The sequence below is a fragment of the Melozone crissalis genome, unplaced genomic scaffold (assembly GCF_028551555.1).
Source record: "Melozone crissalis strain CALT ecotype California unplaced genomic scaffold, PUWL_Pcris_2 ptg000015l_1, whole genome shotgun sequence".
Taxonomy (NCBI): domain Eukaryota; kingdom Metazoa; phylum Chordata; class Aves; order Passeriformes; family Passerellidae; genus Melozone; species Melozone crissalis.
Window position 1 is genome coordinate 17037 of NW_026535793.1, and position 71243 is coordinate 88279.

The 71243-nt window shown below is 48.3% G+C and overlaps 1 protein-coding gene across 1 annotated transcript; it reads right to left on the reverse strand.

Moving 5' to 3' along the window:
- Window positions 1-2028: 2028 nt before the first annotated feature.
- Window positions 2029-14593, reverse strand: LOC128935118 (olfactory receptor 14J1-like). The gene is made up of 7 exons (XM_054273146.1): window positions 13665-14593; window positions 6222-6409; window positions 5975-6084; window positions 4681-4803; window positions 3646-3723; window positions 2891-2898; window positions 2029-2209 (listed from the first exon to the last, which is right to left on the reverse strand). The coding sequence occupies exons 1-7, from the start codon at window positions 14591-14593 to the stop codon at window positions 2029-2031; spliced, it is 1617 nt and encodes a 538-aa protein (XP_054129121.1).
- Window positions 14594-71243: the final 56650 nt, after the last annotated feature.

The following is a 71243-nucleotide window of genomic DNA, read 5'->3' on the forward strand; positions in this document are numbered from 1 at the left end:
GTCTAACAGAGTCAGTCTTTGAATGCTTCTGAATATTTCCCCTCCCTATCTGCTGCTTTTCTTTGCAAAGCTGCAGGTCCAGGGCCTTGAGGCAAAGCCCAGTGTGCAAATTCCTGCCGCCATTCTTGCCTTCCTGCAGGACACTGACAGAACGTGGTTGTTTCTGTTATAGGGTAGTTTCCCCAGGCTGGATGGCCTGGGCTTGGTCTACAAGGAAAAATATGGGTGTTTACAGCCCCTGGACATTAAGAAACAAAGACAAATGAAACCAAGCCCTGCTGCCGCCCGCACTCTCAGCAGGCCCCTCCATTCCCGCCTCCTGCCCTGAGGGCCGTGGGGGCAGGACAACGTCCTGAGGGCAGCGCCGGGATCGTGTGGCCAGAGCCTGGATCCTGTGGGCAGAGCCTGGATCCTGACTGCATTGCCCGGATCGTCTGGGCCGAGTTTGGATTCTGAGGGCCGCTCCTGGATGCTGTGGGCAGAGCCTGGGTTGTGTGGGCCGCGCCTGGATCCCATAGGCATCACCAGGATCCTGAGGGCAGTGCCCAGATCAATCAGGTAGCACCCAGATCCTGAGGGCAGCTTTTGGATTGTGTGGGCAGTGCCTGGAAACTGACAGCAGCTCTTAGATCCTGAAGGCAGCACTTGGATGCTGACGGCAGCACTCGGATCCTGTGGGCATGTGAGAGTCTGTCCTAATTTTCCCTCATCTGCCTCACGATCGTCCTTGGGAGACCACTGAAGAGAAGACCCTCCCCGGTCTATATCTGGCTCTGAAGGAGAAAAGTCACACACCACGGGCCTGAGACCTGAAAGCTCAGTGTTGAGCTATTGTTTTCACAGGAGTGTTTGCTGTATGCTAAGAAGAGGGTGCCATGCCCCGTTTGCAGCAATAGCAGCTTTGGAAGCTGTCCCACCTCTCGGCCTGGCTGGACTTCTCCTGAGTTTCAGGTGGTCTCCCACAGAAGACCCTCACCTGTTTTACAGCACCGTAACAGACAGACTGAGATGTAAGAAGATTCTCCATCAAGGACTGAGACATAAAACTCCTAAAAGGCCCCTCTGCTCCTTCCAAGGACTGGGACTGAAACCCCCAGCCCGGGGGAGGCAAGCTGACTGAAACGAGATGTTTGCCTGCAGGTTGTGACCACTGGACCAAGAAAACAATGGCTCTCATTTACTGCTGAGAACATAACTACCTGTTACATCTATCAAGCTCATTTACTGCTGAGAACATAGATTACCTGTTACATCTGTTCCCTATTGTATCTGTTTCCCCCCCCCTCACAATTTTCAGTAATAAAAACCTCTGAGTTAGCTAGAGCCTTTGAGATCTCTGCAGCGTAGCAGGCGGACCCTCGGCTGGACTGCATCAAAGGACTTCGTCTCTGCGTTGGTAGCTATATCCCCTCTCCCTCCTGCTCTCTCTCTCTTCTGTCTCTTTCTCTATCTTTTCCTCTCCCTTAATCCCTCTATCGCATTTTTTGCTGTGGTTATTTCAATAAAATTGCATTTGATTTGATTATCACTGCAAACCCCCTTGTACCGTGTTGGTGGTTTGCACTCTGAGATCATTCCTACGAACCATCAGGTCATCTGTCCACTAGGACGGACCCTGACAGGGCACCTCCTGTTTCCCTCCCAAAACTCACCCTCTATCCACAGTTCTGGAACACAGTGACTTCTCCAATCTATAAAACTAGTGAGAAAACACATAACGGCATGTGATTGTCTAAAGTTCAAATTCCTGCCAGAGTAGATGAATGGCAAAAGCATCACCCACCTTCCCTCAGCCCAGGCCAGGTCCGACATCCTGGGGTAGCCAGCCAGCTTCCTGAGGGGGTGTTTCCCCCTCCAGAAGGGGTCGTGCTCCAGAAGAACATGCCAGCTGTGCCCCGGCTTGCAGGGACATCACGATGCCATTGAGCTGCAGGGGGATGTTTCCCCTGTCCCAGTCCATGGCACCTTCACCGCACTGCCACCACTTCTCCAATGGGATGGGCAGCATGGAGCCACTCCCTCCACAGCTCACAGGGACCAGCGGAAGCATCTCTCCAGCTGCGCTCTCTCCTCCGTGCCACAGCCACAGGGAAACGCTCCGGGGTTTTCTTCCAGCGCCACAAGACTCGTGCCGGTGCTACTTGCTGGCTCCTGGATCCTACTGTGCACAGGGATGCATCTCTGCTGTCTCCTGGGCCAGGCAGGGCTCCTGTAGCCAAGAATGCTCCAAAAGTCTTCCAGTGATGGCCTGTCTGTGGGGTCCATGCATCAACACCACCTGATGATGTGCTGGCACTCTGTGGAGAGAAACCAGAAACCGCTGCTCAGCGAGACAAGGCTCCTGTCCATGCTCTCCCACATTCCACAATGCCCAGGCCACCAGGAGTGCTCGGAGCTGCACCCAAAAGCATGAAGACCAAGGGCCTCCAAGGCGCACGCCCAGCCAGGTCATTTCCAAACCTAGGGGTAACTCTTCTCCTTGTGTGGGTATGCATGCATGTGTGTGTGTCAAAAAAGTGAGAAAAATTAGAGTCAGAAGACTGTCCTTGAGAATCTGACATTTCTTGAATGGCAAGATGCTCTTTCAGGCCAGAAAGCTGCAGGGGCAGGGGGTTTCCTAGTTCCTGCTCCTCATTGCTGCAAGCAAGACAATGCCAGCATCAACTTGTCTTTGATGAGGCCTTCGGATTGCTTGGACCAAGCAGTCCAGGCAGGCAACAGGAGGTCAAGCCAGAGCCTGACCATGATTAAAGCTCGCCTGACTTCACGCTTGATATTGCACCAGCCAAAGACCTGGCCCACACTTTTACAAAAGGAGCCGACACCATGCTTACCCTCATCCCAGTTCTTCAAATGCTGTGTATTTGCCTATGGGCTGGCCCACACTCACAATGCTACCTGAAAGACAAAAGGAGTGCAGGGCACTCACTGGCATACAGAGATGCTGCTGCCCAGAGCCTCCCAAAGGCAGCCCCGCTGCCAGCAGTTCTGGGCCCTTTGTGGTCCCTTGGCTTCCAGCTGCTGAGACCAGCAAGTGGGAGGGCCATCTTCTCCACCTTTCATCATGTGGCCTTTCCAAGAAGGCCTTGATTTCATTCAAGCACACCATCCCATGCCATAAGCCAAAATGAGAAGCCCTTAAGAAGGGGGCCCTAAGAGGTAACCAAGGGCCTTTGCAGCCTCTGCAGTCACAGCCACCATCACTGGCAGGTCCACTGCCAGGGGCACAAAGTGTCTGAGCCAGAGGAGGAGTAAGAACGGGAGCCCGAAAACAGCTGGGGCCAGAGAGCTCCCTGGGGCCTAGTCACTTGCTAGGTGCCAGCCTTCTGCTCAAGCAGAAACAATCTCTGCTTTTGTCTTTGGCACAGAAGGCAGCCCAGGCAGAGCCAAGCCAGGCCCAGCCACCCTCACCAGCAGCAGGAACTCCCTGAGTGCTGCTGCGCTGCCTCAAAGCACAACAACAGGTTCTGCAGAGAGGCCTAAGTGCCTCTGAGACCGAAGGGCAGCTTCTGGCGCAGCCTACACCCAGACACGCACACAACACACTGCTCTGGTAGACAAGAAATGCACCCGACTTACTCAGTGTCCTCAGGCCCTGCTCCTCCCTCATCTCAGGCTGCTGGGCTGCGCTGCTGCAGGCAGTACCAGCAGCGGGGGCGAGCTAGCTGCTGCAGGCCACGCTGCTCCGGTGGCACCAGGTTGAATTGCAGAGCCTGTGTTGAGCTGGGACAAGGAAGGATTGCCCATCAGAAGGGCGGATTGCACACATGCCCCGCGCAGTGCACGGCCAGAGCAAGGCCTTGGCAAGGTGCTGTCAGCCACCGCCAGGCCTCTCCAGCTGGGGCATTTTCCATGTCTCCTTCTCAAAGGCAACTTTGGGAAAAGCCCAAAGGCTGCTTGGATCCAGCCCCTCACGGCCACCTCCATGTTCCATGTTTGCAGCTTTTCTGCAAGACACTGGCAACAAGGTAGCCATGGGGCTGCCAAGATCCAAAGAGATCAGAGCAGGGCCCTAGAGCCTCGTTGATTTCCTCCTCCTGTCTTTCCCTGGGCAATGAAATCAGCCCGGAGCTGGCATGCAATGGTCTGCTCAGAAGCCCACAGCGTGTCCCTTCTCTGATCTGTTTCACGGATTTCCCCTCTCCATGACAGCCTTTAGGGAGCGGCCCTTGGGACATGCCTTCCAGCCCTACCCAGACCCACCCGCCCTTTACAATGCAGGGCTGCCAAGCATTCTCCTCTCCAAACTCTGTTCTGAGCAGCTGGAAGCGAAGCACAGCCTGAAGCTAATTAGTCCATGGAGAGGGCAAGTCCCTTCCAGGGGTCAGTGTCTCCCTGGTTCCCTGCAAGGCTGTCAACTGCGTCTTTGGGCCACTCTGTCTGCTGACCACAGGCAGCCTGCACTGACAATGGGCACAAGGGGCTGACTCCTACACTGAGAATCATTGAATGCTGCCTCCTGTCTGATCCCAAGAGACATTCTCGGGCCCTCTCAGCATCCCAGCTTAAATGTACAACTTCAGAACCCATTGGCCAGGGCTGCCTGGCTTGCCTGAAGCAGCACTATGTCACAGCAGGCACACAGCCGCCAGCATCTTCAGCCACCAGCAACAAGGGCTGCTCCAAAACTGGAAGCCTGGCCCTGCACCAAAGGCAGTTACAAGTTCAGCTGCCACTTACTGGCTCTGCACATTCAGGCTGTGGAGGGACAGCAGCTGGAGGCTTGATGTTCCTTTGCTCCTCTTCAGCCTCTTCCTCAATGACAGAGCCAGGCAGAGGAGCTGCTGACCCTGCTGTTGAGCCCTGCAGACAGACAGAAGTGAGAGAGATGGGCAAAAGCCAGTCCCTTAGCAGCTGCTCTCTATTGAGCTGGGAAAGGACCCAGAAGAAGGGCAAATCAAGACTTTGATACAAATGGCACTCTGAGGCATGAAAACCCGAGGAAGTTGGCTGAATGAGGTGCTACTCCATCTTGCTGTGCATTCGAGCTTCCCTGCTGCCTAGAAGCAACAAGATGCCTTGGAGCTGTCCCATTTACCTTTCATCTCTTGAAAGGCTCTTCACTGGAAAATCAGCAAACAGCCAGTGCTCCCTTTGCTGTTGATGATGCCACCGGGCAGTTGGCCTTTCTTTCAGCCTCCCACGCTGGCACTCCACACTCGACTGCAACAGGCCAAGCTGGCAGAATTGCCACACAATTCTCACATGCCAGCAACGTCACAGCTTCCTTTGCCACTCACCAAAGGACAGGCTTGCCTTCATCCACGTGTCAGGTGACCTGCAGCGAGCAAGGCAAAAGGAACCAGAGGCCCTTAGAAAAGTGGCCGTGCTGGCCACTTGCACAGCACAAGGCAGTCCCAAGACAAAGCATTTCCCTTTCCCAGCATGCCTCCCGGAGCAACAGCTCTTTCCCACAGCAAACAAGAGAACAACAAGGGTGCTATAGTAGGCTCTGTCTACATTTGGGCCTCTTTTGCCAAGAGAGAAATAGAAACATGGTGGTGGAAATGCCCCTTGCTCTTCAACACTCTGAGCTTCTGTTGTGCCCAGCAGCACAACCAGCATTTTCCTCTTCTCTTTCCTGCATTTTAGATAGATATTCTTTTAAATGGCATGCCCTAATTCCCATCCCTAGGCTGAAGATGATAGCCCAGCAAAGCTTCCACAAAGGGCCCCTTCCCTGTGGCAGCTCCCTGCTGAAGCAGCTCAGGAACAGCTGCTGGGCTCAGCAGCAAACCCTCCCTGCACTGGACTTTGTGCTGCATGGCCAAGGGAATCGCAGTCTTGGCACACCATCAAAGGGTCAAGTCACGCAGCCAAGGCCTCTAAGGGGCAGAATTTGGAGCGAAAGGTGCTTTCCTTCACTCCTGGAGACAACCACTGAGTTGCTAGAAGTACTTCTGAGGATCTCCCCTCAGAGTCTGCAATTTGTAGCTTGTCTTGCTTGAAGCAGCAAGCGGAGGAAATGACAGACTCCGCTGCCGTGCACTCTCTCGGGGAGGGAAGGCAACCGCTGCAGGTTGCACGGCAAATACTCTGCACCCGCCACCCAGTATAGAGATGTCCCCTTTTTAGCTGATGCTGCTGGCAGGACATTGACCAAAGTGGCGGCATGTTCATGGCCATTTTGTTCCCAAATAAACTGGGCCACTGGTGTGGTATAAAGAGCAGAGTGAAGCAAAAGCCAGGTGATGCCAGCCCCATGAGAAACCTTTACTTACGAGTCAGCTGGGTCAGGTAGTAGCCAGAATAGACAAGAGAAAAGACCGTGCAAACCGAGGCACAGACCTGCCCGATCATTTTGGCAGCACTGTGCGGGTTTGCACACTGAATGCCACCCAAGGGAAGGCCCAGACTCCTCTCGGGGTGCAGGCCGTCTGCTGAGAACTCCTTGAGCACAAGGATCCTCCTGCAGGAAGCGAGTGGAAGAGCCGCTCTGAACAAGCAGGCCTTGCGCGCACCGGGACAACGCTGTGCTGCCAGCACTGTGACATGACACCTCTGGCTTGACCTCACAATAGCAGCTGCTCTGTGGCTTTCTTGTGCCCAGCAAGCCAACCTTCTGTACAGCTGATGCCACAGAAAAGCCTGGCAAGTTCTCCTCACTCATAAAGCAGCAGAAAATGTCCTCCCAGTCCATAAGGCAGTGCTCAAGGCATCCCAGGGGAACTCAGAAAATGCGCCAAGCCAAGCGACATCCAAGGAATCCAAGCAAACATGCCCTTTGCTCCCAAAAGCTTTGCCTGAAAGCAAGGCTGCTTCTTCTAGGTGGCATCGAAGCTGGTTCTGAAAAGTCTCACTTCTTCAGTGTCATTTAGGGGGAAAAAGAAGCAAAGATAATAAATTGCCAGGAGTATTTTAGGCTGCAGTCTCTTCTTGAGCACGTGCGTGCATGCTGTCCTTTGTTCTGACTCGCTTTGGAGGCTGCCCTCTCTTTGTGTCAGGGACAGGCTGGCTTAGGTCTTGACGCAGAGCTCCTGTGGTCCTGCTTGCTATTTCTCTGGCAACTGAAAGTCTCAGAACATCCCAAAGAGACGTGTGCTGATTCTTGGGCTGCCACACTTTCGTTGTGTCGGAGCTCTGGCAGCAGCCTGCAGCTCGCTGCTCTGCAATGGCCTGCAGGTGTCGAGCCCAAAGGAGCACCCTTTGGAACAGTGCAAAGCTGCAGTGGGACAGATGTTTGCGCAAGCTCCATGCTCCCTGTAAGGTTCCCTGCAGAAATTTGGATAGCTGCATCCCAGTACAAATGAGATGCCGTCACTCCCTTCTCTGTCAAAATCTTGAGGCAGACCCAGGAGGCATCTTGAAATTTTTGGAACAAAATCCTGGGTGGGAGGGGGAATAAAGTGCATGCAACTCCTCTGCAAATCAGCTCTGTTCACCCGTGGAATCATGAGCCTTGGCTTAGCTTTCTTTTGTGGTGACTCAGCACAGACATGTCATCTGATATTCCACAGGACCGTGTCTTTGAGGAGCTTTAGAATGGGCCCATCAGACTTTGGATTTATAGGATTAGATTGCATTTCCGCCATGTGGAAGATCTGAAGAGCACATGTGAGTAGGAAATAGGTTTGCCTTACCATCCCAGGACATGTCAGCTACTTTTTATTTTAAGGAGATTTTTCACAAGTAGTGGTGACTTGAAGACATCCCTGGATTTGATTGCCCATTCTGAGTCACAGTATTGCAGGTTGACTTTTTAACCCAACACTTTCAAAACCAGGGATTACCCAAATGGATTTTCTCAAACTTCTACAAATTTACCTCTGCTTTGTGAGCAAAGTTTCCTTACAGCTTTTTGATCAACTCACAGATCTTCTCATTTCCCCTACTTTGGCCTTAAGCACCAATGCACCTCTTTTTGAAATGCAGCTAAAATGCAACTGTTTCTGCTACTTTGTGTAACTTTTCTTGCATGAGATGGAAATAGTCAGTTGTGCTATGCTTTATAGTATACTTCATAATTGTAGGACTGAAAACAGACCACAGGAACTTCTCCCAGCATTAGAAAGTATGTAGAATAGCATTTTAAAGATGTCCTGACAATATTCATTGTATGCTTTATATGTAACTTTATTAAATTTATACTTCAGAGTAAATGTTACCTTGCAGGATTTCAGCTCAATTACAGGAATTGATATCCAGCAGTCTAATTTTCCTGTAAGACTGGACAGGGAAACTAATAATTTAGGAAAATGTGTTTTCCACATAAATGTGCAGTACTGTCCCGTCTGGCTTATTCTTAAAATGGCTCCATCTCGTTGACTGAGCCCACAAGAAACTTAGTTTTTCTTGAAAAGAAAGTAATCTGATCCATTAAATTACAAAATGGCATCTGAAATGCCACTCCAAGGTACTGTGTACTTCTAGGACCAACAGCTCCAGGGTAGATCCCTGCTGTGGATGCATCCCTCAGAATTAAAATCAAGCATCCTTGTGAATCTCGAGTTTGATTCAGAGATATTATGGTCAAAAGTCATACCTTGAAACACAGCTCCCATCAGTTTCAAAATAAAATAAAATTCTTCTATATATGTGCAATTTAGAGATGAGGAGGAAGGGAGGGAATGTACTGGAAGATTCTGAGAGGAGGAAAAAAATATTATAAAACTACTCATCCTTGTTCATTATTCCACCTGAGTGAACTCCTTGCTGTTCAATTATTAGAGTTAAATTACAAAATGATCAGCTACTGTATTAAAGTTTAAAGGGTTAACTTAAGAGTTATGTTCCCTCCTTCCCATACCACTGCTCTGGGGATGGGGCACATTGTCACTCATTTCTAATAGAGTAGAGGAATATATTACTTCAAGTGAATTCTGTCCAAGAACACAATGTGAGCTATTCTAAGTAGTAATTAAAGTTGCAAGAACTCAGAAATTTGTCAGAACCCTATTTTTCCATTGCTTTTTGATTCTTGGTCCATAAATTCCTTTGACAAGCCAGATTGTACCTGGGACTAAATTTTCAAATACACTCATGTTTCAGTATGTCCAGCTCTCTCAGTTGCTGAGGGTTGGACGTTTATACATTTACTCAGACCCCTGGTGCTGAAACCAGCCTGACTCATTTCATCTCCTCATGCCCTGGCTGATCTCCCCTCTTTCCCCTTCCACCCATTGGCTTTTGTCTCCCACCAGCCCCCTGTGAAGAGCCTGGCTCTGTGTTCTCCATCCCCTCCTGGCTGGCACTGCCAGGCTGGGATGAGGAGCCCCTCAGCCTTCCCTGCTCCAGGCTGGACAAGCCCAGCTCCCTCAGCCTCTGCTCACAGCCCAAGGGCTCCGGCCACACCTTGGAGGCCCTTCCCAGACCCTGCTCCAGCTGCCAGGCATCTTTCCTGCCCTGGGGAACCCAACCCAGGCCACAGTGACCTGGATAATCCCCATCCTTGATGTCCTGGTCACACAGCCCTGGCCCCTTGTCCCCTGTCAGGCTCTGGGGTGGATCCTGTGGAACATCCTTTGGTGGAGGCTGTGGCTCCAGGTGGGCTGGGGGGATCCCGGGGGACAGGGACCCAGCTGGGCATGAACAGCATTGGACTTGTTGGGAGAAACTGTGAGGGGGAGCTGGGGCAGAGTGACCAACCCAGTGACCTGACAGAGCCCTGCTGGGATGTCACACAGCCCCTCTGGGATGTCACAGCCTGCTCTGTGATGTCACAGCCCAGTCTCTAATGTCACTCAGCTGGTCTCTGATGTCACACCAGTCTGTGATGTCACAGTCTGCCATGTGATGTCACAGCTGGATATCTGATGTCACAGATATGGCCTATGATGTCATAGCTGCTCAATGACCTCACGTAATGCACTCTGTGATGTCATAGCCCACTCTGTGACCTCATGTTATCAGATGATAAATTGTCTCCACCAGCTGAGCTGACACCTGGAGCTTGTTCTCCAAAACCCCAGGCCTATGGAAACCACACAATGCCCATTGTGTGAGAAGGGGAATTGGAAGTTCAGCAGCCTCAGTGTCCTGCCAGCTCAGCCGGGCCCATGGGAACATTGGGGTACATGAGCACCAGGGACCACCAGAGAGACCCCAGGACAGAACAACACATGGGTAATGGGGAGAGGAAAAGTGGTAATGATTTTGGGGAAATTATTATCATCTGTATTTTTAGTCCAGGACAATCAATGAATTTGTGTGCAAAATACAGAAAATAAACAGAAACTTTCCTGTTCTCAGCATGCAGGGCTTTGGGAGGAGCTATCCTCTGTGCATCCAGCTGAATAAAGAATGCTGCTTCTTAATGCTATATTGGGATTAAGGAGTTATCTGTTTTTCTGAATTTTTGGTAACACTCCCACTGCCAAGGAAAGCTCTGTCTGCTGCTGTTCACAAACAGAGAAGGGCTGGTGGCAGATGTGGGGCTCGGAGGCTGCCTGGGGCACAGTGACCATGGAATAATCAAGTTTTCAATGTTCTATGAAAGAAGGAGGGGCAGCAACAAAATTTCTACACTGGAATTACAAAGGGCAGACTTTCGCCTGTTCATGATACTGATTTGGGGAGTACTAAATCAGTTACTCATTTCTTTTAAGGGAAACAGTCCTTAAAAACCAAGGGGTCCAGGAAAAATGGACACATTTCCAAAAAATCATCTTAAGTGGGAAGGAGCTGCCTGTCCCAGTGTGGCAAAAGATGAGCTAGTGAGGAAAATGGCTGTCCTGGCTGCCCATGAGCTTTTGTGGGAAGTCAGGGGAAAACAGAGGGTGCATTAACTTTGGACAGGAAGTCAGGCAACTTCGGAAGTGTTTCAGGATGTTATTAAGTCATGCAGAAAGAAAAGCAGAGATGTGAAAGTTCAATTAGAGCTTAACCAGGCCACTTCAGTGAAAAATAATGGAAAAGTTTTCTATAAATAAATTAATTATGTAAAAGTCTGGATAAAGAGAACCTCTACTCTTTATTGGATGCAGTGGGGAATATAGTATCTAAAGATAAAGAAAAGGCTGAACAGACTAACATCTTGTTTCTCTCAATTTTCAATATTAGGACAGGTTGTCCTCAGGACAAGTGTTCTCCTGAGCTGGTGGATGGGCACAAGGAGCAGAACAGACCCCTGTAATCCAGCAGGAAGCAGTTGGTGACCTGCTGAGCCTCTCAAATGCTCATAGGTGTATGGAATTGGATGGGATCAATCCCAGGGGGATGAGGGAACTGGTGGATGAGCTCCATCAAGCTGCTCTCCATCATTTACCATCAGTCCTGGCTCAGCAGGGAGGTCCCAGAGCACTGGAGGTGCCAGTGTGAGCCCATCCCCAAGAAGGGCTGGAAGGAGGAACTGGGGAACTCCAGGCCTGTCAGCCTGACCTGGGTGCCCGGCAAGGTTATGGAACAGATCACCCTGAGTGCCATCACAGGGCACCCACAGGATGGCCGAGAGATCAGAACCAGCCAGCGTGGATTTCAATATCTGCACTGATGATCTGCATGAAGGGACTGAGTCCAGCATCTGCATATTTGCAGATGACACCAAGCTGGGTGTGAGTTTGGATCTGCTGCAGGGTAGGAGGGCTCTGCAGAGGGCCCTGGAGAGGCTGGATCCAGGGCCCAAATTCAACAAGGTCAGGTTTAACATGTCCAAGTGCCAAGCCCTGCACTTTGGCCACAACAACCCCAGCAGCTCTACAGGCTGGGGACAGAGTGGCTGGACATCAGCCAGGCAGAAAGGGACCTGCAGGGACTGATGGACAGCAGGCTGGACATGAGCCAGCAGTGTGGCCAGGTGGCCAAGGAGGCCAATGGCTCCTGGCCTGGATCAGGAATGGTGTGGCCAGCAGGAGCAGGGCAGGGATTGTTCCCATGTGCTCAGCACTGCTGGGGCAGCACCTCGAGTGCTGCTTGCAGTTCTGGGCCCCTAATTTAGGAAGGACATGGAGGGGCTGGAGTGTGTCCAGAGAAGGGCAGCAAGGCTGGGGAGGAGTCTGGAGCACAAGGGCTTTGAGGAGTGGCGGAGGGAGCTGTGGTTGTTTATCCTGGAGAAGAGGAGGCTCAAGGAAGACAAGGCAGTGTCAAGGCACAGACTGGACTTGATGATCTCCAAGGTCTTTTCCAACCCTGCTGATTCTGTGACTCTCTGAAGCCACCCTTGGAGCAGTTGTAGGATGAGCCCCGGGCCTCCTCTTCAGAAGCTCCAGCAGCCCAGGTCCCTCAGCTTCTCCTGCCAGCCCCAAAGCCCATCCTGTCAGTCCTGCAGAGCCTCTGCAGCTCCTCCTCACTGCCCAGAACAGGGAGCCCCAGAGACAGACACAGCAGCCCAGATGTGCCCCCCTGGCCTGGGGTGCCTCTGGCAAGGGTGCAGCACCAGGCACTGCAGGAGCCTGCAGACAATTCCTGCAGCACTTTTAGGATGATCCTGCTGCCCAAGGGACGTTCCCATGGTGCCAAGTCAGGAACTGCAATGGGGAGTGGAGCCAGAGAGGAAAGGGCAAACAGGGATGGGCTGTTTGCAGGGGAAGGGACAGAAGTGGGCAATAGGAAGACATTTGTAGCAGGAAGAGTAAAGAAAGCAAAGGTGAAGCCAAGGAATTGCTCAGGGCAGTTTGGAGGTGGCTGCCACGCAGCCCTGGCTCTGAGCAACAGCATCTGCAGTGGGACAGGAAACTCCCAGCTGATGGGAACAAACTTGCTGGCTGACTGCAGAGGCCAGGAAAAACCTGAGTGGTTTCCCTGGTGTCCCCCAGCCCTTGCTGGCCCCAGGGCCGATGGCATTTGTGCTCCCTCAGGTTCATGTCCCCACACCAACAGCATGGGGGTGCTCCCCCTGCTGTGTGCAATGCAAACAGGGGCTGCTGAGCCAGTGCTGCCGTGTCTGTGCCTGCAAGGATGGGGCACCTGTGTGAGCTGGGGAGAGGCCAGGGCTGCAGAGGGGGGATGTTGTTGGCAGCTCCGTGAGGACGCTCTGGGACGCTGCCCTGGGCTGTGCAGTGCACTGGGGATGGATCAGCCCCTGCTCTGCTGCTTCTTCCCGTCTGCCCCATGGCCCTTGCAGAGCCCCAGTCATGCTGTTTGCCCCCAGCCGGCCCACAGCCAGCCTGGGGCTGCTCACGAGGGTTTTCTGTGCTGAGCATTGGCCTGGCTGTGTTCTTGAGAGAGCCTGGGCAAGGAGCCTGGAGCCCCCAGGCCCTGGCCTGAGGCATCAGCGCAGCCCCAGCAGTGCCCATGGCCTGTCCCTGCTGCGGCCCTGGCACTGCCACCCCCAGGGCTGTGCCCGGCCCCGAGAGCACTCAGGCCCTACAGCAACACCAGGGCCACCTGGGCAGCAGGGCAGGGCCACGGCAGCAGCACTGGCAACACCAAGTGCTGCTGCTGCTGGGCCCAGCTGCTGGGCCAGCACTGATCTGCCCCCAGCTCTGCACACAGACATTGCTGCTGCAGCTCCAGAGAAGGCAACAAAAGGGCATCTCTGCAGAAAACTCTGCTGGGAGATCATTTAGTTCCTTTAAAGCCACTGAGAGTGCAGCCCCTCATTGACACAGTCTGTGGCCACAGGGAATGTGGAGAGAAACAAAATGAGAAATGGCACAAGCAATGACATTTATTTTTTTAAAATATGTAAAACTAAAACAAGGGAAAAAAATCCCCACAACCAAACCAAGAAGAAGTATGAAAGATTACTTTTATTACAAGTTATTTGCAAAAATTGTCCAGCAATTTACTGTCCCTGAAAGCATGCAGTCATCAATCTCCAAACTGCAGCCTTGAGCTCCTGGTTCCTCAGGCTGTAGATGAGGGGGTTCAGGGCTGGAGGCACCACCGAGTACGAAACTGAAAGAACCAGATTGAGGGATGGGGAGGACATGGATGGGGGCTTCAGATAGGAAAATATGATAGTGCTGAGGAACAGGGAGACCACGGCCAGGTGAGGGAGGCAGGTGGAAAAGGCTTTGTGCCATCCCTGCTCAGAGGGGATCCTCAGCACAGCCTTGAAGATCTGCACATAGGAAAATACAATGAGCACAGAACATCCCAGTCCTAAGGAGATGGAAAACACTAGAAATCCAAGTTCTCTGAGGTACAAATTGAAGCAGGAGAGCTTGAGGATCTGTGGGATTTCACAGAAGAACTGGCCTAGGGCATTACCATGGCACAGGGGCAGGGAAAATGTACTGGCTGTGTGCATGAGAGCAGTGAGAAAGCCACTGGCCCAGGCAGCTGCTGCCATGTGGGCACAAGCTCTGCTGCCTAGGAGGGTCCTGTAGTGCAGGGGTTTGCAGATGGACACATAGCGGTCGTAGCACATGACAGTCAGGAGAGAAAACTCTGTTCCAATGAAGAACACAAAGAAAAAGAGCTGTGCAGCACATCCTGTATAAGAGATGTCCCTGGTGTCCCAGAGGGAATTGTGCATGGCTTTGGGGACAGTGGTGCAGATGCAGCCCAGGTCAGCGAGAGCCAGGTTGAGCAGCAAGAAGAACATGGGCGTGTGCAAGTGGTGGCCGCAGGCTACGGCGGTGATGATGAGGCCGTTGCCCAGGAGGGCAGCCAGGGAGATGCCCAGCAAGAGGCAGAAGTGCAGGAGCTGCAGCTGCCGCATGTCTGCCAATGCCAGCAGGAGGAAGTGCCTGATGGAGCTGCTGTTGGACATTTGCTGTGCCTTGACATGGGGATCTGTAAAAAATGTAATAATGGATTAGCTGGGTTTGGAGAGGACTTTAAATATCCCAGCACAACCTGGGGGCACTTTACTTTCCCCCCACTCCCTGCCCAGGGCTCTGCTGCCTGGAGCTGTCCCTGCCTGCAGCTGCTTCCCTGTGCCCAGGGTTGGGCCCTGCCAGTGCTGCCAGAGCCCAGCCCAGCCCTGGGGGCTCAGCTCTGCCCTGCAGACCCCTCCCATCTCAGGCACTGGCCAGGGGCAGCTGTGGCTCTGCAGAGCCATCAGAGCAACTCTGAGGGGGCTGGAAAAGCGTCATTGATGCTGCCTCTGAGTTGTCCTGTGCTAATTTCTCTAACTGCCTGATTTCGAATGATTTCAGAAAAAAAATTTCTCACCCTGAACTGAGAGATAAATATTGATGTGCAATTTCTCACTCAGACAACCCAGAGCAGTAGATTAATAAAGCAGGATTTCCCCTTGCATGCAGTCCCTGACTCAGTGTGCTCCCTGTATAATCTACTTTAAAATGTTCTGCAGTTAAATGCCATACTGGGAGCAGTCCTGATCAATGCAGCATCCTCCCCACACAAGGAGAACACTTCCAAGCCTTACCAGCTCTCTCCTTTTACACAGATCTTGTCTCCCAGTGCTGGGAGCAGCTGCCAGGGCTGGCTGAGAGCTGTCCCTGGCAGGCAGCAGAGTCCCTGCCCCAGCACAGCGCCCTAGGCTGCAGGACCCTGCTCTGCAGGACAGCCCTGGGCACCCCTGGCTGCTCGGCACAAGAGACAATCAGAGAATGTACTCACAGGGTCTGCAGGCATTGGGATGTTGCAGCTTTAGGAGATGGCTCCAGGAGCTGCAGCTGCATTGTCCTGCAACCAGAGGTTCCTGTGCCAAGGGCTGGCAGTGATTCTGCCCCAGGCACTTCTCAGCACCTTCCCAGCCCTGACTGATTGAAGATCTCTGTGCCTCTGTGCTGTGCCTGGGGTGGCTGCAGGCAGTGCCCCAGCCCTGCTGGGCTGGCAGAGCTGCTCATCAAGAGAAATGTGCTTTTGAAGCTCTTCTTGGTTACCAGGAGCTACCTCTGTGCCAGGCTCAGCTTAGCAGCACAGACACAGGACAAAGACTTTATGAGCCTCTGGGGCTTTGTGCTCAGGCCCTGAACATCAGTCCCTGAGAGGGAGCTGAAGAAACCTCTCCAGAACTCCAAGTCAGAATCCAACTCCAAAGTTTCTTGGACTTTTAATGGGTCCCACTGAGGGACACAACTGAGAAAGTGTCCCCAGGCCCCAGGCAGAGCATTGAACTGGAGGCACTGATGACAGGTGAGGATAAAGAGAAGTCAAGTCTTGGTGCCCTGGGGCACAGCAGCAGGGTCTGTGCCACCAAGGGCTGGAAGGAAACACCTTGTCCTGAGGCCCTGGGGCCTCCTGGCACAGCCCCAGCCAGGCTGGGCACTGTCAGCCTCTTGTCCTGCCCTCAGCTTCCCCCCTAGCCCACATTCCAGTGGCTTCAAGGATCTGCTGGAAGGAGTCCCTGGGGAGCCTTGCTCAGCAATGGCCCTGGGGGCTCCTGAATACTCCCAAGGACTGCAGGTTTTTCAAAGGACTTTGGGTTTGGCTTTTGCCTTGGAGTCTCTGAGAGGTTTGTGCAATCATGGCCTCCAATTATCTGCTGTAATTAATCCCTGGAGAGGCTTTGTCAGTAACAGCTCTCAGTGGGGCTCATTAATGCTTCAAGGTACTTCAGTTATTTTAAGGTATTTGGTGTTTCCCTTTTGATCCAGACTCTGTGAGAGGTTTCTGCAATCATGGCCCCAATTATCTGCTTTAATGAGTCCCTTGAGAACTTTGTACTGACACTCAGTGGGGCTCATTATTGTTTTGAGATACTCAAGGTTTTTAAGATACTTTATGGATTTAAGAATACTTTAAGGTACTTTTAAGGATTTTCCTTCCCACACTGAGTCTCTGAGAGGTTTTTGTGCCATCCTGGCCTCCAGTTCCCTCCTCCATGGAGTCCATGATGAGCCTGTGTTGGGTATCTTTCTCTGTTCTGCTTTACAACAAAGATGGAACTGAAAGAATTTTGTAAGATTTCCAAAAGCATCCAAACATGGGACAATTAACCATACAGCAATCACTAAGAGAACGAATAGTCCTGTTTTAGCTCGACATCATCAAACCCTTTAGTCCCTTGGATTGGAAGAGTTTATTGACCTTGTCTTTGTTTTCCACGTGAAGCTTCTTGAACCCTTCCTTCAGTACTTGAATGCTTTTGTGGATTGACTCGCTTTGGCTGGAAAGGTTCTTACCACACAGCTCTCAGAGTCTACACAGCCATGCCCATGTGCCCAGAGTAAAAACTCTATCGCTATTCTGCAAGGTGGCATGTCTGATGGTCTCTATGTCTGAGAGCAGGCCACTCAGTGTGAGGGAGGTAGCATTGGTTTGCTTACTTAACAGGCACCCAAGATGGTCTAATTGTCCTAAAGCTTTAGCTGCAGCCACCCAAGGTAGTCCACATTGGGGGTACTACGATAACTGGATTAAAGCTTTCAAAGCCATCTCTTTGATATCATCCAATACTTCTCTGGCGATACCTACTGCTTGATCATCTGGTAGGCTGTGTTGTCCTTCTCCACCTAGATGGTTGATTGTCAATTCCGCCCTTGCCTCATTATTAGCATAGTCTGCTATTAATTGATTTAGTAAACACTTCCATCCCCCTTCCCACAGGATGTATTCTGTAGGTGACAGCAACATGGTCATATAACATTTTAAATCATAGGGGGTTAAGACATGTGCTGTAAACATGGTCCTCATTAGGCCATTAAAAGACGGTAAGTTCTTCCTATGGTCTTTAGCTGCCCTACACAGATCCTTGATTTCCCCATAAACCAGTGGCTGATACCTGGGATTCTGCCTCCTTCTTTCATAACATATGGGGGAATTTCAAGACCATATGCCAGTCTTCTTACTTTCCCAGGGATCTTCCAGGGTTGAGGGGCAAGGTGGCTCTGAGGAATCCAAACTGTAAACTGTCCTTCGGGGGAGGAAGAATAACTTAGAGGAGAAACATTTGGATTAGAAATAGTGTGACAGTTGGGCTTAGTACCTTGAGCATGGGGTTATATTGTTGCCGGAGGGTGATGCAAAGGGCACTGCCATTTTGTCAGGTGTTGGGAAGGAAGGGCCTTGATCTAGGATGGCGGACTTCTGATGTGGCCTTCTAGAAGCATGGCCCAAAGTGAAGGTGGAATGATTGAAAGTGGGGGCGTGACCCACATTCATGGGGGTGGAGTCTGGAGGTTCATTTAGGGCGGAAGAGAAGGTTGTGGTAGCAGGAAGTGGAGGAGCCAAGATGGAGGGAGGACAGTCGGGTTCAGGGGCATCTGGAAAATTTTTAATGATCCACTTCACGATTGAATTTAATTTTTTCTTTGAAGATATTTAGTCATGATCAGTGAGAATTAACTTAAAGCATCGATCTACACACCTTTCTACTTTGGACATCCGGCTGCCCATTTTTCTCTTTCTCCACCTTAGGTGGAACCGCCACTGGAACACCCCAAATGAGTTATGGGATGTGGGTGTGTATTGTAAAATCAGAGTGGCAAAATGGGCAATAATTGTCCTGCGTTTCCCCAAACCCATCTGCAATCCTACGCAGGTGAAACTGTCGTTGTCCCTTGTGGATCCTGGCCGAGGTCCCTCAAAGCAATGATGAATCTGCCCGCCCGGCACAATCCAAAATCCCAGGGAGCGCTGACCTATCCATCAGGTAACCCCAGCTGACATGATTCAATGTCAGGGTCCCTGTTTGGGTGCCAAAAGACGCAATGAGGGTGGCTGTGACAAACCTTTCTGATTCCCCAACTTCAGGGCAAGGGGGGTGAAAATGAAAAGAAGCAGATGCTGGGGAAGATGAAACAGGAAAGCCTTATAAATATGATTGCCTGGCAAAAGATTTTGAGAATATGGAAACTATACGTGAGATTGAAATGAAAGCAAGCTTTGAAATACCAAGCCTTAGTTACTGAACAACTGGAAAACCATGGTATGACTGGCTGAAGGTAATCCTCTTTTGATGAAACAAGACCCTCTGCTTGCAGACAGGTCCAAGGGTCAGAGCAGACCCTACTAGCTTGAAAGAAGGGGTCCAAAGAGTAATTTTTAGGGTTTAAAATGTAACACAGTATGGCAGTGTAAAGTTTCTTACAGGCTGTATGTAAATGCTGTAAGATTTGTATCTTGTACTACATTGGTTAGTGAAAATTAGAATATGCGGCACAGAAGATGATTTATTGTATTGTAACGGGAACTCCCCTCCTCTTTTGGGCATCCATTTTGGGCGCCTCTTTCAATCTCCTCTTTCAGGCAAGCTCCGAGCAGTGGCTGGCACCTCCTGACAAGGCCCCTGCACCCACACCTGTTGGGATCTCTAGCTGGTTAGAGTGACCCTGAGAAAAGTTCAAAGGTTTCTTTTCCCAGCCCAGCGCTTGAAGAAGGAGTCTTCAAGAAGGGCTCTTCATTTCTCCATCTTAAGGTCGTTTATTTTATATTATCTATAAAAAATTTTCTCCTGCCCTGCTGAGGTCAGCTTAGCAAGACTGTCCAAGGCATTCTGCCTGCCCCCGGGATGGTGTTATGTCTTTATACTAAAAACTACGTGTACAATGTTTACAATAACTTTCCAAAACCTATCACCTATGTTAGACAGTGAGCTTCTGCTCTAAACCAATCTGTAAGTGCCAACATCACAGCAGAAGATGGAGGCCAAGAAGAAGAAGGAGAAAGGCTGGATACACCCAGTTCCCTCCATCTTGCCTCCTGAACCCTGAGACAGAGTAGAGATCCATTCTGAATTAGGTGAAGTGTCTAAGAGAGGTGAAAAGTCTGTGAGGCCAAAGCTGAAGGAAAAGTCAGATGCCGGAGACAGCAAGACGACAGAGAAAGAAAAACAGAAATGACCACAAGGTCAATTTGCCCCCGACCTAGGAATTCCTTTGATAAAGGAGAACTGGCGATAAATGTCACGCGGAATGAATATGTATGAACTTATTGTGAAACTGTATGCATATGCATTTGGAAGGGGGATAAAAGGAGACCGGAAGTCTTCAGGGGTACGCATGCCTTTTGGGGAGGCTTGCGTCCGGCAGGCGTCGTAATAAAGGCATACCGGGCTTTACAACTTTTATAAAGTTGTGAGGTTTCTTCTTCTCTCCGCAAAACATTATGGCGAGCCAGCCAGGAGTTCTCTGTCCCTGCAGGGGCAGGGGAGATAGATGGACCTCCAAGGCACGCCCCAGGATTTTTTTTCCTGATGGGGCTCCGCTCGTCTCGCTTGTCACCTGCGGAGACAGACAATGACCTGCTGGCCTGCGGAGGAAGGTACAGTATGTACTGAGGGGCCCCCGGGGGAGGGAAAGGAGAGCAAGGGAGTAAACCACCCAGAGACGTCTGGGTTCAGCTGATAGAGCAGCTGTATTAGAGACGGGGTTCATTGTTCTGATAGAGCGGAACCGCTAGTGGCTCTGGGGGTGAGCCGGGTGAACCCATGTATGTGTGTGTTGGGGGTTCATTGTTCTGATAGAGTGGAACCGCTACTGGCTTAGGGGGTGAGCCGGGTGAACCCGTGTATGTGTGTATTGGGGGGTTCATTGTTCTGATAGAGCAGAACTGCTGAGTCCGTGTGTGTTTTGTTTGTGTGTGTGTGATGTTCGGACACTGTGTCGCTGTATGGTCAATGTATTTGGTGGCCAGTGCACTGTGTTTCTAATCGTGCAAATGTATAAGTGAATGGTATGTAAAAGAGAGTAAATCTACAGTGCCCTACAGTGTGTGGGGGGGTGAGTACTACCCGTGTTTGAAGCAGTCGAGTGAGGCCTGAGGCACCGGCTGCAGCAGGCTGCGGGGGCAGGGAGAGAAGTGCCCCGTGGAGAAGTGAGTGGGGGAACATCAGTGATGATATTTATTGTGTTTAAATGTAGTGATTTGTGTAGATTTGGTACATTTTAACCGTGAGTATGAGCTCAGAGGGTTCCTTTGCCTTGGATGTTTGGACTTGATCTCTAGACTGTGTGCTGTTATTTTGATTGTGTCCAGGAAAAACTGATGTGAGTAAATGCTGAATTATGGTATGCTGTGTTGTGTTGAGAAAAGTGAGCACTTTGAGAGATATGCCCTTTCCCAGTGATTTTGTGTGGTGATTTTCTTCTGCTGCATTGTGGTAATTTGATTCTCAGATTGTATAGTGGTGTTTGTGGAGATTTTAAGATTTTGTTGCAACAAGAGTAGCATTTTACACAGGAGAACTATAGTACGGTGATTTATGCTTAACTACGATAAAGCGAGTTAAAGGAATTCCAAGAATTCTCCCCCTCACAGCAATTCAAGCCTTGGCTCTAGTGAATTTGAGATAAAGGGGGGGGGGGGGGGGTGCGTGTGTCTGTGGGCATATCAGAATTTCGGCTGTGACTAGCACAGCCTTTTTGCAAGGCAGTAAAACAAGCGTAAGTAGACACAGTGCTCAATTAGATTGTGCAAGAAGAGAACTAGAAAAGACTGATATTTTGTAAAACAGAGTTTAGATAGAAGAGATGAATGAGATGAATTAGTTAATGAGACTTATGAGATTTATGAGACTTCAGCTGGTACTGCAGTAAGTTTGGACTGGAAACAATCTATAGGGATTTAAAGTTCTCTGTAACAAACAGAATAGCCTGCCTTTGTGGGCAATTTCGGGGAGCCTTTGGTGCATCAAGAGGCTAGCATGCTGTGTGAGGTGACAGTGGCTGTCCCCTGGGCACAGGGACAGCTCTGGCTGCCTCGTCTCCCCAGGGAACACGGGAATGGCCTGTGGGCAAAAGCTGGATCTGCAGGTATTATTGCAGTGCGGTGTTTATGAGAAACACTGGTATTGCTGTTTTGCTGTTCTAATAAGTGTCAGGGCACATGCCCCAAGTGTAAATTAGAGGTTTCTGGTCAAGCAGATTCAGAACCTAAGGTCTTAGAGCTTGTGTGTGGGAATCACATCTGATACCTGCCACCTGGAGCTGTGTGTATAGGAGGAAAACTGAGAAACTACTGTGAAGGTCTGTAAAAAGGTTTGAGTGGAAGCGAGATAGGGCAAGGAGAAATAAATAATGAGAACTGACCAGAGCAAAGAGGTTCCTACATTAGCCCCTTTTAGGAGGCTCACTGGGAGGAGGTTGCCAGTAAGAGCAGCTCAGAAAATAAAAAGATTTATAAGACTTCATTGCTGTTAGTATTGTTTTATAATAGGAAGATAAACGGGATAGAGTTTTTGTATGCTGAAATGTCTTTTTGTTTTAAGAAACCACCCAGAATGGCAAGGAGACTGTGAGATCAGACCGCCCTCTGGTCTTGTCCCTTTAAAAGGAAAACAAGGCAAAGGGAAAGTAAATCAAACATGTTGTTTAGCATGCAGCATAAGATAGCAATGTATGAAATCAAGCAAAGATTATCATGCTGAAATGCAAAGCAATCACAGTTTGCAAAATGAATACATATGATTTGTTAAAGGCTCCTCCCAAGGTAAGGGAGGAAGGGTAAAGATGACCTCCCCAAAAGGGAAGAATTTTAGTCGATACAAGGGCCATATATTCAGTTTTAAATAAAGCTTTAGTACCTGTGGAGAATGTTTATGTTGTAGTGTGGGGAACAACTGAACAACTGGCCAGTCTGAGAAGGCATACTTTTGCAAACCTTTAAAGTAACATGTGTACTATATGTACCTAAAAGCTTTTGTACAATTCGCTCAATTCACTAAACATTCTCAAATGAGAAAGGTTACTCTGGAGGCAAATGATATAAAGATGTTAGGCTTAACATTAACAGACACTGAAATTAAAGACATTAGTAAGGAGATATTAGAATAAGTAAATAAGTGTTTTCAAGGGTATGGGCCTCTGCTGTAGCAGGGAGAATGAAAGACGCCCCTCCATAGTAATCAAGCTTAAGGAAAGAACACAACCAGTGAGAGTTGAGTAGCACCCTCAAAAGGAAGATAAGGAAGGAATCAGCCCAATAATTGATAGTACTGGATTAAGAACTAATAAGATAACACAGAATTTGTACCCTGTGGCAGCAAATCATTATTTAGTTGAGGTTTGGACCTGCCCTGAACACAGTCCACGGCTTGATCGTAGCTAGGGGCAAGGTGGGTGAAGTTTTGTAGACCAGGAGAGACATTCCTGCTTGCCACACATCTGGGAAATCAGGTGCTTTGGAGGGGGAAGGAGAGGTTAGATTCCCTGAGGTCTCTACATTTCAGAACAAACATCTGCTTCAAGTATGACCTAAACCTCTGTCAGATACACTTGTGAAGTATGTCTGAATTTGCAGTGTGAGCCCAGCACATCCCTCTGGCAGGGAGGGATGGTCATGGACAGAAAGCAGTTCCTGTTCCCCATAACAAACATCTAACTGGCATATTAGGGACAGGATTAGGAGTTTTAAATGGAATTGATTCAGAGATACTGATGAATAAACTGGCCACTGCAGCAGGTAGCCTAACAAAATTGAAGCAGCCTTTATAGTAATCTCTACTGACATTAGGAACTAGCCAGTGACAGATTTCAAAAGTACTGCCAAAGTAAGGAAGTATGAAAAGGCCGGGGACCAAGACCACAAGTTGATAGTAGAAGCACTTAGTATAGTTCAAGATAATGTGTCTTTAGCTTTCAGTTGTATACAAGCACAGTTATGGATGCAAGCAACAGCAGCTCTGATCATATGGCAAAGGGGTGAAGGTAATTTTCCAGCTGAAATTTGGAAAATTGTGTGGGATAATGCAATTGATATTGAAAGGAAGTTCCAATCCTGGTGGGCTATGGTGAATTTCACCTATGATCCTGCTTCTAATGTGGCCACTGCCTTTGTGCTTAGCATATGTAATGCCACTGTTTATGTTATCCATCCCATCATTGCCCTAGGATTAAACCATGAAAAAACAATACTCTATCCTTCAGAACATAGAGTGTGGGCACGAAAGATGAATGAAAAGTGGCAGACAGTAAACTTAGAGTCCTGCATTACTAGAGAAACGATGAGATTCATTTGTGAAAGCAATACTATCAATGCCCAAGATGTGTGTCTAGACACTGAACAGAGTATTTGCCACTTTGAAATTCATCCAGTCACTGACCAGAAAACTGTGCTCGTATATAATGGAAAAGGGGGGTGTATGCCTGAGAACTGCCTGTGCTGCTGTAAAAATTGATAGCAATGATGTTATTTTGTCTAGTAGAAATCATTCTAATTTCTGTATTTGTAATTTTGTTAGGATTATTGGGTGTGATTTTTGTACTCAGCCCCAGTGACATCCCACCAGCTGGTTAAAACTAATTATACAATGTATCACAGATTATCACCTACCCCTATTGGGATGGACCTTACATTGGTAAAACAATTAATTGAGCACCAAGACCTACAGCAAATCTTGAAAGAAATCCAAGAAAGTGGAAAGAAAACCTTAATTACTGTCCAACATGATACAAAAGAAATAACTAGAATTCTGCAAAGAATAGAACAAAATGCAGATCATCACTGGTGGGATGTGATCTTTGGGTGGTCTTTGGGTGGAATCTTTAATAAGTTGCGCCACCCCATTGTAGTTTTGTTAATATTAGTTGGGATAAGCTTAGGATTATCTATTATATTGTTAATTTGGAACTGGAGAATACTACAATGAATAGCTGTATTAACCTTTTTGTCAAACATACATGGTGGAGCATTAAAAGACACTTATTGTCATGAGGGTTTTCATTAAGTAAAAGCATTTACTTATTTCCTAGGAAAGGGGGGAATGAGACAGAGTAGAGATCCATTCTGAATTAGGTGAAGTGTCTAGGAGAGGTGAAAAGTCTGTGAGGCCAAAGCTGAAGGAAAAACTCACATGCCGAGACAGCAAGGAGACAGAGAAAGGAAAACAAAAGACCACGAGGTCAATTTGCCCCCGACCTAGGAATTCCTTTGATAAAGAACTGGCGATAAATGTCACGCGGAATGAATATGTATGAACCTATTGTGAAACTGTAAGCATATGCATTTGGAAGGGGGATAAAAGGAGACCTGAGGTCTTCAGGGGTACGCATGCCTTTTGAGGAGAATTTTCTCCGCATGCGTCCGGCCGTAAATAAACATACCGAGCTTTACAACTTTTATAAAGTTGTGAGGTTTCTTCTTTTCTCCGCAAAACACACCTGGACCAGGCTGTACAGGCTGATGGGCTGGCGAGCCCTGAGCCCTCTGGGCATTTTGGCCCCATACCTGTCACAGGACGGGGCCACACGCAGGAGCGTCATGACTACGTCAGCAGGCTGTGCTTCGGTGAGATCCAGCAGGGTCCTGTTCAGCCTGTGCTCAGCAAACTGATTGGCCAGGAGCCACTGGTGGATGTACCTGACAAGGGCAGGAACCTGGAGAAGGCACCGGGAGACTTGGAAAGCTGCCAGAGGGAGGAATGTCCCCAGCTTCCCCACAGAAGTGCTTCCCTACCCACCACACTGCCATGGCCTCAAAGAGTTACAGTGACCAGCAGGCGTGGCTTGGGAGACCAAGCAATTCCTGGGAGGATCAAACCCTGGCCACAGGCTGCTTACTTGCTTTGGATTGGAAAAGCCCTCCTCTATGAGCATATCCAGCAGGGCAGCACTGGTCTTGGTTTTGAAGATGTGCGAATATGCTCTGAGCCCAGTGCCCATGGTGCTGATCTCTTCCGCCCGAATTTTCTTGATGAATTTGCAAACCAGCTGTAGGAGAAGGGCAAGAAGCCAGGGATGTTGCAGGGAATGCTCAGGCGCGGTGCCAGCAGGCCCAGCCCAGGTGGGGGTGGCTGCAGATACCTGGGCTGTGCTGTGGAAGAGGCCACGGGCAGGGTCCTGCTCCTGTGTGCGCTGCAGGGCTGCACCTGGCAAAGAGCGAGCGCAGCCAGAGCTGAGGGGCTGCGGGAGAGGCCGGAGAACACAGCCCAGCCCTGCGCTCCCCAGGCAGGGACAGCCCCAGGATGCCCCAGGGGATGGAGCACGGTCCCTGTGGGGTGTCTGCCCGGCCCCTCTTCCGTCCTGTCCGTGGGAATGGGATGGGATTGGGTGGGATGGGATAAAATGGGATAGGATGGGATGGAATGGCGCCAAGTTGGCTGTGGGCACCGACCCTGTGGCCCAGCTCTGCCACTCACCCTCCTGCGGCAGCTCAGACGGCACCACCGCTTTGGTTGCATGTGCTGGGGCAGCTCCAGCGCCTTCTTCCTCCTCTTTCCCCCAGGCCACCTTGGGCGCTTTCAGGGGTCTCTGCTCCATGATAATGACTAGATTTGTGAGGACACTTGCAGAAGAGAAGCCTCGGGAAGGCCACAGGTCACCAAGTCCTGTGGTCTGGCCTCGAGCTCAGCTGCAGGAAGAATGCCTCGAAAAGGCTCCGGGTCAGACAGGAACGAGTGTGCTGTGCGGGGGCTCCTCACGGCACCGCTCTGTCCTGTTCTGCCCCATTGTGTGTTCCCAGCAGCTGGGCAAGCTTCTATTTCCCCTGTGTCACAGAGGGCCCTTGGTCACCGGGTTCCATTCCATGGCACAGAGACCGTGCTGCAGCGTGTCACCAAGGGCCCTTGCACACACTGCCTTCTGCCCTGGGGCCACCCCCAGCCCAGCCAAAGTGGCCCAGCTTGGAAGGAATCCCTGGCCCCAGGTGTCTAAGACAGCCCGCACAGGATCTTTGGGAAGGGCTCAGACCATCAGCAAACGCTGCCCAGCTCTGCGGGCTCAGTCCTATCCCCATATCTTTCCCTGAGAGCATTTGAATTTCTAAATTAGAACCATTTGAAGGGAGGGGATTTACATTTTCCATTTCAGAGAAGCCTTCTGCCTTCATTAGCAGACACCTCTCTCTTCAAACCAAGGCGATTGTTTATCATCTTGCAGAGGCACAGTTGCTTGGGAGCCCCATTCTACACCAGGGACCTGGAGAACCATTCCCAGCAATTGGGAAAATCCTCGGTGGTCCATCCACCCACAGAGGAGGTCTCCAAATGTGTCCCAAAACTGGGTCCAGATCTTAGAGGCCAAAAAGAGCAAGTCCAAGTGACTTGATGATATTTTTAGCCCAGATAGCCATGCAGCTGATGGCACACTTCACAATCAGCAGGGGACACAGCCAGGCAAAAGCCCAGACCTCTGCTGGGAGCCTTTCTCCTCAAATACCCTTCAAACAAACCTCCATGCAAGTCAGTTGGGAAAGTTTCTTCAAATGATCCATTTCTGGCACATAACTACACACGGTTAAGTGAAAGATTCTAAAGCATCTGCTGTGGAGTCAAAGAGCCAGCACTAAGAGTCCTTGTCATCTCTTTGTAGCTAAATCCCACTTTGGGGGATTTGAAGGAGTTTGGAACGAGCTAGAGAGCGGATCTCTGAGTGTTTTAGATGATGCCATTGCTTTTTCTTCTCTTCTACATAGACAGGAAGGGTGAGTTTGGCCCACATCTCCACTGCATGGCTCACAGGGCCCACAAGACTTGTAGTTACAAGAGCTTTGAAGGATTTCTTGGCCAAGAAGATACGGCCGACAAGGATATTTATGTTTTGCAGCCAATCTTCAATATTTCGTCTTACAGACTCATGCTCTGGGGGTCTCTAGCTGGTCAGAGTGACCCCAGATAAGGTAGAAAGTCTCTTTTCCCAGCCCGGCGGTTGAAGAAGGAGTCAGAGCTCTTCATTTATCGGTCTCAAGGTTGTTTATTGTATCTTATCTATAAAATTCTTTCTCGTGTCCTGCCGAGGTCCGCACAGCAAGACAGTCTAAGGCACTCTGCCTGCCCCGGGGCGGTGTTATCTTTTTATACTAAAAACAACTATGTGTACAATATTTACAATTACTTTCCAATACCTATAATCTACGTTAGACAGTGAGCTTCTACTGTGAACCAATCTAAAAGTGCCAACATCACAGCAGAAGATGGAGGCCAAGAAGAAGAAGGAGAAAGGCTGGACATGCCCAGATTCCTCCATCTTGCCTCCTGAAGCCCCATTCTAAAACGCCCCAAAATCTATTTTGCCACTCTGTGATAAATTCACTATCAATCTACTTAAACTTTTGTGGGTTGTCATTCTTCCTACAAGGTTGGTAATTGTTTTTTCCAAGGGCTAAATCAAAGGCACAGGGATCTTGGGCTCTGTGCCAAGGCCTCTGAGCCCTCTGACAGGGTCTCGAGTCCTGCAGGGCAACCAGAGGAATTTCCTGGGTTCCCACATCCTGCTACAGTGTAAGCCTCCTTAGCCAATCATGCTGTGACACACAAACCTACAGCACTGCATCCTAAACTTCTTGTTTACCATTGTAACTACTTTTATTTTTTCTAGATCTTCAGCACTAAAACTCTAAACTTTCCTCCACTTCAACATTCCTCCCCGTGTCTCTGCTATAATAAACTAGAAATCCGCATTCTCGCTTCTAGCACCTAAGCTTGGAAGCCCTTTCCAAAGTCTCCGATCAAATCCTGTGCTTAATTCTAAGCTTTGCTGACAAGGCCAAAGGTCTGAGATTTCCCTGCATTTGGGTTTCCAACAACACTGATGCTGTTAGTTCCACAGTGCCCAGGATCCGTCTTGCAAGTCAACTCTGGCAGGAACAAGGCGGCTGCCGGGGGGCTGCTTGTGGCCTCTGACAGCCCATTGCTCAGGGCTTGCCAGCGCCTCAGCCCCTCAGGGGCTGCCCCAGCCTGGCCAAGCTGCCCGGCAGCAGCGCCGCAGCCCCACAGCAGCTCCAGAGCAGCCCCATCCAGAGGCACCTGGGAGCCCTCAGCACTGCAGCCAGCAGCACACGGACAGGAGGACACAGATGGCGCTTCCTGCCTGGCACAGGGCATGTGGCCATCTCCAGGCACCGCTCTCACAGGGATTCCTGCAGCTCCGGCCCCTGCCCAGCCGCTCTGCCGGCAGCACAAAGGCTTCAGCAGAACCACCAAAGGCCAAGGGACTTCTGGCCATTTCCCCTGCAGCACTGCACACCTGGGCAGCTGGCTGAGTGCAAGCACCCTTTTCCCCCTCCTCCCCTATGCCCTGCGGACCCTAGGCAGCAAAAGAAAGATCCTGGGAGTCTGTGTATTATAACATAGTCTCTATTTACATTGTAAAGGAATAGAAAAAATTGAAAAGAACAATCTTGAAGAAAAAGAAAATTCCTCCTGACTCAGGAAGCCCCTGCAAAAAGATCTTGTGGGATCAGCTCTCCACAGAGCTCCGGCAGGGCAGGCAGCTGAGCTGTGAGAGACGAGGCTGTGTCTTCCATGCCCTGCACAGGTGATTTCAGAGCCACTGGAACCTGGACATGGGAGCCCACTCTCCTGACTTGAGGATGCACAGTGTTTGAATTGCCAGGCTTCCAACGGCGAAGCTGACGTCATTTGTTTTGTCTTCCAGAGCTGCAAGAGAGAGGAACAGAGCCACGGTCAGAGCGGTATCTGTGGGGAGCCCAGGAGAGCCCCCTGCCAGGGCCATCGCAGCCGGCTCTTGCCATGGCCAGGAGGGAGCATGGAGCAAGGGGATCAGCCAGAAGCTGCTGCCACCAATGGCCCACGTGGCCCCGAAAGCTCCGTGTGCTCTGCCCACGGGAGCAGAGCCCTCCACAACCGGGGCAGGGCTTGCAGCTCCACCCAACAGCCCCCGCTGTCAGCCCGCTGCCCTCACTCACTCACCAGCGCAGATCAGCTGCAGCCCTTCCTTCTTCCCCCTCAGGTGCCGCCCGGCCATGCCTGTGAACACAGAGCCTGTCACGGCCCCAGCGGCACAGGTCCCTGCCACCGGCGCTGCCGGCGCTGTGGCCACACGGGCTGCTGGCCCGGCCGGGCTCAGCCCGGCCCTTGCCGCATGCTGCCGCCCCAGGGCACGGCTGCCAGAGGGCGGCAGCAGCAATGGCCAGGCCAGGCCGGGCTCCACGGCGCCGGGCCCAGCTGGCGGGGCCGGGGCACCAGGCGGGGCCGGGGCCGAGCTGCGGCGGGCCGGGCTGGGAAGGGAGCCCGGGCTCGTGGCTCACCCATGAACCTGATGGCTGTTTTGCGGAGAAAAGAAGAGAACCCCACAATTTTGTACAAGTTGTAAAGCTGGTATGTTTATTACAGCATTGGACGCATGTGGAGATTGCTCTCCTAAAAAAAGGCATGCGTACTTCTGAGAACTTCAGGTCTCTTTTTCTCTCTCTCTCAAATACATATGCATACAGTTTCACAATAGGTTTATACATGTTCATTTTTATGGGTTTCACGCGACATTTACCGCTAGCTCCTTTTTATCTGAAAAAATTCCGAGGTCAGGTTGACTTGCCCCTACAGCAGTCCCTGTCTCTCTCTATCATCTTCTGTCTCCCCCCCTTTATCTCTGTCCTTCACTGAAGTAACTTCACTGGGCATAGGCCTTGCTGTCTGGCTAAATAACTATGGTTTCTAACCACAGACTGAACTCAAAAATGTACATTTCACCTAAATTAAAATGGAATTCTATCCTGGAAAATTTTCACTTTGCCTCAGCGTCCTGATGGGATTGGAGTACACTGTGCACCAGTATGGACAAAAGCCTTGTGTATCTATGGGTCTGGTGTGTCAGGGATCCACGCAGCCCAAGAGACACAATTTTCCCTGGCCTCTACCTGGCTAGAGGCAGGGCCTCTCTAGTCTTGGCTACTGTTCCCTCCCTGGGCATATTTTCTGAATGTTCCTTCAAGGAGATCTGACATATCATCCTCCCTTCTGCTATACCTGGCAACTCGGTCATGGGGAGCTGGGGCTTCATTCATTTGGGTGTAAATCCCTCTCTTAGTAGTTTCCTCCTTTAGCTCTCATACCCATGCTGCTAGGATAGAGACGAGTTTTCCATTCCACCCTTTCATGTCTTGCCCATGTTCATAGAGGAAGAACCACAGGTCCACTCGTGGGGTGTACTCCCTCTCCCTAGCTGGGGGATGTTGGGCTCTGACACTGGGGCTTCTGGTTTGCACTGGTGCCACATGGGAACTGTCCTTGCTCATCTCCTTCCTCATCTTCTCTCTGAATTTTCCCTGTTCATCCTTGAGACAACCACAGCAGAGACATGCGTGTGCATCAGGCCATGGACGATGGTCTCATCATTCCTGAGTTTGCCTGCTACAGAACTCACTGTCTCTTGGTCATCCACAAAATGCATTGTTCCCATGAAGCTGGAGTATTCAGATGGCCTCTGCTGTGAACAACTCCACCACATTTGCACTGTGCACCTTGTCAGGCTCAATATGTTGTCCATCCCCTGCAAAAAGTTATCTCCAATACTGCCATTTGTTTTAGTGCTGGAGGTCAGAATTTTTCCTTTATTTTTCTTGGGCAGCACCCAGCCCTCTGCCCCCTCCAGAGCCCGGCCCCAGTGGCTGCTGGCTGCCTCACAGGGCTCTGTGGGCAGGAGAGGCCAGTGCTGGCCACAGGGAGAGCCCAGTCAAGGGGCTGAGCCGGCACCAACTGCACGCTCCTGGCACTCTCCAGCTGGCAGAGGGCAGGAACAGAGTGGCCGAGCACCTGCGCCGGGCCCTGCGGTGCCAGGACAGCCCACAGGAGCCCCTGCAAGAGGCGGCCATCAGGTTCACGGGTGAGCCACGAGCCTGGGCTCCCTGCCCGCCCCGCCCTTCTTAGCACCATCCAGCCCCACCCTTCCCCGCCCTACCCAACCTCTGTCTGCCCAGCCCTGCCCAACCTCACAATGCTCCGCCCTGTTCTGCTCCACCCAACCTGGCCTTGCCCTAAATCACCATGCTCCGCCCTGCGCTGCTCCACGAACCAGACCCCACCCTACCCCACTATGCTTCACCTTGCCTCACCCTGCCCCACCCCTCTCTGCCCCACCCCACTGCACCCTGCCCCACCCCACTCTGCCCCACCCTACTGCACCTTGCCCCACCCTACCCCACGTTTCTTCACTGTGTCCCACCCCACCCTGCACTGCTGTAGCCTGGGCTGACCTCGCCATGCTCAACCCTGTACTGCTCCACCCAACTCCACCCCGCCCTGCCCTGCCCCACCCTGTCCCACCCTGCCCCACCCTGCCACAGCTCGGCTCTATCATTGCCTGGGGGTCTCTGCACAAATCACCAACAGGACGGGATTGCTGGGGAACGCATCTCGAGCTGTTTATCTTGCAGCATCAGTCTCATTACATGGTTATGACAATGGGAAGATGCCAGCAGCTCACATCTGTCACAGACATCTTTTGTGAAAAATCCTTTCTTAGGATTTTTCTCCTTTCTGAGAAGCTGCAGCTTCAGCAACAAGATGTAAACAATGATTATCTGCTGGTGTAGAATGCAACAGGTCCACCTGTGATTAGCCCCTCTTAGATGTTTGTAATTAATGGCCAATCAAGATGGAGCTGTCTCGGACAGAGTCTGAGAGAGCTGCCTTTGTTATCATTCTTTTCTATTCTATTCTTAGGTGAGCTAGCTTCTGAGGAAACCTTTTCCTTTCTTTTCTTTCAGTATAGGTTTAATGTAAAATATATATATATAATAAAATAATAAATCAAGCCTTCTGAACATAAAGTCAATATTCTCGTCTCTCCTTTCACCTGAAAACCCATGTGACCATGGTCACACACATCCCCAGAAGCAGACAAAGAACTTCATGTTACAATTTACTTTAAAAGTTTTTGACCAATCACACAAAGCAAAAGCATATTGACAAGAGTTCTATCCAACCACTGTAAGCACATGTACCTTCAGTCAAAAAATGCTCACTTATTTTGTATATAATACCTGCTGGTAAGTATTAAAATACAATCCACAGGGCTCCATTATTAAGCTTAAAACTTCCTAATATCTTGGTAGATAAACTTTTCTGTACCTTAGGCAGGTATTCGAGCCAAGCATTAATACACAGACCATTCTTCTATTTGTCCTTACTTTTCTACTTCTTATAAAATTTTCTGCTGACAAATCTTATGGCTACTGCTTAACACTAATGGCACTTCTGCTGTCTCTGAGGCCTGCCTTTTGTAGCATTCCTAAAACATTCTGATTTTCAGGATTCCCACAGACCCCAGCCCTGCCTGCTGCCCCGGCAGCGCCAGCTGGGCCTGGCGCCGTGGAGACCCGCCTGGCCCGGGCATTGCTGCTGCCGCCCTCTGGCAGCCGTGCCCTGGGGCGGCAGCGTGCGGCAAGGGCCGGGCTGAGCCCTGCCTGGCCAGCAGCCCGTGTGGCCACAGCGCCGGCAGCGCCGCTGGCAGGGAGCTGTGCCGCTGGGGCCAAGATGAACTCTTTGTTCTCAGAGATGGCTGGGTTTCCCATGATGAAGGAGCAGCAGGAAGAGCTCCAGGATCTCAGTCAGGGTGAGTGAGGGCAGTGGCCTGGCCAGGCGAGCTGCAATCCCTGTCCCAGGTACAGTGGGAAAAACTCCACTCCAGAGAAGGAGATGTCAGGCCTGATTCTGGGTTGGAGGGATGAAAAGGACAAAATGCCCATCCTTTTGATGCAGGGGATGCCCTGAATGTGGGAGGCCTGCCTGCCCTTTCCACTGGAGCACCATGCTGAGATACCCTGAGAGCAGCCCAGTGCTCCTTGCTCCTCTCTGCTGACCCGTGAGCGTTTCTCTGCTCTCGGGATGGCCCTGGCTGTGTCAGGGCTGCTCCGTGGACACGAGACAGCCGGTCCTGTCGCGCTGGGTCACAGCAGTGCCTTGCAGCGGCCCTGCACCCACGCCAGGATGTTGGCCAAGAGAGGCCCTGGAAGCTGAGGCAGCTGATTTGAAGCTTTTGCAGATCCACACAGGGGATGGCCACACACAAGGGATGGCCAACAGCACTCCTGAAGGGTCTCCCTAATTCAAAGAAATCGACAGACAAATGCATTGTCTGCCAAAAGCCCTTTTATTGAGGTGGCAGGAGGGCAGGGGTCTGCACGCCGCTAAAATGCTTCTCTGCCACATGTACATTTCAGTGGGATGATGTCAGAAATGGATCTCCAAAATACCATCCATCTTGTCTCTGCTGAGGTGATTCAATAGGCAGGGCGTTAGAAATACATTCTGTCAGATTCCTGTACTTGAAGCTGATGTCCAGGCACTGGCCAGGAGCGGCCTCCATGCCCTAAAGCAGCACTTCTTCCTCATGGCTTCCCTGCACAGGGCTCATTTTACACTTGCCCTTAGTTCTTCTGGTAGAATGTGTCTAAAGCTTTTTGTCAAGTCCCTCTCCTGTCAAGTTAGGCCAGCCAGGTTTTTCTAATGCTAACTGGTGCTAAGTGCTTGTGTAGGTCTGTGCTAAGTACTTGTTTACTTATGTGAATTGCTTGTGCTTATGTCAAACAAAGGCCTTGTTTCATTCAGCTGTTCTCTTTATCCTGATGCAAATTCTTTTACAAGATCCTCTGGACAGTCCACAGTACATATGTATTGCTCTGCTGCTGTTTTAATTTTCTACCACATCCATAGGTTTATGATGGTTAAGAGGAGAGGGGTAATTTTTTAAAATTAGAACTGGTTTGCTGAGGAAGCTAAAAATCTGAGGAGCTGTTGGTGGTTCCAGATTTGTCCATCACAAGAAGACATCTGACTCATGATGTTCTCTTTCTTTCTCTCTTTTGGTGATGATTTTGGTAACAACTTTGATACCGGATTTGAGTGTCCATCAGGCTCTGTGAGATGCATTTTTGACTTCTGCCACTAGCCATTCTATATTAGGCTGGTACGGCATTTGCTTTAGAATGTTAGCGTCCCGTGCAGTTTGGAATTTGGGCACTTGGTGGTACCCATCATGTGCATTCTGCAGAGTCTCAAGAGAAGTTCTAGTGTGGTGCAGCTGAAGTCGCATCCACTTTTGGTTGTTGTGAAATTACAAATAGAGAAGTTAGTAACATTAGTAGTTTCATTCAAAGACTCTATTGTAATAGTTGTGCAAGCAGATCTCACACAGGCACAGCCCCTTCCCACATAACACACCTGTGATTGTGCACGGGTAACTGGGCTCATTTCAAAAATACAAGTGCTGCCCTCAGCATGCAGACACCGATCCTCTCTTTTGAGGATCCTTTTGGAATTCCTCTATTGCTGGAACCCCCATTGGCCCATGTGACCTACCCTCTCATCTCATCTGTCCTAATTAGTGCCAAGCAACTGATGGAATCCCCTCGCTCCTCCCCTGCAGATTCCTTCTTGCTCAATTGTTTGTATCCACCCCCTGAGTTGTACCCCGATAAAATCCCGTGCACAGAAGTGCTGGCGGCTCTTTCGTGCTGAATCTTTCCCTTGGAATAAACCTTGGCCTGTGGAACCTCACAATCGAGGAGCCTCCTCCTTCTCTTTTGCCTGCTCCATGCCGCAGTTAGTAGATCCTGAACCACTGAGCAGTGGCTCACCAGGGTCAGCCACGGGCAGGACCCACGCCTTGGCCGTTCCCCACTCCTGGCGCAGCGCCGCAGTTTTCCCAAGAGCCAGCCCGGGCTCCGTCAATGGGGAACCCGTCCCAGTGCCTGACCATGCTCTGGGTGAAAAACCTTTTCCTGCTATGGAAATGAAACTTGCCCTGTCCCAGCTCCCTGCCCTTTTCTCCAGTCCTGCCACTGGTCCCAACAGTGACGAGAGCTGCAGCAGCCCCTCTGATTCCCCTCAGGAGGACGTTGAAAACCACAATGACGCCCTTTACCCTCCTCCAGGCTGAACAAAGTGGCCTCAGTTGCATCTAGGCCTTCCCCTCCACACCACACTCCATCCTTGCAGTCCTCCTTTGCATTCTGGCTAATGGCTTCATAACTTTTTCTATTGTGCTGCCCAAAACTGCGCCTGTCTGCTTCCAGCGCTTCTCTTGGCTGCTGCTTCAGGGTGTGGGCACCATCATCAGAGACACAGAACAGCTTCTCCTCCCAGAGTTGTCCTTATCCTCCGCACTTCCATGTCTCTGCCTTGATGTTCACTGGGGAACTTGCCACTTTGTGGCCGCTCCTTGCTGTGCTCAGCAGGGACACAGTTTTGTTTGGACATGAGCTGCCAGAGCAAGACATGCAGCAACTGAAGCTGAGAGTAGCAGAGGCTGGGCAGAATGAGGAAAGGATGTGGTGAGACACTGGCACATTGAGTGAGCTGCACTCCCATAATCTCTAGGCTAGCAGGTCCTGGTCTCACATTCTCCTCTTGGTTTATTTAAATGTTATTTATTTTTTTTTCATCATCAAAATAAAATATATAGAATTAAAAATATGTCATCAAAACTTAAAGACAGAATCAAAAGACATTAATTCAAAACTACATCTAAAGATCAGAACATATGTACAGCTGTAACTATCGAGCTTAACACATCAATCCTGTTCTTCAAACACTCTTCATACAGGCGGCAGCTTCTTCCTGAGCTTGGAGGAAAGAGAGCTCTTCTGGATGGGAGGCGAGGACTTTGTGGGTGAGGGAACATTGGAAGAGTCTGGAGAAAACTTCTCAGAAAGACTGTAACCAGCCAGATCTGCAAAGTGGAGACACAAAGTTAAACAGAGGCCTCCATGCAAACCTAAAGCATCTGAAGCTCCATATTTCCTGGGACAGATTTCCTGGAAATGTCTAAACAGCTGCACAGGGAAACATGCTCCTGCTGGCAGACACTTGAGGCAGGCCAGGGCAAAACCTTGAACCACTTGCCCAGAGCTAGCACAGGCACAGCCTGGCCTCTGGGCTGCCCTGGGACAGCAGGGAGCCCAGAGCCCTGTGCTCCCCAGGAACGGCTCAGCTGCACACGCACCCTCCTGCTCCTCTGCCTGCCCCACAGCTCAGCAGCCCTACAGCTCCAGGGGCACTGGCAGCAGCACAGCTCAGTGCAGGGGCACGTGCAGGGCACAGCTGTTCCCTGGCAATGTGCACAGCCTCTCTGGGCTGCCACAAGACCCTTCCTCCCAGCAGAGATTGGCCCAGCTCCCCCCTCACCTCTGTGTGAGGCTGAGCCATGATTGCCTTCACCTTGTCCTCCATCTGGAGCTGCTCCAGGCCCCCCATGCCATGACTAGGAAGGGCAATGGAGAGAGCAGGGGCAGATGCACACCCTTCCTTAGGATTTTGTCATTTTTGGCACAGCTCAAAAGGCAAATCCAGAGGTGTCCAACTCAGCACTTCCTCAGCCTTCTGGAGAACATCTCACCTTCACCAGCCCAGCATTTTGGAGAGGTTTTCCCGCACATGTGGAGGCTTGGTGGCAGCACATTTCTTCAGCTGGGTGCCCATCACCTTGCACAGGGCAGAGGCCAGCTTGGTGGCCACGGTGAGGATGTTGGCGCTCCGCACAGGCAGCGCCTTGTTCTCCAGGCAGGACCAGAGCACGGGCAGGGCGTCGCGCTGGACGACTTCAGGGCTCCTGGCATGAACCCCCTGCACAAGCACTGCCGGGACAGAGACACAGCTCCTTACCCACCAGCCTCACTGCAAACAAGGATCCGCCTCTGCTTCTGCTTCTTGCCAGCCTCTCTGGCCAAGAGCAGCAAAATAGCACCAGAGCCCCTTGATCCAGAAACGGGCAAAGCAGCTGAGAATCCTGGAAACAGAACCACCAACCCCTCAGCACTAATTGCTCCAACCAGAGCCTTGGCCCTGTGGCAGACTTCCTACCTTTACTAAATTATTTCACAATCTCTGCATGAACAATGCATGAAATGTTCAATTGCCTTTGATTTCCATTAAGAAGTTGTCTAAACCCACACTGAAGATTTGGAAATGCACCATAGAGAGGAAATTGAGAGATTTCTAATAAAAGGAATGATTCCATTTTTGTAACTTTTATGTCAAGTGCCAAATGTCTAATCTGGCTCTTCCCTTTGCTCAGTGGCACACAGCAAAGGGCAGGGTTAGAACACACCTCAAAACTCCAGCCCACCAGAGATGGCTGCTGCCTGACAGCTGGATGAGAAACATCAGTGACCAGCTGGTGTCTTTGGCAGAATGCTTTTGGGGCTTCCTTCCCTGTTTCAAACCTCAGGGTGTCTTAGATAATTACCCAGACCCCATTGCCTTGGCATTTGAGCATCTCCACATTTTAATGCCATTTCCCCTCCCAGTGGTAATGGCATTTTTTCTTATAATGTCCACTGAAATAGGGCCATAAAGAAAGAAAAATGCTACACAGAGGACTGAAATGTAACCAAAACATAAGTGCTTTCTCATACTGTCTCTGAAATCTCTCTGCCCATTTTCTGAACTGAACTATATCAAACACAGACAAATATTTACTACCAACAGGCTTCTTGCATGGCAGATTTGGCTGAGAGAAAAAAACCTGAAATGCTCTGGAGACCATTCTTATTTTCTGATCAGACAAAATGTTATCTAGTAGGCATTTAATATTCTGTGGTGGAAGAGACTTCATTTTCTCTATGCTGTTAATTCATCAGCAGTCATCAGCATTGAAAGAGCTCCTGCAAGTACCCAAAACCTAATCTGCTAACAGGAAAGGGTTATGGTACCCATTTTAAAATGGGAATTCATTTGAGTTTAAATGTAATTAAAGACATCGGTGACTACTGAACGTGAGGAACAGCTGTCTGTTCCTACTAAATCTCAGAGGGAACAGCTGTTTTTTCTAAAGTAGTCCTAATTTATGGTTAATTCCTTTATTTGAAAAAGAGATCAAAAGAACTGCTAAACTAAATTCCCTATTGCTGGGGATCTACTTTATTCAAATGCTCTTTAAGGGCCTTTGACATTCCCAATTGCTGAACATGCCCTTTTGAGATTCCTAATGAAGACACAAAGTGTATTAAACCTTGCATTCAAAGATGTTGGCATAATTAGCAGTGGATTTAGCCTCAGTTAAAGGAAGGCTATCAATCATCTTCTCTGCTATATATTGAGATTATCCTTTTTCCATTCCTTGGCTATTGCTCACACAGCAAGCTCTTCCGAGGAATCAATTATCAGCTGCATTTGTAGCATTTTGGACAGCGCTGACACAGGCAGACACTGTTTGCACACCCCGAAAGGCTCAGTCCAAGGCCACTGTGACAGCACAGGCAGGGAGCCTCAGCACTCTGCTTCTGTCCCTGTGCCCCAGAGGCTGCCTTGCACTAAACCCGTGCCTCTGATACCTCTGTTGAGTTCTGGCCTAAGCTGTGACCCCCAGGCTCTGCACGGTTCAGCCTCAAAACTTTCCAAGAGAAAAACAAGAATTCTGTGAGGACAAAACAAACCGATGCCCTGAAACAGCATTGGCCACCATTTCCCCTCAAAGATCACAGATGTCCCTGAGCTCCCCAGAGAGGAGCCAGCTGGGGCTTTTTTAGCCCTCCCTTTGCTGGAGGTGTTTCTGAGATGCCCCAGTGAGAGCTCAGCCCCAGGCCGAGCGCTGCCCCCATCTCAGGTGCTGCCCAGCTCTGCAGCAGCCAGGGAAAACCTGCCAAACCCACCTGCCTTGGCCATGGGGCAGCAGGGACACGCTCAGCACCTCCTGGTTTGGAGGAGCTGCTCTGCTGTCTGCTCACAGGCATTCCCTGTAAATGCTCCCTGGGAAGAGCTCTTGGCTCAGAAGGGGAGGCCATACCTGTGATACGCTCGGTGACATCCAGGAGGGCTTGGCCACTCAGGTGATTCCATTGGTAGCTGAGCTCTTTCAGCAGTGACACTTTATCTACAAGGGAAACACACGTTTCTGCTCACTTTTCTCAGGTCATAGGAGAAAGGGCAGGGCCAACCTCATTTCATAAAATAAAGTACATTTCTGCGGATTTTTGAATCCTTTTCTTCTTTCCTTCCAGCCTGCTTGGCAGGGTTTTAAATTCCAAAAGAAAAGTTCTCCTTTCACATTTGTAAATCCAAACTTGTCTGCTGTAGCAGGAGCTGTGTTAAAACATTTCACATCAAGGACCTCAAGAGTTCAGTCACATGGAAGCAGTGAAAGGTTTTGCATCCCAGAGCAAAAAGGAAGAGCCCCATACTTGGGACACAGAAAGGCACTGAGTCAGGCAGTTCCTGAGCTCACAGAGCAGCTGGGGAGGAGAAAGGGGAAACTCCCCTTGAAGACCTGCCTCTTCAACACTCCTTTTTTCAGGCATATTTCCCCAGTGCAGCATTCTCAGAGCTGACATAAATCTGTGTGGCAAAGGAATTTACAGCAGCCCTTGCCTATGTAGTTAATTGCTGTGGCCATCTTGCCCCACGCAAAACAACATGTGGAACAAGGCATCACTGACAGCTGGGTTTATACCTGTTTGTTCTAAACAAATGAACTTGGTGAATCATCAGTTCCCCTTTGAACAGAGAAGACAAAGAAGAAAAGTGGAAAATAGGCAGCTAATGCCTCTGATGTAGAGCCTTCCAGGTGGCTGCTCTGCAGAAGCTCTGATGGGTCAGTGTCCCTTCATGCCAACAGCAAAGCTGTTCATTTGGGAAATCAGACAGGGCCCAAGCAAACTCCAAACTCCCTTTGCCTCTGAACTGTAGCAAAGCTGTAGCCCAGGGCTTGCTCTTCAGACAAGCAGCACAGAGCCAAGGGCTCCTGGGACTAATGGGAAATGCTGATCCCATTCCAGCCTGTTGGGGATGGTGCATAAGGACTGCACCTGCACAGCCTCTGGTGGGTGTCAGCTGGAGTGTTCCACAGACAAGAGCAGCTGTCAAGGCACTCAGCGCTCTCTTGTGCAGGAGAGACAGAGACGAAGCTGAGGAGAGTCCCTGCCAGGGCTCAGCCTTACCCAAATGAGCAATGGATTCTTCCAGTGCTTTCACAGCTGCTCCACGAACCCTGGGATCCTTTGAGTTCATGTTCTTTGTTATTCCTTCCACCAAACCAATGATCACCGGGTTCAGGGCATCTTTCAGGGCTCCTGTGATTTCAGCCAGCACGTCCAGCGCCCTCTGCTTCACTTTCTTGTGGCTGTCAGATATTCTCAGGACAAAATAATCAAAAATCTGTGAAGAGAACAAGCAATGTGAAAGCTGGATTCAAATGTCCTTGTTTGAAGAGTGGATGTAGCAGTCAGAAATGTCACAGATGAAAGTGATCCTTTCTGTCAGGTCAGCACTTGCTTGCACAATTTCACTGTTTTCCTGTGGGCCACTCACTGGAATGGTGGCACAGCCTCATGCTGGTTGAAAGATTTTCTTCTGTTTTTAAGAGGTTTGGCTGGGGACAGAATAGTTCCTATGGTATTTCTCTCCATCTATAAATCATTAAATCAATTCCATTTATTAATGCTAAAGACTACCTTTGCTTTGAATGCAAGCAGATGTTTACAATGCCCAGTTTTCTATACAGTTGCCTCAAGTACTGAGGGCAATTATGATTTTGCCAAAAGTATGGCTGGAAGAGATCTAAGTTTCCTTTTGTTTGTCTCAGAACCAGTGTCTGGAGAATTGCAGGGCTCTGATCAACTCTTCCAGGATCCAGACCATTTCTGTAAGTAACAGGTGGACTTCTGAAATGTAAGGTGCTGTACAGCTCTCATTAGAGCAGGTTCAGTCCCTTGACAGCCACATTATCAGGCACCTTTTCCTGGAAAAAGGGAAAAAGCAGCTACTGGGAGGAGAAGGCAGAGATGAGTCCTTAGCTGTTTTCCTCCTTTTCCAAAGAGAAAAAAAGACCTCCAAGAAGGGTGAGCACTGTCTTTACCAAGAGGAAAAGGAACAAGGATGGAAATGAGTAGCCAGAGCTGTGCCTGTGTAAGACAAGATGGAGTATATAGAAGTATTCTTTAAAAAAACATCTGGGTTTAAACCAACCCAGCCTGATACTTCTCTTCCCTATGCCAACCTATTTTTGGTTTAGAGAACAATTGCCATGCTTTCAGGGGCTGGATTCCCTTCACTTAACCCAACTGGAAGTAGGAGAGAGCAGCAGTTACACCAGCAGAAAATTCTGCCATCATCTGATGAACAGCATCAATAGGCACCCGCCAGACAAATACAGCTGGACTGAAATAACTTGTCCTGAAGCCTGGACCTGAATTACATTTGTCTGGGTAAGAGGGACCAGCGGGTCCCAAACAGACAGGATGGAGTGCCAAGACACACTGAATTAACTTTGCTGCTACAGGCTCAGGAAAGGAGCTAAAGGAAAGGAGCAGCGAAGATACCCTACATACTTGGGCAATGTTAGTGGAGATGAGCTGGGGGCTGGTTTTGCACAGGTCTCGGAGGAGTTCCACTCCTTCCATCCTTGTCTGAAACCCCTTGGCTTCCAGGAGATGGTAAAGCTTCTGGAGCAGCTCCGTTTCTTCCACAGCTGGAGGTGACGTGACCTGGGCTTGTGCACGGGGTAGGAGGTGTCCATCAGAGGGAGATTTCACCCTGGAAAATAAAACCAAATGAGGACCTGGTGGTGATAATTATCGTAGCAATGCATCCCCATAGTGGAAATAATTAGCATTGACTCCATGATTCCAGAAGGCTGATCAATCACTTTACTATACTATACTATACTATACTATACTATACTATACTATACTATACCATACTATGCTATGCTATGCTATGCTATACTTAACTGTACTATACAGAAACTCATCGCCCTTACAGACACTCTGATACAGACAGACCAGATTGGCCAATTGAATCCAAAACACCATCACCAGTGGCCAATTAGGAAATCACCCTTTGGTAAACAAATCTCCAGAACACATTCCACGTGTTCACAGCAACAGGTGCAGCAAGTGAAGATAAGAATTGTTTCTCATTCTTTTCTCTGATCTTCTCACAGCCTTCCCCACGATAATGCCTGGCAAAGTTGTGCCTGCTCTTCTCTGTGGAGAGAGCTGCAGCCACACACAATACCTTCACTTAATTGTGAGCAAAACATCTTGAGCAGCTTTCCCAATTTTGTGATTTCAAGCTGGAAAATCATGAGGCTCTGAAGATCAATGTGGACCTCATGACAATCATTATGGGAGACAATCTGCCAGTGACATTCTCACCACTGCTCACTCAGGAAAACCAAGGTTGAGCTGCATCTGATCTATCTTCAGATGGCTGCCAGGGCACACAGGTCACATTGCTTTGTGCAGAAAGAGAGACACTACTTCCAAGTTTAAATGCCTCCTCATAAGGGACGTGTGTGTCTTAGAATAAGGAAACTCATCACTCTGGAGAAATGTCTCTACAACCAGGCATGACAATCTGGAAAAGTAGCTCAGATGCATCTGAACAGATGAACAGGGCCATATTTGAAGGATTCAGAAAATCAGTAAGGGAGATAAAAACAGAAGCCAGACATCCCAGAACTACACTCGCCTTTCATTTGCTTCCCTAGAGACCAGATGCACAGCTTAACAACCCCACTGGGAACAATTCTCCTGGATCAACCTGTCTCTTCCATGAGCACAGGAAGATGCCAGCTGTGCTACTGAGGCATGTGGTCACTTTCCTGCCACTGCTGAGCAGGACAGAGCTAAATAAATCCCCTCTGCTATCAGAGGGGAACAGGTACAAGCAGCTCTGCAACTGCCATGAAGGGACAGCAAGGAGCAATTCCTGTCTTAAATGCTGATTGCAGCACAGGGGGAAATAAACCAAACATGCTGTCCACCAAGCAAATTACATGAAGGACAGGAATATCAAGACAAAAAGTCCACATTGAGACACCTGTTGACTGAAGTTGTTCAGGAATTTCCTTGCTACTTACTACTCTTGGTACTGTTTGAGGGTAAGAAAACCGTGATTCAACCAGGCCAAAGCACATGGATGAGAACTGCATCTTTGTGGAATGGCATCTTGCTTCCAGACTGAGATTTCTCTTCAAAACACCCATCTGAAAAAGACTCCACTCAGATGAAAGAAAAGCCCTGTTTGAATTTACTTGTCCCAAGTCAGGCAGCAGAAACTTGGCCCTCTCCCAGCCTCCACAACACTGCCCTTGCCACTGCACTGGATCGTCTGAGCTGCAACCAATGGGTGTCTTTTTGTCTCTCCATTTTTGTGGAAATCCCTCCAGAGAAGTTGTGTTCAGCACAATGCACAAGAAGACATTTTTTATCCTAGAGCATTTGTAGGGAAAGGAAACAATCTGTGGCATTGGTCATCTCTGCCAGACAGTTTTTCCTGAGGAAGAGGCATGTAAAGCTTGCCATGTGCTTTGTCACATCTGACAAAAGTGCTCAGTACTGTTTGCTAGCAGACAATGTGGCCTGGGGCTCTTCTGAGCCATCGTTCCTCTCCTTCACCGGCTCCTTGACAGATGGGCCTTCAGCCTTCTGGTTTTCCATCCCCTACAAAGACATAGAGAAACCCCATCAATCTTTAGAACATAAACCAGGAAATTCCCTGTTGAAAACACAAGTTAGAACCAGGATCACAGCTACCAAGGCTTAGGGAAACATTTCCTAACTTACAGATGGAAACAGACCAGAGATTCAGTGATGCCAACTCTTTGTTTTCAATAGCCCAAGGCAGGTTATGAGTGCTGCCAGACTGAGAAGAAGTCTAAAATCACAAATTCCTTAATCTTGAGCAGAAATGGGAATAATGCAAACTGGCAGGCAATGAGTGTTTGTGAAGGAAGCAGCAGAACAAACTGGACTCTTTGGGGGTTGGCCCAGTGTGTTGAAAGTCAATTTGGTTCAACACTCACTCTCCCTGTGCCTGCATAAAGGCAGGCTCCTGTGGAGAAATATCTACATGACAGAGGTCACGTAGACATTTGCTTGTTAGCCGATCAGGAGCTGGGAAAGTACCAAACACAGCTAGTTTGAGTTTTTGCACCTGCAAGATAGCGTGTCCTTGGGCCTAGCTGGGTATGATAACAAGTAGACAGACAGACGTGGGAAATAGGGAATGTAGGCCCAAACGAATGAGGAAGAGTTGATGGTATAGTTTAACCAATAGATTGCTTGGCTTACAGAATATTCATAAGCTTATTACTTGCTGTATAAGTGTCTGATGCTCTCTTCAATAAACGGAACTTGCTTATCACTCATATTGAGTGCCCGAGTCTCCCCTCACCGACAAATGGCTCATCCCCGACAAAGGCCTCATTCTGCAACAGGTAAGCAACAGAAAAAATTAAAAGCATATAAGAGTGAGTGTAGTCACAAGGACCTGGTGAAGAAAGAGCCCCAAAAGGCCAGACATGATGTAATATCATCCATAATAAGGGTAAAATATATGTTGCTATTCATCGTGTATCCAAAGAATTATGGAATGGTTTGGGTTGGAAGGGACCTTTAAAGTTCATCTGGAATGACAGAGTACTGACAGCAAGAGAAAAGTATCTTAAGTGCCAGGGAAAACTGTGTTGAAAGCAACCTAAGATTAGAGCCAAAACAGCAACACCTTATCTTTGAACTAAAGATTTATCAATCACTAATGCTGTCTGCCACTAAACCAGGGGCACACTAAACCAGAATCCTCCACTCCAGCTTTGCCATGCTGTGCTATCAGAGCTCTCCATGCTCCCCAGCTCTTGCAGAAACTGGACTTTGTGATGTGACCCCAGCATGGCAGCAGCCCAGGTGAAGCATCACCACTCCTACAAAATAAAGCAGTTTTTACCTGACTATCAAGCAACACTAAACTTCTCTGAGAAGCACTGGGTGCAGGACAATCAGGGACAGAAAAGGGATGTGCCTGTGGAGCAGAGGGCTGGTAAAAATTCTCATTAGGTTGTTAACAGCTGGTTTCATTAGTCTGCCTACAGACAATCATAATTACTTAGTGGCTACTGCAGGGTGAAAAGCCATTGCAGTTTATTAATGTTCTCAGAGCTGCAAACCTGGCAGTGAAATTATTTTTAAAGTGGCTTGTAAAGTTTGTCTCTTCTCAAAGAACGTGTCAGGCTGATAGACCAGGCTGTGAAATTTATGCCCCAATAAAAGGGCGTTTGAATGCAGTTTAATGGCACCTGAAATGTTCTGCTCTGAGAAACTGTCCCCAAAGTCCAGGTGGACCTTTCTCCATTGGAACTCTTAGAAATTTGTAGAAGCTATAACTTAGGCATTAATTTTACAGGAGCATTTATAGCCCAAGGGTCAAGAGCAAAGCCATAAAATGCTGCTCAAGCCCTGAGCTTTCTCGAACCAGAGGTAAACTTGTATCCAAAGGTCTGTCTGTAGACCAAATTTGCTCTAGTAGAATTCTGTTATAGAGCTTAGCCTGCAACAAAGGTAGACTTTTATCTCAGCTTAGTTAAGCTGAGTTTAGCTTAGTTAAGCTTAGTTAAACCACCATAAATTATAATTTCCCCACTATAATACATGTTTTGTCCACTCCTAATTACTCTTTCTTCTTGCCCTAAGCACAATCCTTACTCATACAATACGTTTTATGACTCTCATTAAATTTATTATTCTACAGACATATGTTAAAGTTTACCTGAATGAGAGCTTTATCCAGTTCCTGCCAGAGCTAATGGAGAAGATATTTCAGTTTATTCAAAGCAGCTGTTATCTCAAAAAGAGGATGATGCTTAAATTATAATAAAAGTTCTGCCAGAAACAGTATTCCTTTGTTTCCCCCAACCATTCACTAAAAGCCCTCAGTCACTTAGGAACTTTTTAAATAATTTCTAGTATTCACTACATGGCCAATTACTAAAGGAGCTCTGACTCTGCAGTGCAGTTAATGACCATCTCTGACATATTTCTTACATGTATTTTTTTTCCCACCATTTTCTTCAACAGCAGCTAACCAGGTGCCTTGCCCTTTTTATCTCCTGTTTAATCCATTTACTCTCATCCTCCATGGCACAGCACACGATGTTTCCACAGAACCAGCCTGCACCAGACACTATTTCACAACTCACCCATAAAATCCCAATCTTTCACACTTCCACCTCTTCATCTTCCCATCCAGGGAGGGCAGTCAAGGTCAGCCAGATGCAAATGAGGTGTTTGAAACTGAGGTGTGATGAGGCACTGATTGCTTGATGAGCACAGGAGGAGGAAAGGTCTTGGCTGTGCCTTAGTTCTTAAATCATCCTCAGTTGTGCAGGAAAATTAAGGACAGAGCAGTGATGCTCCTCTGACCAGCTTCCCCATGGCATTGTTCCTGTCACGAAGTCAAAGACAGGCAGGTCACACGTATTCTCTTTCTCTGACTCCTGCTGGGATGACAACATTGAAAAATAAAAAAAAAATATAATTATCAGGGCTTTTCATAGTGTGAACTCAGGATTTCCCACACTCTTGCAAAGGGGGAATGTTCATCAGGCAAAGGATATCAGAAGGAGCCTCAAATTGTCCAAAATCCCAGTAAAAATATTTTTTCCTATGGAAAGCTTCACCAAAGCTGGTCACACTTCAGGCCCTTTGTGCACCCATTTCCTGCTGTGCATCTCCCAGTGGGGGGTTCCCACTGCTCCAAGGACCCCACACAAACCTTACAGCCTCCCACAAACACACCCCCAGGAGCTGCACCCTTCCCTCCAAACCTGGGTACCTGCATCAGCCACCTCTGTGCTGAGCTGAGCCTGGTTCTCCCCAAAAAGAAGGTGCTCAGTTTATCCTTGAAAAGATTGACAACAGCATTCTTGTCTTCTTCAAAAGAGCCATTATTTCACAGCTGTAATCTCCACACTGAGACTTTATTCCCTTAAAGTGTCCAAGTACACAGGCAGCATCAAGGAAGGCACTGAAGTGAGTCAAGTTTAACCCCAAAGAGCTCTCAGCTCCCTGTGAAAGCTGAGAGAAGCAGTAGAGAAAGAATGAATGCTCCTATAATGGCATCTAACAGCCACAGGGCAAGGGAGAAGTTGGGTTTAGAGAATGAAGAAAAAGCACTAAGTAATAAAAGGTGAGAAAAATCCATCACTCGAACAGGTAAACAAAGGTAAACCACTTGAAGAGACAGATTTAAGATGGAGAGAAAAACCCCACAATTAATAGTGTTCATGACACCCAGAGGCAAAACAAGCCCAGGGGATCAGGAAAGAGGTAAGCCTGTGCTCCGAGGAACAGCAGAAATGAAGTGAGAGCTCTGGAGGGACCAAAAGAAAGAGGCACTCTGAAGAAAGGAAAAAATGCCTCCACACAAGGTGCTTTGGTTTTTTTAAATCAAGAGTCTCTTTTATGATTTTTTAGAAATACAGAAAAATAAAGGTCAGGAGAAGCATAGTTGATTGGGAATATTCCTGCATAGCAGACAAGATGTATCCTTGTGCAAATTATTCCATGCAGCACTCACATATTTAATTACTTCTTTTCCTCTTCCTGGGGAAGCAGAGTTGCTTTATTTACTCCAAGCAATATTTTCTCCCTGCTCCCTGGCTAAGAACAAGCTCCCACCTTGGCAAGGGCTCACTGGTTTACTTAATGCTCATCACAGCCATGCTAAGGAGAGTGGAGCAGGTTAATTTATCACTTGTTACAATGATTAACTTGTCCAGCTGCCGGGTCCAAGAGCCCCAGAGTGCCTCAGGTTATACAGGATCACAGAAGGAAAAGCTCCATTGCATTAAGCTGCTGCCACACTGGCCCTCTCTGCCTGTCAAACACACTCAGATACTCTTGCACTGCCCTCTGAAAATCCCCCATAAAATACAAGTGAAAATCCCTCATCACCTGTGAGAAAGCACAGCTGGGTTCTGCTCAGAGCATTTCAAACTATGGCGTATTTGTGAGCTCCCCTTGCAAGGGCAGCATCTCAGGAAAACCAAAAGTTTCTTTCCATGGACTCACCATACTCAGGACAATTCCCCTAGACCAGGTTGCTCCAAGCCCCATCCAACCTGGCCTTGAGCACTGCCAAGGGTGACACAACCACAGCTTCTCTGGAACCTGTTCTGCTCCACCCAGATCTAAAATCATACCCAATTTAGCAGTCTCAGACACAGATTTCTATTAAATATCTACATTTTTCTAGGAAAGAAATATGGCAAACCTTGTTTGCATCCAACTTTGCAAAATCAACATGAGCTCTTCAGAAAGGGCTGCTGCCCACTTTTCTTATTTTTCCCCATTTGGTGGAACATTTTCATTCTGTTGTTGTTTGGAGCAATGTTTTAATATATCTGGCTGAGCTGCTTAAAATAGTACAGCAAAACACTTGTGTGAGGGGTGGAAAACTGAGCTCTTGCACATCTAGTGTCTCTGTTGTTGGAAGTCTTCAATCCCACTTCTCTGGTGGGATGAAATAGGTGCTACTAATCCAATTTCTAAAGTATCATGCATCAAGCTGACACTGTTTTAAGACTTTAAAAACCCCAGTCAATTTAAACAAACCTCTGCTCCTTTCCATTTTCTCTGTTCCACAGTTTATGACAGAAGACAGGAGAGAAAGATTGTTTTGGGAACAATGTTTTCAGCACTCTAAAAATAATATAAAAACTGCTGTGCCACACTCTTAGCTGTTACAGCCCCAAAAAGCACAGGCTGTCTTTGCTCACAGAGTCATAATTGTGGTGGGATTTCTACCACACCAGAGGACAATGAATTTTTTGTTTTCTCCTGGAAATAACTACAGCACTTCTAGGTAGCAAGGCAAACATGAGCCTCTTTTAATGGCCCTTGAAACTGGCCATGTGAAATGAGGGACACAAAGCCAAAGGCCAGCTGAACCTGTGATCTCTGGATGTCTTCACAATCTTCCCAGGAAGATGAATGGCAATCACTGTTCTGCCAGGGAAACTGCATCTGCTGGGAATGGGGTGTAGAAAATGTGCTTTCTGCTCCTCTCAGAGCCAAAATTCCTACACATTTCTTGTAAGTCCCTCTTAGAAAAGGACCATGTTCAGCTGAGTGACAGTGAAGCAGAATGGCAATCCAGGAATAAATGTTCCTGTGCACAACATCCTCCATTCACATGGATGCTTCCTCACTGGCACACAGGAACAAGGAAGGAACAAAAATGCATCATTGTACATAAAGTCAGATGTGTTGAGGGATGAACAGATCTCACAGGCAAATGGAAACCTCCCCTGAAAACCCAGTCCAGGGAGAGCCTGAGCTGTTTTGTGGTTCTAGGCATGAAGATGCTCAGGATCTTCCACAGATGCTCAGGATTGTGCCTGGATCTTGCTCTGGAAATGCCAGTGGCTCAGCTGAGAGCTGTGGGGATGATTTACACTGCACTGAGAGGGGCCACAGTCCTGCAAGGGTCTTTTATCAGGAGCAAACAGCAGCCTGAAGGGTGGGGAATGCTGGGTCTGAACCACTGCTCATCCTTCACCTTAATGTGGAGCTGCCCCCAAAGTTGCCATGTATCACTTTTTATTTTTCTCCTGTTGGGTATATTTTGGAGCAGCTGTTTTATGTGGCTTTTTATGGTGATCCTGTGGGAAGCAGCCATTTGCCTGATGTGATATCCTCACAACTAACACTAACTCCTCATTCCCTTTGGTTTTATTTGGAGTTTTTTATTTGTTTGATTGGTTTGCATGGGTTTGTTTATTTGGGTTTTTGTCTGTTTTGGTTTGAGCTTTTTATTTGCTTTTTTATAAATGACTGGTTAAGTTGGCATAGCCAAACTCAAGAAAATGTAAACCAGGCTTGACTTTCCAGAAATTACTTTTGGCTGGGTTTAGCTGCATCCCTAGACTCAGGATCACCAGTATATTTGCAGGTTTTGCTCTGCATCATCAGCCTGCCCAGACTCTGCTTGGTGTTTCACAAATGGAGAAGACAGTGGACATTATGCCAAGCTTCCTTTCAAACAGAAAAACCATCAGCATGACAGAAAAGAAGAAAAAAATAAAATTCACCAGTTAGACCAAGTGTCCCACCATCTTTCCCTCCACTGTTATTAATTTTGTACATTTAGAGGCAAATCTGGGTCTAAAACTTCCATCTCTCAGTTCCTGATGCTATTTGCTACCCTTCAGCCTTGACGTCCCCTGATCTGACTGACTGCTGTCCAAGTGGGACTGGGGATGCTCAGCCTGAAAAGAGGAGACATTGGGAGGCCCCACTGTGGCTGTGCAGGACTGGGAGGGTCCCACAGGAAAGAAGGGGACAGAGAGTTCAACAGGGCCTGTGGTGACAGGGCAAGGGGGATGGCTTTCAACTGCTGATTGATTGAAGCTGGATCTAAGGAAGCTGCTGTTTTACACTGAGGACAGTGAGGCACTGGCCCAGGCTGGGCACAGAGGCTGTGCATGCCCCATCCTTGGGAACAGGGCTCCCCCAAGGTCTGGGAGGAGATTGCTCAGCTTGGAACAAGATGATCTTCAGGGTCTGTTTCAAGCCCAACCATTCAGGGATCCCCAGTGACCACTTCTGTTGACCCTGGAATCTTGGGATCTGTGTGATGTCACATCCCATGTTCCAACTGGAAGTGCCACCACCCAGCACAGAGAACAACTCAACCACTGGCCCTTGTGTCAGCCAACTGTTCGGTCCGCTCCTGCTCACCCTCGTCACCGTTCTTGCCGCCCTTCTTGTCACCTGCCCGCTGCTACTCCCATCAGTGCTGAGAGCTCCCTAGTGCCTGGATTTTGTCATCCATCACTTCAGGATGCTCCCGTTTATCCTTTGTCTCATTTGTCAACTGAGGGAGGTACGGTGCCATTCCATGGAGGTGGACACCTCCAGCTGCCCGAGTGGGCTGCAGCTCTGTGGGGATGGTGTGGGACAGGGACCCCACTCTGAGGTTTTGCCACCTCTGCAGGCTGTCATGGACAGAGAGGAAGAGATGGAGGTGGACATCCAGACTCCTACAGTGGAGGACGTGGAAATGGAGGAAGAAGAGACTGAAGAGGAAGAGATGGAGGTGGATATGGATATGGAAGAAGAGATGGAGGTGGATGTGGAAGAGGAAATGGAAGTGGATGTTTATGAGGAAGAGGAGGAGATGGAAGTGGAAATGGAAGAATACATTGAGGACATGGACATTGATATAAAAGATGAGGAAGAGGATATGATTTTGGGATGAAGACCAATGCCAGCAGCAGGACAGGCACGTGATCCCCACAGGCAGAGTGGGTCCCCTGCTGCCAGACTGGAGCTAGGCTGGTCCCTGTGCAGAGACATGGCACCTCGTGAACTGGAGTCTGGTGGCCACACACCGCCTGTCCTGTGCTCACTTTGGGCCACTCAAGCTCCATCCCACAGCCAGCCAGGCTCAGCTCTGGTAGCAGAGTCCTGCTTTGCCCACATGTGCCTACCTGGGGACACATGGAAGAGCCCTCTGTGCCTGACTGCAGTGACCATGGCACCTGCTTTTCTTCCAGCACTGATGAGCATTCCGGACAGAGATGCCACCCTTTTGTACATATGTTCTACAGTTTTTTGTCTTTAGGAATAGGATTTAGGACTTAAGACTTTTAGAATTTTTTTATCTTCTACAAATGAATTTCATATATTTTAGCTAGATAGGTTCTTATGTATATACGTTCTACAGATTGTTGTTGTTACAAGTGTTCTTACATTGTTCAAGTGTTCTGTATTGTTGTTGATGTTCTTCTGTAATAAACAATTTTTTTTTTCACACCCCCGTTCTCTTACCATTTGCATTGGGCACAGGCAGCATTTGCAAAGTTGTGGTTTCCACTTGCTCCAGGTTCTCAGGGCTGGAGGTCCCTGGGGGAGCTGGCACAGCCACCCTGGGAGTGGGGGCACCTGTGCACAGAGGGGTCCCACTTACAGAGGTCACCCCCTCCCTGCAGTTTCTCTGGACACACCTGGTAGCTGCAGGGGCAAATCCCAGCGTGCCCTGTCCCATGGGATCCCATGCTGGAGCAGGGCTGAGCCTGCCTGCTCCTGCAGAGCCTCAGCCATGGCTCTGCCCTTGGGAGCCCCAGGGCTAAGGAGGGTGCACTGGGCTGTGGGGAACCCCTGTTCCTGAGCACCCTGAGGGGCTGGACCAGCCTGGAGGGAGCCCCAGCCCTACATGGACCAAGATTTCCCTTGGAAACCCCGTCTGTGCCCAGACTCTGGTACAAGCACAACAGGAATTGATCCTCCTAGTTAAAGGTGTTAATTGGCACAAATTTTTCCCTTGGACTTTCTAGTACAGTAAATGTCAGCACTTGTAATACCTGTTCTGCACTCCCTGGTCAGGCACCAAAACATCTGAACCTGACAGAACATCTTTAATTAGCACCAACCTGCAGAGAGCTATGGGGGAGAACCTACCCCCAACAGCCAGAGAAACACTTGACATTGATAGTCTGGGGCAGAGCTGAAACTAAAGCATTTTAATGCCAAGAGAGAGGATTTTTTTATTGAACAATAATGAAAGCTTTTGGTCTCCTCACCTGCCACAGATGTGTATTGCCAAGGTTTGCTTCTGGGTTATGACTGGTTTTTATTAATCTGTTCAGAACTCTGCTGCTGTTCCTGGCTAAGGTGCAGAGATGATATTTCAGAGCCAGATAAGCTCAGCACAGCTTGTGCAACACACAATTTCCACACCAGACATTCACGCCACGCAAACTGATACTTTTTCATCTCTGTGCAAAGATGAGTGTTAGGACATCACTGAAGTACCACACACTTCTCAGAGCTGTCCCTTTCATCCAGCTCTCCCCAGTCACTTCACAGACTTCGCTCCAAGCAGTTTATCTCTGATAGAGTTCAGTGGCACATGGGATTTAATCGTGGTTTTTCTTCATCTTCTCCTGAGCTGTCTCCAGACACAGTGTGTGGGCACTGACTGACAGCAGCAGCATTAACATGTCACCTCCCTGACACTGAGGTTCATGTCACAACTTTTCACCAAAAACAGCAAATAAATGATTCCCACTGCGTCCCACAGAGCTCCATGGGGAGTTTGTGTGGCTGCAGTTCCAGCACCAGCCCTGGTGCACAGGAATTTCAGGAGGAGATACAGAAGGAATCAGCCATTCACAGAGAAAAACATCACTTTGCATGGCCCAGATCCCCACAGCACTGCAGACTCTGGTGACCCAGACTCTGCGTTTACACTTTGGCCTCTGTGCCTTCCTTTTCTTCTCACTGAACTCCTCCCAGTTTCCCTCTTGCTCAGGTTCCCAAGATAATTAAAAGCAGCATTTGGAGCAGAGATAGATGACGGGAACTGTCCCAAGGCTTGATAAAATTTATCTTTTCAGAGAATTCCACCCAAGGAGAGAGGAAAAGCCTGCGTGAAAGAGGTGTGAAATCAAAGCAGTAATCAAATTTAAGTATAATGAGAGAAGCTGAAGAGTTTTTCAATGTTCAGAACAAGATTAGCAGGAGGGATGGGACAATTTCCCTGCTGTAACAACTCTGTGATGCAAATTGCATCTCAAACCATTCTCCCCGGCTCTGGAACCTGTTCAGCCACAAACGTGGTGCTGAATTTTTAAAGCAAAGTGGAAGCTGGTCAGAGAGGTGGTTTGCAAATAAAAACCAGAGAGGGAAGCACCAGCTGGAGCAGAGAGGGGCAGAGCCTGGCCCTGAGGTGCAGCACAGCCTGAAACTCTAACAAATTAAAGAACTTACCACTTGTTTTTTCCCCCCAGGAGCTACAGAAGCTGCTTTATGGAATCCCTGCCTCCTTCACACTGCATCAGCCTGCAGGAGAGCCCAAGGATGAAGATTACAGCCCCTTCAGCTGCTGCTTCCATCTCCTGACTCAAATCTCACCAAAATCTGTCACCACTGGGCCTTCCCAAAGCCTCAGATTCACTCGGTCTGTGCAGGATTTCAGTTCTGAGGAGCACGAAGGGAGATAAAGGCACTTGCAGACACCAGAGAAGCAATTGCTGCCTGAGGTGCATTTCACTGCCCAGGTTAGTGCCTCTAAAACCATCAAAATCAGCCCCTTTGAGAGCACCAAGCCAACAGCAGGACATCAGGGCCTGCACATGGTTGGAAATGCCTTTTTTAAATATTCCTCTCCTGGTCTCTCATTTCATGGTGCCATTGCAGGAGTTAATCCCATCATTCAGCAGCAAGTCTTGGCAATCAGCTTCAGATGGATTTTTAGTGCTGAGCAAATAAGAGGCAATTTTACTTTGTCTCCAATGAATGAAATTTCACCTAAATCAGACAAACTCTGTGTTCTGAGGCTGGCCAGGCACTAACCACTGCCAGGTCCCCAATCTGGATGTCAAACTGCTCTAATATTGAAAAGTTAAATTTATTTGGCTTTGTGTACAAGATTATTCTCTCTCAAAAGAATTGGAATCCATATAATTGCATTTCCAAGCACTAAACTCAGACCAGCCACAAAGAGCACAAGAGACAAGAAAAGAAATAGAGATTTCTAAGGAGATGGAAATTGAATGCTGAGTTTTTTCCCATTATAGAAAGTTTCATAAATTATCACCTGCCAGCTCCTTGCCTTCACTTGTGTGGCCACCACTGAATACACTCACAGATAATGTGAAAATGTTTGTCCTATTGAAAAGTGGGACTAGAAGTAGAAAAAGGCTCAGATATCTGAATTAAAAGACAACATAATGAAAAGAGCTGCCTTATAATAGCAAGATATGATGGACAGCAGGAATGGCTGAAGCCAGCAGAGATAAGTCCATGAACTATTCATGCTACAAAGATTTCTGACAAAACCCCCAATAACCCAAATACAACGTTTTGTCTGGCAGAGCTGATAGGAACCCTGTGCATTTAATTCAGTCATTGGCAGCAAACAGAGATCAGCTTGAAGCTCCTTTGGTCCACTACTACTTATTTTTTTTTCACCCAAAAATGTAATTACATCTACTCTTTGGGAAGAAATTACTGCTTTGAGTGGTTCAATGCAAAGAGTTTCTTCCCATACCCACTCATAATCGTCACCAAGAGAAATATTTTCTAAAAAGATCTCTTCAAAATTTTGGAGTGACTTTCAACATAAATAACTAGGTTATTTTGCTCAAAATGATAAGGGAATTGAATTGGGCTCCCTCATCTTAAAAAGAAGTGTTTCTTCCTGGTTCTTCACAAAGAGGAACAAAACACTTTGTTGCAGCAGACTGAAGGGAGGAAGAGGTTTCTTTCCCCCTGAGCTGCACAATAGGAGACAATTTTGTTGCCAAGAGGCAACAAAACCCAGCCGATTTCCAGTTCTTTTAGTGTAAGGGAAAAGCTCTGAGGATCTCAGCTGTGGGAGACACAGAGTGGCAGGAGAAGGGGATCTGCGGGGGGGTTTTTGGGGTGGGGGACAGATTAAAAAATACTCAAGCGAAACCTGTGAGAGGTCAAGACTCCATCCCTCAGAGGAGAAACTCGATTTGACCCAAATGCCATTCAAATCCAACCAACACTGAGGCATTTCCCCAAGCTCTGCTGAGCCATCAGGTACAACCCAAATCACTCTGTGGGACCAGGGCAGCAGATCCCAGGCATGGGACAGGGATGCTCCCCTGGGAAGTCACCTCCATTGCCCATGGGACTCACAAAATCTGCTTCTAAAGACCTCAACATCTAAAAAACTCCACATTAAAAGCCTTTAATTTTGGGTTTCACTTCTCCACCTGCCTGCTGTCACTAGGCAGCTGCTCCACTTCAACACCCTTCTGATGAGTATACATTTTCTCCTGATTCCCAGCCTAAACGGGAAGTTATTTCCATTTATTCTTCTGCAAGTACTGGGAGCTTGTACCTGCTTTGCTCTTTCTCTCCTGGTGTGCACATAAAATGCCAAAGCCAAGAGCATTTCCTTGTTTAAATCATGTCATTTGTCCTTATTATTTCTTTCCCATAAAATTGCATGGATTCGGTGCTGGCTCAACACTCAGAATATTGACAGCACAAAGTCCAGTTCTTACACTGACCTCTCCAAGTTTTGGACCAAGCCTGCAAAGAAGGAAATACAGCAAAGAAATTCCAAACAGGGACCCTAGTAAAGGTAATAAAATGCCACCTGTGTTTGCTGTGGGGAAGAATAGTGCTGCTTATTAAATCATTACAAACAATTAAAGCAGCCGAGGGGAGGAAGACAGCGCTATCCTTTCCAGCTCCCCAGCCCTCTGCCACTGGCAGGAATTTCATAAAGCACAAATCTCCCAGCAGAAATCTCTCAGCAATTGATTTGCTGCTTGTGGAACACAGCAGGCACACACCCTGGTTTTCCTGACCAGAAAAGGAGAATTTGCCTCGATATTTTTTCCCCGATGTTTTGTGATGTCAAATCCCCCTCCCTGCCCTGAAGTGACATGTTTCTGTAGGGTGGCAGCCCTCTGGAGAGGCACAGAGAGCTTTGTGTCAGTGTAAGGGATCCCCACAAGGGCAGATCCCTAATTCAGGCTCCATCTCTGCTTACATGCAGTTCCTAGCAGAAAATTCATTGCATTTCCCCAGAACAGGTAATTTCAAGCACAGAGCTGTTCTGCCTTCCACAAAAGCAGCGTGCCAGGGATTGCTTTGGAGACCAGCATCAGGAAACACAGCAACACCTAACAGCCAGGACCATCCAAACCCACTTATCAGCTCACCCCCACATCTCCTGGACTCACTTGAATGCCCAGGAGAGTCTGAAGAGCCAACTGTTTTCTAAGAAATGGTTGTGCAATCAAAAGGTAAATGACAGGGACAACCAACCCCACACAGGTGCCCCAGGCAGGAGAAAGAGCAGGAGGGATCCATCCCTTACTGACAGAGGTGCAGCTCAAGTGATGCTCTCTCACTGTTTGGGTTGTCTTTGTTACTTTTACATTAAAAACACATCCTCTCAGGAGACAGTCTCATTTAAATCTTCTACCTCTTTAGCTTTGTACACTCAGCCCATTACATTGAAAGATTTTATCTTAATTTCTTCTCCAGGAAAGAAGTAATTGATCTTTTATTTGTGGCACTTTAAATTGGCATGTTGACTACAAAAATCCACTGCTCATCACATCAAAAGTTGATCCAATAGTGCCAATTACTCCAGTAATGGGGATCTTTAGAGGGATGGGTGGAAAGGAACAGGATCAAAATGGATGGGTCTTCTCAGAGGAAGAAGCAGCATCTGGGAAGGCAGCACAGCTTTAAATTAGGATATCTGCTGTGCATGGCAAGACAACACACAGCCCATTCCTCATCCTGGCTCTGGATGTGGTTCAACCCACTCGTCCCCAGCTCTGGAGGTGTGGTGGAGTCTGATGCTCACTCCCCTGGCAAATGACAGAGCTGAGCTGATCTCAGCCTGGAATCCCTGAGGGTTGACAGCAAGGACTCCTACCAGATGTAACTTGTGTTTGCAACAAGCACAGCATCCACTGGCAGGGAATGATTTGCTCTTCATCCTTCCCACTCTCCAGGTATTTCTCTAGGAAAATCCACTCTCTAATGGGGACAAAGCAGTAGATATGGAAGGCTCTGTGTGCCCCAAAAAGCCACCAGCCTGTTCACCCCACAGCTTTGCCACTCACAGCCACCAGCTCTGCACAGAGCAGGCAGCAAACTGGTCACTACTGGCACTGCCTGTGGTCTGAACTGGGAACTGTGGATCACCATCAAGCTGCAAGTGTTTTCTAGTGGGAAGTATTTTACCCAGTTCCATACAGATTCTGGTTCTGGGTCAGCCCCACAGCAGCTTTGGGGAGTGTTTAGGTCAACAGGATCTCCCCAGGCTGCAGCTGGAGCTTGGGGCCTCCTTCCAAACTACAGCACAGTAAAAAAGATATACGAAGGTCACAATGAAAAATCCTCTGCTTAGCCTTCTTTAGTATCTCTCAACTCCTAATTCTGATTGTAAAATGCTATTTAGGAAGATCAGACTGATCAAAATCAGGACACCTTTGTGGATTTTTGTAAAAATGTGTTTTGAAGCTTTAAGATGACGGATTTTCACTGAAGTTGTTATTCCTCTTACAAGTTTTTCAGCATCCTGTTGTTTTGACTTTCCACTCTTATCTCCTGCCAACTTTTACCTGCCCAGAGCCAATTGTTTTGCTGACAGCTGCCATGCCCATGTGCCATTTTCTGAGCATCACCTGCATGAAGCCTCAGGGGCTCACTAAGGAAAACTCACTCCTTCATATTCTTTGCAGAACCAGGGAAGATCTTGCTTGGAAGATCTCTTGCCCAATAGAAAAAAAGAGTTTTTTATTCAAACCTACTCTATGTGCCATCACTGATGTATTTTTGACTCAAAGAAATTTGTTTATTTTCTGTTCTTAAATCAGGAGTGAGCAGCTCCATGAGCAGCACCACAGCAGAGGAAACACAAAGAGGCTGTTACTCAAACGCCATCTCTGAAGAGGTTGTGCTCTGCTTTTCAGATGAGATTAAGAGCTCAATTACAGTAGAGAAAAAGGCTTTCATTAAATCACACATAGAACATAATAAGGACAAATTACAAAGCTCTTCAGAAGCAAATCTGTGTCAGACTGCTGAGTAAGGAGGCCCTTTAGAGGAGGCCTTCAGAGGTCTCTCCTGCCCTTCTGAAGAAATGAGTCCTGCACACTTCATCTCACCATGTTTTTGAGGAAAGCTCACAACCAGATTCCTATGGGGCATCCAGTGTGCAAATCTCATGGACAGAAATATCCACTGGCCTCTGGATTTGCAGATGTGAACCTGGAGGTGAGGGACTGGATGCTTTTCCCTCCCCAGAAACCCAAGGCACTGCATGGCAGAGCTCAAAGTGGCCAGCAAAGGGTTACCCAGAATCCTGCACCTGAGAAAGGGGAAGCCCAGGTTCAGTCACAGAGTCGTCACCACTTGATTTTGTTCCCTTGTTATTTTGCTCTCCTGGAATGTATTATGGTTAATTAAAGGCAGTTAGCTAATTGGATGGTAAGCAGATGCTGGTTAAAAAAAACCAAACCACTGTTCCCCTTTGAAATGTCAGATAGGAGATTAATTGAAATTCCCTTTGAAAAGATATCCCCAAACCTCCTAATCTGTTGATGGAAAAAGTCAAGGAAAAGTCAAGGAGAAAAGAAAGAACAATGTTTTTCAGGAGGTTTCACAACTGAGGCAACTGCAACCGCCATCAAGCATTAGGATTGAGGATTGTCATTGCCACACCAGGAAACCTTTCAAAGTCTCAAAATCTTCCACTGAACAGCAGTGCCAGAATGCCCCAAAGCTGAATAACAATCCCATGAAGGCATAATATTTCCACCAAGACCAGGATGAGATGAGTAGGAGAGGATGACTGGGGCTCTTCAAAAGCCAGACCTCAGAGCTGAGACAGGATTTAATCCTGATATCCCTCTGGTTATCCAGAAAAGGATCAAGACATGTGAGGGAGCTCAGAAAGCCAGAGTGCTCAAAAAAGCAGCATGTACACAGAAGGAAGAAGAGAAATGATACAGCTGGATGCTTCCTAATGCTCTTCTTTGGACCGACCTGGTGCAGTGAGTCACAGAAAACTTGCTCTAAACATGAGTGACAGAACTGAAAATGCTCACTGATAAGTGTGGAGAAATGGCTACATGACAGAGGTCATGTAGACATTCGCTTGTTAGCTGACCAGGGGCTGGGAAAGTACCAAACACAGCTAGTTTAAATTTTTGCACCTGCAAGATAGCGTGTCCTTGGGCCTAGCTGGGTATGAAAACAAGTAGACAGAGAGACATGGGAAATAGGGAATGTAGGCCCAAACGAATGAGGAAGAGTTGATGGTATAGTTTAACCAATAGATCGCTTGGCTTACAGAATATTCATAAGCTTATTACTTGCTGTATAAGTGTCTGATGCTCTCTTCAATAAACGGAACTTGCTTATCACTCATATTGAGTGTCCGAGTCTCCCCTCACCAACAAATGGCCCATCCCCGACAAAGGCCTCATTCTGCAACAAATGGTGCCTGAACAGCGACCCTATGGACCCTACAGACCCTACAGACCCTACGGACTTTACACAAGATTTGGGCCTGCGAGCCACGGTTGGTACAGTATTTGGGTGTCAGTCCCGACGCAGCCCGGGAGGCACAAAAAGCGGGCCCTGCCTTAGGCGACCATACAGAGGAGTCTTGGAAAAAGGCGAAAGGGTGGGCTTCAGTGCCCTGGCAACCTCACAGGAGAGTCCAGCTGACTGAATGCCTGGCGACCTCACAGGAAAGTCCAGCTGATTGAATGCCGTCAACGTTTTGCAAAGGGTTGCAGCAGCGCTGACTATCAGGTTAGAAGGTAATGGAAAGGCAAGAGGCTAATCACCTTTTTAGATGCTTTTTAGAGAAACGAGGATTACAGGGTATAGATTTGCTTTTTAGAAAAGCGGGGACTATAGACTGTTGACTTGGGAAGAGAATTCCAGAGATTGCTGCATATACACTTGCAAAAACGTGCGTTATGGTGCTGGCACTGCAAGTATATGCACAGTGGGTCAGCGACCCTGCTGTGATGGCGGCAGCAGCCACGACTCGGGGCACCTGCGGGGCTGTGCCACTCCGAACTCAGCATGGGCGCTGTGCCGTGGGGAGCAGCCACGGCGGGCAGCTCACCTGAGATGCTGCGCTGCAGCGGCGGTAGCGGCGGCAGCCGCAGGGGAAGCAGAGCCGCCACTGGGGGAGCAACCCGCGCCGCCATGGGTGCAGTGCTGGGTGCGGTGCACGCAGTGAGTCAGCCTGCCGGCGAGTCTCGCGAAACAAGGAGCCCAGCGCAGGGGTTTCACCCGCTCCGACACAAGCGGCGCAAGACCAGAGCGCTTTTCCAGTGCGAGCGCTTCTCTCTCCGCCCCGCAGCCAGCAGGGGCCTTAGTTTCGACTTGGCAACCTAAACAAACTGTACCTTAACAGACTCCAAGTATAGCTGCGCAGCTCAGCCGGCGCCGCCATGGACAGTGTCTCCAGGGCGCAAAACTTGGTGCGGCCAGCCGGCGCTCAGCGAGCAGCAATACGAACAGCCACAGAGCCCGAGCGAGGCGGGTGGTGCCGTGCCCGCGGTGCGGTGCGGTACGCACCAGAAAGGCTGGGTGTGCGGAACTCAGCGGCAGGCGGGCAGCCCGTGGTGGGGGCCGCCGTGCCCTGCTGGCAGCCTGAAGCGACGGCAGCGACGGCGCAAAGAGGGCGCAGTGCGGTGGGGGGGGCCCACTGCCGTGGGGCTGCGACTCGCGCCGCCGAAATGCTGCGCTGCGTCCAGCAGCAACTCCGTTAACCCACTGCACCACAGTGACACGAGCAGCAGCGGCCCAATCCCAGGGCCTTCCAAGCGTGACTACTTTCCCACCTCCGCCCCGCGGCCGGCAGAAGCTTCAGTTTTAGACCTAACAGCCGTAACAAATGTGACTCTTGTCAAAAAAAGAAAAGATCCCTACTGCAATTAAGAAACCAGTGATAATAAATAAGCGACACCAAGGAGCATTACTATCAAGACGTTCCTCACCTAAGTTTTGTTCTTCCTGTCAGAGACTGTGAAATAGAATGAGTAGTGAATGCGTGGGCCAAATTTCGGCCGATTTGGCTTAGCATCCATTATTGCTGCCTTAAAATCACCTGTATTAACATAGACTTTAACATCAGAAGCCCAGATAACTCAGTCGGTGGAATATCAAACTCTGAAATTGTATTTTGAAAAATTTAAAAATGTTAAAGACATGTTAAAGCGATTGTATAAGCAAGATGTAATAAGTGTACTTTTTGTATTCTTTGAGCTTTGCTTGCATGTAGTAGATGTAAAAGCAAGCACTGAATTCAAAAGAATTTTTCCACAGCTATACCTTGGACAAACTCCTTATGTTTAGGTGCATTCAAGTGTAAAAATGCTGTAGCAAACACATGAAAGAAGTTGTTTTAGCTTAGTATTTTAGAGTCAGGCCTGTAAGTAAGTTATAGTAAATTCTACATTCTATTCTATTTCTATAGTAGGTTCTATCTGTTGCTAATAGTTTAAGTTAAATTATCTATTTAGTGCCAATAAATGTTAAATACTGTTAAGGTTGTTTTGTTAAGTTTATGTCCTGTTAGGTTTAAGTGCTCTTCAGTTTAGTTTCTGTTAAATTAAGGTGTTATTAGGTTTAAGTGAAGTTAGATTCTGTTACATTTAAATTATATTAAGTTATGTAGAATTTAAAGTCAGTTGATTTCTGTTAAAATTAAGTTCTGTTAAATTTAAGTGATTTTACATGTAAGTTCTGTTGATTTGAAAATCTGTTAAGTTTAAGTTCTGTTAAGGCTAAGTTTTGTTAAGGTTAAGGTCTGTTAAACTTTAGTCATGGTAAGTTAAAGTTCGTTGAGATTAATTTCTGTTAAGTTTAAGTAAAGATAAGTTTAAGTGATGTTAAGTTCTGTTAAGTTTAAATATTTTAGGGTTAAGTATTTTAAGTCTAAGTGCTATTAAGTTTAAGTGATGTTATACAGATTTATGCTTTTATGCTAGGCATTTATTTTATGACTTTTGTGCAAGGTGTTGTCGTGAACATCAGAGAAACTCTAGTTAGAAAAGACAATCAGAAGCATTTGTGAGTAGAGCCACTCCTGTTTGAAGTATATCTGCTGTTTGAGAATGGAAAGCAAACTTACCAGACAATCGACGCAGATGAAACCTGCGCACATGTTGCTCCTGTAGCTTATTTTTGTAGGTTGTATTGGCACACCTGAGTTTTGTTTGAGCCTTGTAGCAGCATAGAATCCTTTTTGTATTTGTCTTATGGCATATCCTATAAATAGTGATAGCCTTTTCGGTTTGTCTCCCTGGCTTAGATCCCTTGTAAGAGAGAAACCTTGCTAGTGGAGAACACTGCTTGTAATGTAATAGTTGTTAGAATTGCCTATTCTTGTATTGCAAAGAGTATGACGCAGTTAACCCATCAAACCTTGCCTGTGCAACAAGAAAACAGGGGAATTTTGGAGAAATGGCTACATGACAGAGATCACGTAGACATTTGCTTGTTAGCCAACCAGGAGCTGAGAAAGTACCGAACACAGCTAGTTTGAGTTTTGCACCTGCAAGATAGCGTGTCCTTGGGCCTAGCTGGGTATGATAACAAGTAGACAGAGAGACGTGGGAAATAGGGAATGTAGGCCCAAAGGAATGAGGAAGAGTTGATGGTATAGTTTAACCAATAGTTTGCTTGGCTTACAGAATATTCATAAGCTTATTACTTGCTGTATAGGTGTCTGATGCTCTCTTCAATAAACGGAACTTGCTTATCACTCATATTGAGTGTCCGAGTTTTCCCTTACCGACAAATGCCTCATCCCCGACAGAGGCCTCATTCTGCTACAGAGACCTATTCTACAAAGTTCCCTTAGCCAAGGTGCAAAGCTCTGTCCTTGGAACAAATCATCTAACCATGACCCACCATCTTCCTTAATTAGAGCTGTCAAATCTTTCATCTTTTGTATGCTTTTGTGGATGGATTCAGATTGATCAGAAAGGTTCATGCAACACAATCCTTCAAATTCCTCACAACCATGTCCATGTGCCTGTAAAAGAAAATCAATTGCTGCTCTGTTCTGTAAAGTTGCATGTCTGACAGCACTAACATCAGTCATCATGTCACTAATTGCAATGGAAGTAGCACTGTCTTCTTTCTTCAGACAACACCCCAATCGGTATAGTGGTTTCATGCCTCGCCCGAGGCAAGTTGACGGAGAAATCAAGTTGATGTACCTCATTTTGCAGGGCCCTAGGGTCTGAAATTGCTATTACAGTTTTCTTTATAATGATGGGCACATCTTTTTTCTCTGTGTTTTCTCTTGATGGCTTACTTAACACTAGGTGCTATCACAGTGAGTTGTCTGATGCTACATGGGCCACATTTAATTTCTGAGGGAATGTCCTGCCAGGCTCTATCTCCACAAATGAGCCAATATTCTGTTGCTTATTGTCATGGGGACTCATCTAGGTCATCTACTCGTCAGCAGTTTCACCCTCAGGGGGCACTGGGGTAGTACAATTGCACCCCAAACTTGAGTATCTGTCCTCAGGATGATGGGGAGTAACATTTAACTGTGGATCTCCCTGGTACTGAAACTCAGCACAAAATTCCATCACCAATGAACCAGGAATTCCAATTCTTGAGTTCAGAAGGTGCTTTAAGAGGATCAGGGGCCCAGTGATGCCAGCTGGTTATGGGATTGGTCTCGTTGGCAGCCTCACACCAATATTTGTCACCATTGGGTATTGGCTACTCCTTGCCTGGCACAGGCACACCGACCAAACAGGTTGCAAAGGGTTTGTCTGGGCTCAAATTGGTCAAACACATGGTGTCTGAGCCTGCTGACTTGGCTAAAGCAAGGCAAACATTCATTTTTGGTTGATCTACAGGCATGTATGCACAGCAAAAGCAAGCAAGCAAAACCAACAAGTGCCAGTATATCATTTGATCAAACTCGGTGTTCCTGTTCAGCTGTTTTTTGGCAAAAGCTTCCCCATCTATTTCAGTTCTCAAGCAAATCTTTTAGCACTTGTTCAGGGACTGGCCAACTATAGGGCACTAACCTTCAATTTTTACAAATTTGGATATCTTAGAATTCTTCGGAACACAATGGACACCACGCTTTTGCTGAAAGAGCTCTATGATACAAACCATTTCCACAGTCCAAAAATCAACATCAAACTCAAGATTTGTAGCTTTCACAGGTTGAACAGGGAATGTCTGGCATGAAACGTAGCTTCTCCGTGCAGCTCACATCTGCGTGCTCATTTCCCTGCTGGTGGAATTGTCGCTGTGCTCTTTCACATCCTTCGTGGGGACCCACTTAGGTCCAGCACCTGTGCAAATACAAGCATACCCTTTGCCCCAAGCGATTAGTGCAAATGGTCCTTCAATTTGTCCTGACTGAAGGTTTCTGATCAAAACTGAAGGATTTTCTTTCAATTTTGCCTGTGTGCTGTTTGAAAAGTGCCTAAAAATTGGAGGATTAGGTCCTGCAAATGAGCTATTCGAAACATAAAGACGTCTAAAGCTTTGCTCAACCTCATCTGGGGTATTGCTTCGGCCATTCCCCCTTTTGTTGATCCAGAATGGGTTTTAGAGTGGTGCATCCTTTCAACAATTTCCTGACCTGTATGGGAATAGGGAATTCCAAAAGTGTGGCGAACACCCCAGTCCATCAAAAATGTGGCCAATTTTTGAGCTGTGTATGTGGGACCATTTGTCAGTTTTCATCTCGTGGGGGATCAGTTTGGCGAGCTGTGGACCCAGTGACACTGACAAGGACAAAAGCAAAAGACGAGAGGCGCACTCTCTTCCCGGGACCAAAATCCCACAGCTTTAATGGAGAACAGCTCCAGGAGAGAAAAGGAGTGTCCAAGGGAGGAAAGAGGATGTCCAGAGGAGGATAGAGAGCGTCCACCTCGTGGCAGAAGACTTTAAACCCTTGGGGAAGGGGGTGGTAGAAAGGAACTGCCATAGTTCAACATGATAAATCACCACACTGTAGTTTTCTGCATAAATTGCTGCACTTGTTGCAAACAAAATCCTAAAATCTCCCCAAACACAACCGTGCAGTCCCAAATGACCACAGTGTGGGAGAAAAACCACTCAACCCCCCTGTATACCCAAGCACCAGGTGTCACAGGGAGCACCAACCCCTGCAATTAGAAAGTCCACACACACAGGCTCACGGGAAAAGGAGTATCTCTTTACGAGGGGACAGAGTGCTCACTTTTCTCAACACAACACACACCATAAATCACAACAGATCCATCCACATCATCTTCCTCAAACATTCACACACTTAAAACACAACCACAATTACAACACACAGGAAAAATTGCAGCAATAAAACAGGATTTGCTCAATTCACCCCCAGAATTGCTAGCAGGTCCTTATTGACACAGCAAATGCTTTCTGCCAGCAGCCAGACCCAAACCCAAACGGTACAGGTGTACGTTGTGCACAGGACATCTCTGTGTGACTTGTGAACAGCCCTTCCCCTGTGTATGCCTTACAGGTTACTTTATACAGAGTTAAACGTTCCCTTTCTCCTCAGTCCCAGCAGTCTTGTCTGTCCCCCATGAGGAACAGCCGAGAGCGGAGGTGCCTCCAGGAAAGGAATGTCCTGGCAGCACCCAGAGACATCCAGAGCTCGGTTGTTCTCGCTGGAGCAGAGAGGCGTTCCTGGCACGGTCACCAAATGAGGTGTGGAATAGAACTCACCACAGTTAAAGGTAGAAGGTGGTATGTTTATTACAGCCAGGCACACGAGGAGTTGTCTCCTAAAGACATGTGTGAAGAATCACTGCCTCTCTACTATCTAAAAAAGTCTTACATATTAATATAATTCCCAAAATTATTAATACATATTCATTAGGTAACCCCACCTGCTCCCTTTGTATTCAAATGTATTATAACTGAGTCCAAAGTTCCTTCACATTTGCGGATTCTTTCACTTCAAATGGGTTGGTGGCTTTTAAAGTGGCAAATGGTCTCCTTCTGATGAAGGCCAAGATGTCTTCCTCAATTTGACCTCTTTCCTTATGACCTGTTGGCAGGCTTTCGCACCCCTTGGCTATAGCTGAAGTTTTGGGGCCCAGGTGCAGGCTACAGTCCTCTTCTTTGTCACAAAGAAATCCACATCCCATCCTGCTTCTTTAAACATAGTAAAGACAGGCAAGTGATATATTACCCTAGCCTTAACTACCTTATCTGCTAAAAATTAACCATCCCTTATTATTTCTACTCTTCTTGCTATACTCTTTCCCCCAAACTAAATCTTACTAAAATGTTAACTCTTCCAGTTCTTTCAAATCTTTGATTCATTGGCCTCATCTCACATGTCAGCCATGTGTGAGCCGATGCCATAACTGGGAAATTCCACTCTTGAGCAGGAGATGTAAGGCCTGGTTCTGAGCTGGAAGGGTGAGAAGGATGAGATGCACAGCGTTTTGATCCAGGGGATGTCCTGAAAGTGCACTGCCTACCTGCCCCTGCTGCCGAGTGCCACGCTCCATCTCCTTCTCCTGCTCAGCAAATTTTTAGGAATCCAGGGCTTGGTATGTATTATTTGCTACTGCAACAAATAGAATGAATTTGCTTTGCAATCCCAGTTTTGTCCTGGGTTATTTTGTGCATGGGTCTCCTCCTGAACCCCTGTCAAAGACCGGCAGGGACCTACAGGACGCTCCTATTTTCATGACAGTAAATTCGGAGAAGTGATTTAAGTATCAATAAGTCAATAAGTATCAATGAGTAAATCAAATAATTTGGGGGAATATTTAGCCTGTGAGTTTCAGCAAAGTAGTGAATATGTCTTAGATCCATGGATACAAAGCAGTAAGTGAGATTGCTGGGGGTGCATGTGTTAGGGAAGTGATTCCCCACACACCCAATGCTGAGATCAAGGATTGCCTCTCTTCTAACCCTGAGCTGGCAGCAGGGATCGGGCCCTGCTTGGTAACATTCATTTTGAAGACCTATGTTGAGCAGGTAAGAATGATCAAAATGAAATCTTTTCCAGCTGTTTCCCTTTGATTTACCTGTTTGAGGGTTAAAATTCTGTGCTGCAGGTGTCCTGGGTGTGTGCAGAGCAGTGCAGCCCCAGAAACTCCTTGGCTTGCCCACAAGTCGTCATGCCTTGTTGCCAGGTGTGCCCAGCTGTGGCAGCAGAAGGAGCCCGCAGCACAGTGGGCACCGTGCCCTGCCCAGCCGGGGTCTCTGGCACAGAGCAGCAGCAGCGCCAGCGCCGTTGAACCCGCTCATGCCTTGGCTTCCCCTGGCACACAGAAGCCTCTGGAAATCAGCACCGCCAGTGGCGTTCCCAGCTTGGAGCAGCTGCTGCTGGTGGGCAGATGCTGCCAGTTCGACTGCTGCCAAAGGGGAAGAAAGGCAGAGATGTACCCGCAGCGGAGCCCTTGGTGTGTCCAATAAAGGTGCAAACATGTGGGGAGATTTGTTAGGAAGCATTTCAGCTGTGATGCCAACAGTGGCTTCTCTCCTGGTTCTGTGTGTTCTAGACAAGTAATGCAATGGTTGGTTCTGACAATTAAAGAAGCAGATGTTATGTGGATGTTCAAATGTGTAGTGATGGTATTGTAATATATCCTCACATAGTCCTCTTTCCCGTCCCCCTTGTAACAGCCTTGGTAGTCAGGGCATTTGGGGAGGGCTGGCTTGTGACCAGCAGGCAGGGTGTAACAACACCTGACCTCCAGTCAGGATGCAAGAAAGTAATCTCCGCCAATGGACAGCAGAGAAAGAGTTGATTGACAAAACTTTTGGAGGGGCTAAGGGTATAAAAGGCAGAGCATCCTTTTTGTAGATGAGCACATGGCTGCTAGTCACAGAGACTCCCAATGCTGCAATTTTTCCTTAGTCAGTCCTTTGTTGAGGTTTACTAAATCTTTAAAATTTTAAAAGTGAGAGTCATTTCTCACATGTGCAATGCTGTGGGCCATTGTCTTGGTCTGGTTTCCTTTGCTTGTGTCCCATCTGAGTGCTCAGCTGGGGTACAGGCTGTAGGTGCTTGGGGCACTCTTGGAGTTCCTCTTGGATCCCCTGAACAACAGGGTTTGGCCCATGAGGGGAATTTTTGCTGCTTTGTGACAGAGAAGAATTTCCCAGGCTCTTTTGTGTTTGCTGTAGGAAATGTTGGTTATTGCTTTGCATAAACTCACAGACCAACAGAGAGCTGTCCCTTTGTGATGTCAGGGCACGGTTGCCACCTTGTCGTAGTGACATCAGAAGGTTGCCTTGGTGCACGGAAGGCCTGAGTGTCAGAGCAGCCCTAGTGCTTGCTCACATCAGGAGAACTTTCCTGGTTGGCGCCTTTGTAAATGGGTAGCTGCCCACTGACAGGAGTCTTGTGTTTTCCTTTGTTGTGGCGAACTCCCACAACACTGCTACCATGTTTCACCATCTGGCCACGGCAGCTTTTGCTGCTTATGGTGTTTGTTTTTCCACATATTATGTGACACACTTCTTTCATAAGTACAGGTTTCAATTCTACTTAGGCTAGGGTGTATCCTAACCTGACTTTTGTATGTCTTCCTGCTCTTTCTTGGTGGCTGAGTTTCTGATTTTGAAAGAGAAAGAGCATTAGGATGCCACTGGTTTGGTAAAGCTCCTGTCAAGAGGTTCAGCTAAAAAGGGGGTGTCTGTAGCCACAGGGGCAGCATTTGCAGGGGAACCTGCAGGGCTCCGTTCCCTCCACAGGACAGTCTGTGGCAGCAGAGTCTGTCATTTCCTCAGGTTGCTGGGTCAAGCAGGACACCTTTGAAAATGTAGACTGGCAGAGCTTCTTGGAAGGCCTTCTAAAAACTCTGCAGTTGTTCCCAGAATTCAGAGAAAGCTTATTTCTTTTTAAATTTTGTCATGAAAGAATTTGACTGTCTAAGTTAATAACCTTTTACTGAGTGCTAAAATAGTTATTCCCTTTGAAAGGAAGTGCAAACTCTAAAGCAGTGAGTGTCTGCTCCTGAACCCTAGAGGTGCTGCTGTGCTCTTCCAAAATCAAACTGCCGCTGCTCAGGGGAATTTTGGAAAGCTTTTCTGGGCAACTGTTTCCTGCAAGTTAATGAGAATTAGTGCATGTAACTGAAAAAAACAAAAAAGGACCTGAAGGAGAGGATTTCAGAAGCTGTTTTATGTCTTTGGTAGAACAGGAGCATTGAGTGTTAAAGAAGAATTTGCATTTTCTTGGTCATATTTGTATTCATTTACTGGCAAAACAGGCCAAAGTGTAGGCACAAGCAAGAAGATTGTCCTGATCCCTTGCTGGCTGTGTGAATGAAATGTGTCTCCTGGAGGCATGTTGTGAAACGGGAAATCATCCCTGTTTGGGATGACTTGTTCTGTGGGATTCAGTAGCCCAGGCAGTTTTATGAGAGCATCTGGTTCATTTTCCCTTCCCACTACAGGACACCTGAAGCGTGTATTCAGCAGTGCTGAAGAACCGTGAGGTGAGTGAGAAAGGGACATTTCATGTTCCTGGTGCTTAAGAATTGTAGAGGAAGATGTGAGCTTGGCCACTAGCAGCAGACTGTAGAGGGCCAGCTAGGAAGGGCAAAAGAAAATCCATTTTCATGCCTGCAAGAAAAATAACAAAGGCAGAAATGGATATTTTTTGATTTCTATATCAGAGCTTTGAAGAACTACAAACCTAATTTTGCAGAGAGAACCTTGCTTGCTGATGGCAGATAGGGTGGAATATATACATAGGAGGGACTTCCTGTACAGTTGAATTAGGCCATTTTAATTTAAACAGAGTCCCTTAGAATTCTGTTCCTATCAAACTTTATGATGTCTACTTAGAAGATGTGATTATAGAACAGGAAGGCCATCTTGCCATGGTGCCTGCAGTATCTGAAGGGAAATGGGCACCTTTGTGGCTGGGGAGCTGCGTGGGCCAAAAGGACGCAGGGCTGGCGGCCGTGAGCAGCTGAAGATGAGGCAGCGTGTGGCCAGGGGGCCAAGAAGGCCAAGGGCACGGTGGCTGTGCCAGCAGCAGTGGGGCAGCAGGAGCAGGGCAGTGAGCGTGGCCCTGTGCTGGGCAGCGCTGCGGCCACAGCTGGAGTGCTGTGTGCAGCTGTGGGCCCTGGGAAGCAGAAAGTCATGGAGGGGCTGCAGCGAGTGCACAGAAGGACAGGGGAGCTGGGCAAGGGGGTGCAGCACAAGGCCAGGGAGGAGGTGCTGAGGGAGCTTTAGCCTGGACAATGGGAGTCTCCTGAGAATCTCCTCAGTGCATTCAAATATTTAGCCACTTTTGGACTTGACTTTCCCTCTCCTTTTTTTATTGTTATTTTTGCTTTACTTGGAGGAGGAAGCTTATTCATTTTCTTTTTCTCCCAGCTAAGGTTCTTTTCGCAATTATTTCCTGCCCTTATACAGCACTGGGACTGGTTCTGCTCCAATTTTCTACTCCAAGGTGTCACTTCTGGGGAATGCAGTATTTTTGCATGAGAACTCATCATTTGGTGCAGGGACATTGATGCGGAAGGAGCTTTTGTGGTTCTAGGCCAGCCCCTATGGCCTTACAGATCATCTAGAGCTTAACAATGCCAGTGAGTTTCTGCAGCCCAGGCAATCAG

Excerpts from the sequence above, each read along its gene's own strand:
- LOC128935118 (XM_054273146.1), bottom strand. The coding sequence starts at position 14,593 with ATGTCCAACAGCAGCTCCATCAGGCACTTCCTCCTGCTGGCATTGGCA. Across the intron at positions 6,410-13,664 it reads ACTGCATGCTTTCAGGGACA|GAGGATCCTTGTGCTCAAGG; the intron begins GTAAATTGCTGG and ends CGCTTCCTGCAG. Across the intron at positions 4,804-5,974 it reads AGAGAGTGCACGGCAGCGGA|GGCTCAACAGCAGGGTCAGC; the intron begins GTCTGTCATTTC and ends GTCTGTCTGCAG.